This window comes from Dasypus novemcinctus, chromosome 11 (assembly GCF_030445035.2).
Source record: "Dasypus novemcinctus isolate mDasNov1 chromosome 11, mDasNov1.1.hap2, whole genome shotgun sequence".
Taxonomy (NCBI): Eukaryota; Metazoa; Chordata; class Mammalia; order Cingulata; family Dasypodidae; genus Dasypus; species Dasypus novemcinctus.
Window position 1 is genome coordinate 119632266 of NC_080683.1, and position 72089 is coordinate 119704354.

Here is a 72089-nt window from a genome sequence, read left to right on the forward strand (position 1 = left end):
TAGGCCAGATGACCCATGAGATTCTTGCCATAACTGAAAAATATTGACACTCTAGCTGAGAATGGTGATTTGTTGAAACTACTGTGTCATTTTGAAGAAACTCATTTATTCTTCCATTATCTGTAGATGATACATCTATACATACTATAAAAATTGTTGCCATCGCTACTAATAGGAAATACTAAATTCCTTCTTGCCTTGGAATGATTAGTTACCGCATTTCTTTATATTTTGTCACTTCCGAAGAACAGAGGTTTGTGGCTGATCCAGATGTGGTCAAGGATATCATATAGGTGAGATCCCAGCACAGGTAAAGATGCAGTGCAGAGAAGTAGGAGGAGTCTGGGTTTTTGTTGCCAATATTGAGCCACAAAACCAAGGCAAGTAAGAGTCTTCCTCTGGGCATTTTACGTGAGAAATCTTGTCTCTATTTGGGTAAGCACGTTTGTTTAAGTTTCCTATTTCTTGAAGTGGAATGTACTTCTAACTAATCAAATCCAAGAGTGACTACCCTTTTGGATCAGATGAAGGGGAAGAACTCTGAAATCTAAATGCTAATCAATCCTGAGCCGTGGCATTGTTCCAGCCTATTATAATTTTCTGGTGATCAATGAAATGTTTATGTCACCTACTTCAATATCATCCACTTATTTTTCTTAGTTTCTTTTTCATTTGGTGATAGTTACCAACAATAATGGATAACCTCTGTATCTGCAGTTTAATGGAAATCCTTTTCTCTGGGCTGGCCTTTCTGGATATCATTTGGTATTTATTTCCAATTCCCTGCAGGCTTTTCTCTTTCATCATGCACAGATTATGATGAAGGATCAGTATTCCTAGTTAGTTACTTGATGTGAGCTTTTTGGAGAGTAAACTATTTCAGGGATACTACATGCTGGATTATCAAATCAAAGTGTTGAAAGTGTTTCAAACAAAACAGAAGCATAGTTTACCGACAACTTCCAAGTCCCTTGTTGAATCATAGAGGTTAAAAAGAAGTCTATTTTTATACACGGATAATAACATTTGATCTGATTACCACATCTAGCCTTTTGAGAATAGTCTATTAGCAATCTGGGATACTTTTGAGATCCCAGGTGCATTGCATAGTTTTTATTTTTAAACTGACTGATTAACTTTGTCAAAATGCTAGAACTGGCTCATATATCTTAGTTATCATCATGTTTTACAGGAAAACTTAAAATACCTTCCATTAGAAATAAATGTTTTACAGTTCATACAAACATTTGAAACTAACCCTAGGCCAGCTTCATCCAATCCTCTGAACCCTTCTCTCACATACGCCTGTCTATTGTAGATTCTTCTTCTGGCTGAATATAGATCTGGAGATGGATAAACTCCTTATCCATCAGGGCTACCCAATGTATGTCTTGGACAAGTCTAATTGAAACTTCTCGTCGATGAGCTGACATCTTTCTTGTGTTGTTCTACCCATGCTATTACCATCCAGTACATATTTCAACATTTTGTTTACATACATATATCTTGAGTCTGTCAAATGCTTTATTACATATCTATTGCATTGCAACAATTTAACATCTAGTCACTTTCTCAGAACATGTGAATATGGATAGTCTGCTGTTACTGGTGTCTAGTAAACTCGTGTTGTCTCCTGGTGATTGTCATTCCTCTTTTCTATACTCATAAATCATCTTCTTAATGTGCACACCTAGATTGTTGTCTGGGATCAATGTCAAACAAGTTCACGTCAAGTTTACAGAATCTCTTGGAACATAAAAACAGTTGTTAAGTCTATACATTCCATAAAAATGCGTAATACACCTCACCGTAAAAAAGAAAAATAAGATTCCTTATAATTTTCAAAGTACATGTGTTTGGCCTTGGGTATAGTTTATAGTAAGGATTTTCCAATTTTGTCAACCTTACTAAAAGGAAGATTATTTCTTAAATTAGCTGAATGGTATTTTGGAATGGGTAAAAATGAAATATATTTATTATTCCTAAAATGTAAAAATAAAATGTAGAGATAATATCCATGTGCAGCTTATCTCTTTTCGGTTTGAAGTCATCTGAAATAGTAGCTTCAGCCTAACCTGTTATGGTCTTTCCCCAGTGTCCCTCCTTCTGTTTTTAGGAGCTTGTGCTGGGACTTTTCTCCCTCTTCTCTAAGGAATTCCATCTCTGATCTCCCACGTGATCAGATCCCAAGCCCTGCTGGGATCTGCAACATCTGAACTGGCAGATGGGATGAAAAGGGAGAGGAAGAGAAACACTGCTGGGCACACATGATTCTTCACATGGGGTCAGTTGACTGGTCTTAATAAGATATCTCAGCCCCTGCTTACCTCTCCTGACCCCACATCTCACTCAACTTTAGGTTCTTAATAGAGCCCATGTTAGTCTTTACTCGAAATGCCATTATTTCTTATGAAAAAATTTATATTATAAATATTTACATTTTAATTATCATTTTTAATTATTATGTTTATATTATAACTGTTATGGTATGTTATAAAATACTTGGTATGGTTGAGGTAACTTTCTTTGGAAATAAAGGTGCAATATAATAGTAATAATAATAATAGAATATGCCATTTATTATGCCCTTAGGAAGTGAGTGATATATATTGTTTTAAATTCAAACAATAACCATAACCACAAAATTTTATTGGATGCCTTTATGTGCTCATGAAAATTTTCAAGTCATAGGAGAGGGACTCATCAGTCAAATAATCACAGAAATGAATATGTAATTAGGGACTTTAAGTGTCATGAAGGGAAGTCCAGGTGCTAGTAGAATTTTTAACGGAAGGATTTGCTTTGGCCCAGGCAGGTTAGTGAAGGTTTCCCTGGAAAGATAAACTTTGACTTGAGATGTAAAAGATATGTAGGAGTTAAGGATGAAATGAGGGAAGGGGCTAGTATTGCAGAAACAGGAACAGCATGAAGAAACCCTAAAATGGGAAAGAAGAAGGACCAAAAAGAGGACCAGAATGGTTAAAACAGAGTGTGAGGGCGATGTAACCTGAGAAGTGTGGGTACACTGGAGAAGGCTTAGCAACCTGCTCTCTAAGGAAATAACACAAAAGGGAGAGAAAGGAGAGAGAAAGAGAAAGAGTGAAAGGGGGGAAGGGAGAGATAGAAAAGGAGGAAGGGAGGGAGAGAGAAAAGGGGAGAAGGAGACAGAGAAGGAGAGGGTCTGAGAGAGTGAGGGAGAAAGAGGGAAAGAAAAGAGAGGGAGGGTGGAAGGATGGGGGAGAGGATTTGGGAAAAGTCGGAGGGAGATCCAGTTCTACTGAAGTTGTCTATTCATTGTCTATTTCATGTCAGGGTGGTAATTTGAAAGTCTCCCTAGCCTTTGGTGAGATTGTGCTTTGATTATGATGGACTGGGCAGGGAAGATAACCTGTCTAGCTGGGACAAGTGGTGCCAAGTGAGAAAGGACACAGATAGGACACATTAAACTCGACATATTCAAAAAGGCCTGAAGTGACTGACTACATCTTCCATAAGGAAGCCCAGAAAATGGAAGAGCCAGCTTGGAACATGGCGGCAGGACAGGGGTTGGGAGGGCTCTTCCCTCTGAAGACATTATACAGACTAGCCAGCTGTCAGGGTTTCACGTTTACACATCTCTGAACTCAAGCCTGACCTCAAAATGATAGAAAATAAAGAGTAACTAAGGAATTATAAAACACCGAACACTAGGTCAATAAAGTGTATATTTTTCAAGTATTATGTAGGAGGTGTGCATACAAATCTATTAAATGAAGAGTGGAGAAAAGCAATGAAACGTTAAAGCTCCGGTTCAAAATAGCAAATACAAAAACACATCAACAAAGCACCCAGATGAATATGAAATGTCCAGTTTTGAAAGTGTGACACAATTTTAAAAGGAATTAATTGCTTGTTCACTTCAATCTGAAGGCCCCAAGGGTGCTGCTCCTTTTACAGGAGGGGAGAAAATCCCAACCACCCCAGAATATTGCTTAATCAACTCAAGAGACATTTAATCCATGATACTGAAGCAAGGGGTGTTTCCACTTAGGATGTCGGAAGATTTCAAACATTGCTGAGAAGCTCGAGTGAATGCAAAACAAACAAGGGCTACATTTAACCCTGGAGTGGAGTAGACATGCTCCAACATTTAGATAGGATGTACCACTTAAAAAGATTTAAATCTGCTCCAATAGTCACAACCCTCCAGTTAGGATATTAGTATTAATCCCCTTTTTAAATAAAAGGTATGAGTATTAGCCCACTTTTTAAATAAGTAAACTGAGGCAGAACGTTGTTGAGTGGCAGTTTAAAAGTTGCAGTAGAAGGATTTGCCCTTTGGTCAGGACTTCATTCCTTTGAAATGCACTGCCTCATCTCCCGAGCCACGTGATGGGCCTCACCAGGATAATTTATTTCCAAGAACAGAGTGCTTTGCTGTTCAGCAAAGACATTTTTACTTTCTGTATTGTAGCACTGTGTCTGTTACTAATGTAGTATGAAATATGTATCCTGACCGCACTAGCATTAAACACAATGCCGTGTCCTGTGTTTCCTTACCAGATGTTCTTTAGCATGTAAGTGTGTTAAAGAAGAGCGATAAACCTAATAAATTTATATAGAAACCTATTAGTAAAGAATTATGCACAGGAAATTCAACTTCAGTTTGGAATTCTTATTTTTGCCCATAGGTTTTGCTCTACCTTCACTCATTCATACTTGTAAGAGAACTATGTTTAACCTACTTTTGGCAGTAGCACTTATGTTTGCACTAAGAAAAGATAAGTATAGGCAGTTTTTACCCGAAATTCTGTCACTAATTCAACTCTAATAAAGATATTCTGTGCATCCTATTCTCATGTCTTTAAAATGGAAGTGTAATATAGTTGGTTAAGTGCCAATCTAAGTTTTAATCTGATTTTATTCCTTGAGAAAAATTATTGACTTTCTAGAAACTTAAATGATGTGTTAGTGAAAAGGGAAATGGAAGATTAAGTAATTTCCCCATGTGAAATTTACTTGAATATTATTTAGCTGCTGGAAAATATAGGCATGACTTAAAGAGGCATAGATAGAGTAAAAAGTAGCTTTATTCCCAAATTGAAAAAATAAGTGCTCACTGAACATTTAAATAATATAATAAAGAACTTAGTAATGAATACAATAAAAATCATTTAACTATTAGCATAGTCAAAACCACCTTTAAAATTTCAAAGACTATCTTTCTAGACACTTTCCAATGATATACATGAGTAACATAAAACAAAATAATGTAATTCAGATGACCTCGCAGGCACACTTTTGGACATGTCTTTGGGTGGACATAAGCACATGGTTTCTGTTGAGCAGACTGCTAAGGGCAGAATAGCTATGTCAAAGGGTCCTCATATCTTCTGTTTTGGTCTAAGTTGTCAATGTCACGCCAGTTCACATTCCCCTCAGCAGTGGGTGACAGCTTACCCTTTTATTGGGCTCCATTTATATGTTAGCCATTCATGTCGGTTTGCAGTGATACTGCATTGCGGTTTCATTTTGTACTTCCCAGATAATGAATAATATTGAGCAGTTTTTCAAATGTTTATGAGCTGTTTGTATTACCTCTTTGTTAAGTTCATGTTCATATGTTGCATGTTTGTCTAATGGGTTGTCTGATTATACCTTATTGATAATTAAAGTCTAATTATAAATGATCAATTTTACCAAATCCATCTGCCCTCGTCCCCTCTTTTGTGTTGTTATTTCCATGGATTTTAGTTATATGCACATTTGAAAATTTATGGGGCATTTATTTTTATTCATTCTTAATTTCTATGTATTTGGTGTTTCTTTTCATTTCTTCCTGCATTTCTATCCTTTCTCCTGCCATTATTTCCTTATGAATGAACAATCGGCCTTAGCATGACATGCAGATCTTCTAGCAACATTTCTTCTCAGTTTCTCTTTTCTTGAGAATGTCTTTAAATTGCTTTCGTATTTCAGAGACATAATGGCAGGGCATAGGATTCTGAAGGGACATTTATTTGCTTTCAGCACTTTAGATATGTCATGTTGTCTTCTAGCTCCTGTTGTTTCTATAGACATGTCAGTTGTCAGTTAATTGTTACTCCTTTGAAGACTGCGTACTTTCCCTCTGGGTGCATAGAATAAGAAATGTACTATTTGCCTTTGGTTTTCAGCATTTTCACTATGATGTACCTAGGAGTACTTTTTTAAAGATTTATTTATTTACTGTATTTTTCTTTATTTATTCCCTCATCCCCCAGATGATTCTCTCGTCTGTCTGCTCGTTGTTTGTTTTTGTTTTTTTCTGCTTGCCTTCTGCAGGAGGCACTGGGAACCGAACCTGGGACCTCCCAGGTGAGAGGCAAATGCCCAGCGGCCTGAGCCATGTCTGCTCCCCGTGGGTTGCAGCGTCTGTTAGCTTGTGATATCTGCTTGTTAGGGTGGAGGTGGTGTCTAGCTCACTGTGGTTGGGGTGGCATCTAGCTCAATTGCAGTGCGGCAGTGTCTCTTGCCTATTTTTTTATGAGGCACCAGGACCCGAGTCCAGGACCTCCCATGTGGTAGGCAGGTACCCAACTGGTTGAGCCACAGCTGCTTCCCCTAAATGTATTTTTTTATTTGAAACTTATTATATATCCCAATTGAGGTTTGTAGGGATTCTTGATTCTGTGACTTGATGTTGTTTTTTTTTTTTTCCATACTGTATTTTTTTTTTTTGTCATACTGTATTTTCTTTTGACATGGCTATTTTGTGTATTGAATTCCAGTTATGGTGTATTAAAATGCTATAGAGACTACATGTGATATTACCTTTCAACTATGTGTTTGCACTTTCATTTGCCAAGCAGACAGAGAGGGCACTGACCACCTCTATTTAATTAGGGTATAGGCTGAGTTATGTGCATGTTGCCCTTTCCATGATGGCTCATTTACCTTTCTTTGTCCCTGTTTTTGGGATCTAGCTCTCCTGGTTTTGAGCATATTGAGATTACTAGCCGCCTCCCCCAGGGATCCCTGTTTACAGCTTTTCAAAAGATGGCCGTTAACTAAGATTTGTATTCTGGGGGTTTGTGGTTTAGTCTTTTAGCCTCCTTCCTTGCTCGCTTTCATAATTCAGCAAACTCCTTGTGAAGGAGCTTGCCATGTGTTTACAGCCCAGAGATCTTCAATTTTGTCATTCTAGTAGCAGGTTTCTGCTCCTGCAAAACCCAGATTATCATCTTCTAGCTACATCCAAAATCAGCAAAGTTTCCAGGAGTGATGTTGCTACATATTGCCAGTATACCAATTATGCATAACAAAATATTGCTTCATAACAAATTACCACACATTTAGCAACCTAAACTGGCTCGTGTTTATTATCTCATCATTTCTGTGGGTCCGGAGCTTGGGTCCAGTTTAGCCTGGTCCTTCCACAGGACTCAATGAGCCTGCCATCTTTGAAAAAAAATTTCTTTATTACATAAGTTTTGGGTTTACAAAACAATCATGCATAAAATACAGGAATCCCATGCACCATCTTGTCAACAACACTTTGCACTGATGTGGAAATTATAGCATTTTTAAAATAATTGCACTAATTTTAATGGTAGTTACTCTTATTACAATTAATGAAAGATTATTAAAAGAAAACTATTAACTATTATCCATAAGTTACATTAGGTGTATTTTTTCCTATATACCCCTGATTATTAACACCTCGTATTAGTATCATATATTTGTTATAATTCATGAAAGAATACTCTTATACTGTGAACTATAGTTCATCATCTACAATAAATTTCACTGTGGTGGGGTTTACTCTGTTGTACAGTTTCATATTTTATCTTTTAATTTTTATTCTAGTGTTATATATGCCCTACAGTTTCCCCTTTATACCACATTCACATATATAGTTCAGTGCTGTTGATTAAACTCATAATAACATGCTACCACACTACTGTCCATTTCCAAACCTTTACAAATAGAAATTCTGAACAAATTAAGCATCAATTCCAACCCCAATCTATTTCCTGGTAACCTATACTCTAGATTCTAAGTCTCTGATTTTGCTTCCTGTAATTAGTTCATAACATTGAGATCATACAATATTTGTCCTTTTGTGTCTGGCTTATTTCACTCAACATAATGACCTCAAGGTTGATCCATGTTGTCACATGAATCAAGACTTCATTTCTTTTTACAGATGAATAATATTCCATATATGCATATACCATATATTGTTTATCCATTCATTGGTAGATAGACACTTGGGTTGCTTCTGTCTATGGTAATTGTGAATAATGCCACTATGAGCATTGGTATGCAAATATCTGTTTGACTCATTGCTTTCAACTCTTCTGAGTACATAGGTAGTAGCAGGATTGTGGGATCATATGGTAATTCTGTACTTTGCTTGCTGATGACCTGCCAAACTGTTTTTCCATGGCAGCTGCACCATTTTACATTCCTACCAGTAGTGAATGAGTGTACCTATCTCTCCACATTCTCTCCAACACTTATAGTTTTCTGTGTGTTTTTTTTAATAGTAGCCATTCAAGTAGGTGTGAAATGATATCTCATTGTGGTTTTGATTTGAATTTCCCTAGTAAGTAGTAATGTTGAGCATCACTCAATGTACTTTTTTAGCCATTTGCATATTCTCTTTCGGGAAATGTCTTTTCAAGTCTTTTGCCCATTTTTAAATTGAGTTGTTTGTTTTTTTATTGTGAAGTTGTAGGATTTCTTTATATATCCTAGATATCAAACCTTTATTGGATATGTGTTTCCCAAATATTTTCTCCAGATGAAGAGTTGTCTTTTCACTTTGGTGACAAAGTCCTTTGATACACAAAAGTCTTTAATTTGAGGAGGTCCCACTTACCTATTTTTTCTTTCATTGTTTGTGCTTTGGGAAAAAAAGTCTAAGAAACAATTGTCTATCACAACACCTTGAATATCTTTCCCTACATTTTATTTTAGAAGTTTTACATTCTTATATTTAGGTCTTTGATCCATTTTAAGTTAATTTTTGTATATGGTGTGGGATGGGGGTTCTCCCTCATTCTTTTGCATATAGATATCCAGTTCTACCACCACTATCTGTTGAAGAGACTACTCTTTCCCATTTGAGTGGACTGTGAGCCTTGTCAAAATTCACTTTGCCCAGATGTAAGGGCCTATTTCTGAACTCTCAGCTTGATTCCATTGGTCAATATATTTATCCATGTGCTGGTACAATGCGGTTTTGACCACTGTAGCTTTAATAAAATTTAAAGTCAGGAAATGTGAGTCTTACTAAGTTCTTCTTTTTCAGGATGTTTTTAGCTATTCAGGGTCATTTACCCTTCAAAAAATTTTTGAAAACTGTCCTTCCACTTCTGAAAAGTAGGCTGTTAGAATTTCAATTGGGATTATGCTGAATCTATAATCAATTTGGGTTATCGTAATGATATTTAATCTTTCAATCCATGAACATGGACTATCTTTCCATTTATTTATATTTTCTTTTTGATTTCTTTTCACAATATTCTGCAGTTATCTGTGAACAAGTCCTTTGTTAAATTTATCCCTATTTTCATCTTTTTATTATTATTGTAAATGGATTTTTTCCTTAATTTCTTCCTCAGATTGTTTATTACTAGTGCATAGAAGGGACTTCTGGGAAGATGCCATCAGAGTAGGGTGGTAGGGCTCAACTCTCTTACACAAACAATGGAGGAAGGGCAAAAATACTATTTAAGGGAACTTCCTTACTGTCTGCAGACCAGGAGAGTGCTTATGTCATCCAGGTGGGAAAGTGACAGAGACATGGAAAGGCCAAAGCAAAAATTGTGAGTTGCTAGCCCCAGAGCTGGGAATGGCACCCATCCCACACCCTCAAGAACAGTCTAGGTAAAACCTGTGACTCATGTGGCCAACTGAGAGGGGGACAGATCTCCTCCCTGTGAGGAGTGAGGGTGCAGCAGAGGCAAGAGAGTGGTTTCTGTTCAGTGAGTTTGGCCAGTGGAGTCTGCTTTGAATCTCTGATATGGCCAGACCACAAACACCAATGAGTCAAAGTTGAAAACAATACCACCATGGAAAGGTTCACCAAAGAGTACAATCTGCTGGCAAGCCAGGAAACTGCAATAAGTAAAAAGCTTTTTTGGAGTCTCATGCCAAGGCACTTTTGAATCTGGCCTATGTCCCATTAGTGCATCCAGAGCACTGTTCTGAGAACTTTAGCTGGGTAATCTTAAAGATTTAGACTAGACTGAGCCAACACTCAAAGAAGAGCCGTGAAACAAAACCCCAAGGCATGAGAGAGAAATTGACCATCAGAATAAATTCCCAACATAACCAGATACCTAGACATCAGTAGAAAACTACAAGCTATACTAAGAAACAGGAATATAAGACCGAGCCAAAGTGTCAAATAAAGAATCCTTGTAAGATATAGAATTTAAGAGATCTGAAAAATGATATGCACACAAATCTTCTATATTGATTCAAAGAGAAGGAAAATATGGCTAAAGAGATAAAGGATATAAAAAAGACACTGAGCATAAAGAACAATTTGAAACTCTGCAAAGAATAGTAACAGAGCTTATGGGAATGAAAGACACAATGGATGAGGTTAAAAATACGCCAAATGCACATAACAGCAGATTTGAACTGGTGAAGGACAAAATTAGTGAATTTGAGGAGCTAGCACATGAACTTGAAAAGATAGGAGAACAGAAAGAGAAAAGAATAGAACTAATGGAACAAGTTCTCAGGGAATTGAATGACAATGCTAACCACGAACATACGTGCTACAGTTGTCTCAGAAGGAGAAAAAAATAGAAAAAGGGCAGAAAAAATATTTGAAGAAATAATGTCCCAAAACTTACCAACCCTTATGATATATATAAATATCAATATACAAGTAGGACAAGGCAACCCAAATAGAATAAATATGAATAGACCTACTCTGAGACACCTGTTATGTACAATGTCAAATGCCAGAGAAAAAGAGAGGATTCTGAAAGAAGCAAGACAAAAACAATGCATCACATACAAGGGAAGCTCAATAAAACTAGGTGTCAGTCTCTCATCAGAAATCATGGAAGTAAGAAAGTAGTGGGATGATATATTTAATGTTCTGAAAGAGAAAAAACGACCAGCCAAGACATCAATGGATGTCTGCAAACTGTCCTTCAAAAATGAAAGTGAGTTTTAAAGTCTTCACAAACAAACAAAAATTGAGATAGTTTTTACCAAAAGACTAGATTTACAAGCAATGCTAAAGGGAATTCTACAGCCGGACAGGAAAAGGCAAGGGCAAGAGACTTTGAGAAGAGTGTAGGAATGAAGATTATTAGTAAGGGTAACTAAAAGGGTAAAAAGACAGAAAATAGGAAGATAAGACAATGGAAAGCCAAAGGATAAAATGAATTAAGTAATGCCTTTACAGTAATAACATTAAACATCAATGAATTGAATCCCCCAATCAAAAGGCTGTTGTATAGAAACACTACAGATCTTTGCCAGTTGATCTTCTCCTACCCTGTCACTTTGCTTAATTCATTTATTAGCTCTAGTAGACTTGTTTTAGTTTTTTTTGTGTGTGTGTGTGTGTGTGTTTTCTATATAGAGAATCATTTCTTCTGGAAATGGTGAAAGTTTTACTTCTTCCTTTCCAATTTGGGTGCCTTTTATTTCTTTCTCTTGTCTAACCCCTCTGGCTAGAACTTACAGCACAATACTGAATAACAGTGGTGACAGTGGGCATCCTTGTTTTGTTCCAGGTCTTAATGGGAAAGCTTTCAGTCTTTCACCATTGAGTATATTGTTATCTCTGTTATTTTTATATATGCCCTTTATCGTGTTGAGGAAGTTTCCCTCTATCATATTTTTAAAAGTGTTTTTATAAAGGAAGGATGCTGAATTTTGTCAAATGTTTTTTCTGTATTAATCAAGGTAATCATGTGCTTTTTTCCCCTCCATTTTCTTAATGTGGTGTATTATACTAATTGATTTTCTTATGTTGAATCACCCTTGCATACTTGGGATAAGACCCACTTGAACATGGTGTATAATTCTTTTACTCTGTTGTTGGATTTGATTAGCAAGTTCTTTGTTTAGGAATTTTGCATCTATACTCATAAGAGTATAGATCTGTGTTCTTTTCTTGTCATACTTTCATCTGGCTTTGGAATTAGGGTGATGTTGACCTCATAGAATGACTTATTTAGTGTTCCCTCCACTTCATTTTTTTGGAAGTGTTTAAGCAGGATTGGTATTAATTCTTCTTGGAGTGATTGATAGAATTCACCTGTGAAGCCATGTGGTCCTAGACCTTTCTTTGTTTGAAAGTTTGTCATGACCCATTCAATCTCTTTACTTGTACTTGGTCTGTTGTGGTCTTCTATTGCTTCTAGCATCAATGAAGGGTACACATGGGTTTCCAGGAATTTGCCTATTTCATTTTGGTTGTCTAATTTTTTTGGCATACAATTGTTCATATTGTCCTTTTGTGATCATTTCTATTTCTATGGGGTCAGTAGTAATGTCCCCCCTCTCATTTCTGTTTTATTTATTTGCATCTTCTCTCTTTTTCTTTGTTAGTCTAGCTAAGGGTTTGCCAATTGTATGGCTCCTCTGAAAGAACCAACTTTGATTTAATTATTATTTTATTATTCTCAATTTCATTTATTTCTGCTCTACTCTCTTTTAAATTTCTTTCCTTATGCTTGCTTTGGGCTTAGTTTGCAGTTCTTTTTCCTCCATGTGTGCAATTAAGTCTTTGATTGTAGCTCTTTCTTCTTTTCAAAATATAAGCATTTAGGGCTATAAATTTCCCTCACATATGGCCTTGGTTGCATCCTTTAAGTTTTGATATGTTGTGTTCTTTTTTCATTCATCTCAAGATCTATAGTGATTTTCCTTGAAATTTCTTCTTTGACCAACAGTTTGTTTAAGAGTGTGTTATTTATCTTCCATATATTTGTGAATTTTCCAGTGCTGTGCCTGTTATTGATTTCCAGTTTCATTCTACTATGGACAGAGAACATGCCTTGTATAATTTTAATCTTTTTACATTTATAGAGACTTGTTTGGGGTTCCAACATGTGACCTAACCTGGGGAATGATCCATCCACAGTTGAGAAAATTGTATATCCTGCTGTTTTGGAGTACAATATTCTGTATATGTTTTTGAGGTCTAGTTCTTTTATCATATTATTACATTTCTCTGTTTTCTTATTGATCCTCTATATAGATGTTCTACCTATTGATTAGAGTAGTATTTTAAAATCTCCAACTGTTATTGTAGATGTGTCTATTTTTCCCTCCAGTTTTGTTAGTGTTTACCTCATGTATTAGGATGCACAGTAGTAGTTGCATCATTATTTACGAGTGCTATTACTTCTTGCTGGTTTGTCCCTTTAATTAATATATATTTTTCTTTATCTCTTATAACAGTTTTTCATTTGAAGTGTATTTTGCCCCATATTAGTATACCTACCTCAGCTCTTTCTTTATGACTATATTTTTCCAAACTCACTTTCAAGCTATTTTTGCCTTTGGGTGTAAGTTGTGTCCCTTGTGAACAAGATATAGTTGGACCATGCTTTTGACTGGCGAGTTTAATCCATTAATATTCAGTTGTTATTACCTTAAAGGCAATGCTTTCTTCTGCCCTTTTATCCTTTTGTTTTTATATGTCATATGTTTTCTCTATTTTCCTTTATTTTAAGCTCCCTTTTCCTATATAGTTGACCTTTTGTGATGTCTCTGACTGATCCCTTTCTCATTTCTGTTTCTGTTTATTTTAAAAATAATTTCTTTTGGTTATCCTGGGGTTTATATTAAATAACCTACGCCAACATACTGATATGAAAGCTACCAACTTAACTTCAACAACGTACACATTCTGCTCCCAGATGCCTCTGTTTCCCCTTTTTATGTTTTTGTCCCATTTTACCACTTTGTATTTTGCATGTCCATTATCAGGAAATATGCCTTTTTCTTTTTCAATTATATTCTGATTCTTATAGAAATTGAATAGTACAGTTACACTTTGAGAATATAGTACTATTGGTACTATTTACTATTTACTCTTGTGGTTACCCTCACTGATAATCTTCATTTCTTTACACTATTCCAAACTACTATCCCCTGTCATTTCCTTTCAATCTGCAGAATTCCCTTTACTATTTCTTGTACAGCAGATCTCTTGTTAACAAACTCTTTTGGAACCTGTTTATTTATGAAGATTTTGAAACTCTTCATCATTTTTGAAAGAGAGTTTTGCCAGATAAAGAATTTTGGGCTGGAAGCTTTATTTTATCAGTTGCTTAAATATATCATACTATTGCCCTCTTGCCTCCATGGTTTCTGATGAGAAATCAGCATTTAATCTTATTGTAGATCATTTGTAGGTAACAAATAACTTTTCCCTTGCTCCTTTCAGAATTCTCTCTTTATCATTGCCATTTTACATTCTTATTAGTATGCATCTTAGATTATGTCTATCAGCATTTATTCTGCAAATAAAAAATACCAGAAATGGGTTGGCTTTTATAATGGAATTTATTTGTAGTAAAATCATACAGTTCTGAGGTTGTGAAAATGTCCAAAATTTCAGTCTCAGAAGTGGGGCAAGGCAAAATGGCAGGTCTGTCAATCTCTCTCTGTCTATACCTCCAGGCTCTCCTCCTTTGGCCTCAACCTGCTCCATGGGCCTAGCCTCCTTGGGGCCTCATTGCTTCAGCTTCTCCACTGAGTCCAGCCTCTAGCCTCTTTCTCAGCCTCTTGGGGTTTCTTTGTCTTTTTGTAGCTGTAGGTTTCTTTATCTTTTTGTAGCTAGAGTCCTCTTTCACAAGGTAAGGGGAAATAACTGCTTTCTTTGTGAGTTTCTGTTTTCAGTTCTCCACTTGTGTAAGAATCCAGAAAGAGGTTTGAGACCCAACATAGATTATGCTTGATTGATGTACTCCAATCAAAGCCCCCCACTGAATCCATCAGAGGGTTCGTTCCACAACCTAATCAAGGGACTTTAACTGAAGTTATCTAATCAAAAGATCTTTCAACTGAATCTAACCAAAATGTCCCCGCACATAAAATAGGTTTTCAGGCACAGGCATGGCTTAGTTTACCAACATAATTTTCTGGGGTCCACAAAAAACTCAAACCAGCACAATACCCTATATCTCTTTAGCCATATTTTATTTTCCTTAATCTCATTGAATTGACTTAGGAGAATTGTTTGAACTTCTTTGGTTCCTTGTTACAAATTCTGTGTGTCCTGTGAAGTTTTAATGTATTCCTTTGACTGAGCTTTACATCCTGTTTCTTAATATGGCATGTACTTTTTTCTGATGCCTAAGCATCTGGTTATCTTGATGAATTAGCTCTGAAGGTTAGTTTCCCACTCTTGTCTAGGGTTTTATTGTTGATTGGCTTTGAGTTAAGGCTCTTATTTTATACTTACTCTGTCTTATTCCACAACCTTTATAATATCTCATATTTACTTGATCAGCTTTTGTCAGTTTTTCTTCATCTGATTCTTGCCCTTTGATATGTGGTGCAATTTTTAGGATTGCCCTCTCTGCGCAATTGTTTCAACTCCAGAAGTAAACTTCCTTTCTTCTGTACCTTTTCCAAGAATCATCATCTGTTCTGTTTGTTTTTGTGCCGTATTATCTCCCCAGCTCCTATAATTTGTTTAAATTCTCTCCCTAACTCAGTGTCCTATTTTACTTGACCTTTTCAGTTATGGGAACCTTCCAACTTATAGCAGTCCAATTTAAACCCTTCCTTTTTTTCCTTCTCTCTCTGTGAGAATTCTCTGCCTTCATTTTCTACCCTGTTTGAGTGTCTGCCCCAGGAAGCCAGATGGGGTCAATCCAGAAGATGGATCACTCCAGAAAAGTCCATCTTGCATTTAGGTTGTCTATCCAACAGGAACTGGATGGAGAGAGTACAGAACTTGCCAACCTTTCTACCATAGTCTCCCCCCACACACACACATTTGGGAGCCTTTTGTATGCAGTGCTTCTCAGTAGCTTGTGTTATTCCCTGGGTTTCTGCAGACTTGCAACCCCTTGCCTGGATATGTACATGCTGCTTTGAGTGGCTCTATAATCTGAGTAATTCCCAAGCTTCATGGTACCATGTGAGGAGGATAAAGTGGGACCAGCACTGTGGTACATACATTTCATCTGTGATATTTTTCCTTTCCTTCAATGCAGCACTTGTGGAATCCTTCTCTAGTCTCTTCCATGCTCCAGAAATTTAAGCAAGTGAGATTTGTCCTTTAATTTGCTGAATTTCTGGTGACATTTTTTTCAGGGGATGACTCATGTCAAAATGTTGGTAACATGAGCCTGCCATCTTGATGTTGGACAGGCTCCAATCCTTCCTTGAGTTCATGGTCCTTTTCCCAAATCAGACAGATAATGGCTTTTGGAGGTCAGGTCAGAGCTCTTACAACTAGGAGTCCCTATTGGTCTTTGCCATGTGGCTTTCTCACATGGCATTCACTTCTGAAAAGCCAGCAGATGCTCTTACTCCAATTTGCCAACATAGAGGCTTATTGATCATCACTTGACTACTAAGTGGCTATCTACCACTTTGCCTTGCAATGTGATCAAGAGTGACCATCCTACCTCCTTTGCCCTAATTTATTGTCTATAAGCAAGTCACCAGTTCTGTCTGCAATTAGGGGGTGGAGATTATTCTATGTGTAACACCCTATGAGGTGTGCAGGGGCTGCTGATCAGAGACATTCTCTGGGGTTTGCAGTTGTGATTCTTGTTATGATTGTCTCCTCTTCACCCTGCATTGGTGGAGGAGGGATCTCACAACCTACATATATGACATGGTTGAACACACAACACACAGCACTGGGAAGATGAGATGGAAGTTGTTCATGACTCATAGGCACTCACAGTCTAAGGAAGGAGGACACTGTTTTCCTTGCAGGGTCAACAGTGGCTTGCAGTGTGACGCTTGGAGTTGTGGGAAGCAGGCTTGGTAGTAACTAGAGGGTGAGAAATCTCATGGTTCCCATGGGAGGAGGTAATTGTCTTGTTAGATTAATTCCTCAGGTTGGCAGGGACCTAAAGCCTATGAGGTTGAGGAAAGGGTGGGTGCAGCTGATTTGGCTGATGGGGGAACTAGTTGGGTGGGGAGCATATCTGGTGAGAGCAGAATTGCTTACAGTTAAGTCTTTGGGATCCTGTTAGGTTCAAAGATGTTGTAACAGTTTGATATTATTTATGAATTCCAAAAAGAAATATAGATTAGGTTTGTAAAATGGTCAGTTCCTCTGGCATGATAACCCCTTGATTGTATTAGATTCAGCTGAGACGTCTGATTAAATTATGTTAAGAGTAGGGCTCTCATTAGAGTGCAACTCAATGTCAAGTCCCAGCCCCCTTGGGAAAAAACAGATATTCACATAGAAGTAAACAAACAGAGAAGAAGAACACAGAGGGAGAGAGACAGCTCATTAGTCATGGCAGATAAATGAACCTGATAGTCTACAGCTGACCTTATGAAAAGAACTGAACAGCTGAGTTTGGAAAGAAATGAGCCCAGGGTATAGAGAGACGAGCCTTATACCAGCCTACAGTTAAGATTGGAAGAAGCTGGGACCACAGAGCCTTAAGAGGAAGGAGAGAGGCTGAACCTTCCCAGACATCACCCGCCATCTTGCTCCAACCTGTGGCCAATGATTTTGGCTGAGAAAGTACCTCTTATAGTATCTTGAGGTGGACTCTTTAAGATCTTGTGACTATAAGTTTCTACCCCAAATAAATGCCCTTTTAAAAGCCAACAGAGTTCTGGTCCTTTGCATCAGCACCCATTTGACTAATTAATACAGATGTCAAGGCAGCACATTAAAGTTTAAACTTTAAGTTCAGTCTTTTTGGTTTGGGCTCATCTCTTTCTTTTTGAGACTTTTTGTCTTCTTAAAATGATAAGACTAGAAAATGGCACTCTGCTTTTGAGAATTTTACTAGCTCAGATTCTTAGTTTTCTGTCCTGTGGAATTTCAGACTCCAGCTAATTTCAATGTATTTAAAGCAATATGTCAGAGCCAAAATATGTATTTGTTTCCCTGTTCTTCAGAGGTGACTCTCTGTTTAGTCCAAGTTCACTTTCTTCACCTCCAGCTTGCACCAAAAAGGGGCAGATATCCTCAGGGAAGATGCGTCTACAGATAGTCAGCTTACCTCTGTGGAATTTCAGGCACTAGTCTTCATTTCTTCCTTATATTTCAAATGCTTTATATATATATATGTTTTTAACATGATTTATTTTGTTATTTTTAGTGGAAGCATTGAAATGCTGCAACTAATCAATTCTGGTTGAGCATGGCAGTTCCACCATGTTCCAGTTATACACTTACTGTCTCTTAACTTCAAATTAATGTTCCTGGCCTGTTCTGTGATAATTGATCTGGGCTCTTTCTTTGCCAGCTGGCACACATTAAGATTTGTCAGCAGAGTTCTCTGGGGAGGGGTTTTCATGCTGGGCTTCAGGGTGCTTCTCTTCGAAGGCTCCTGTATCCACTTCCTGCATCTTCTGCCATTTGCAACATAGGCAGCATCTCCGATACCAGGATTGCAGCACAGGGGCCCCTCAAATACTGAGATCCCAGCACGGGGCCCTCTCCAGCACCAGGATACTGAAGTGCAGTCGTCAGCAGTCCTGAGGACAAACAGCTTTCCTGTAGCCCCTCCAGATGGGTTTGCAAATGCGTGCCTCCAGAAAGACCTCCCTATGAACAGCTTTTCCTGACCCCGTCAAGGGCAGATTTGGGAAGTTCCACAGGGTAGATTTCCAGAAAGTTCCTCCAAAGTGGCACCTTCTCTGCCTTTCAGGAAGCTGCAGCCACGTCCTTTCAACAAGATCCAGAGCTCAGGAGGAGAAGTGGGGCTCTTCCTTGAGTGCTCTGTCCCAGCCCTGGGGAAAGTGGCTGAACACCATGTTTGTTCAAGCGGTTTTCTTTAGAGTTCTCTCTTCTCTGTAGTAGGGCATCCCTCATTACTCCAGTGCCTGCCACAGCAAATAACTCTTCATTTTGTATTTTCCCTGTACAAATTGTTGTGTGGATTCTGTCTCCTGATTGGATTCTGACTGATACATCTTGTATTCGATTTTAATGACTGTTTTCTGCCACTGGCAATTATTGCAACATAATCTTTGACAGTGCCCTCTGGAATGAAGAAAAAATTGTTGCAAACTTTCAATTTACAAAAAAAATACATCAAAGAAATATATGAGCCATTTGAACTAATAAAAGAAGAAACTGACAATTAGAAACAGAATATGGTAGAACAGGGGTGTTTATTTTTATAAAACTAAGAATAGGTGCAAAAGGAAGATCATTTATAAGGGAAAATCAATGATAGAAGATAAAGTTAAATCAAGGCAAGATGACTGGAAGCTAACTACATTCTTATTTTCAACACAGTAGCTAGGATCAACTGATAAACAAACAGGCAAACAAAACTGAAATCTCTAAATGAAACTTGTAACACACTGGAAAAATAAACATATTTTAAAAAAATGCATATTCAGACTGGCCAAAACATAGGAAAACCAGCAAGTCAATCAAGGCAAACTTAACACAAAGTTCTGGATGGTGGCTTTCTCTGAAGGAGTAGGAGGGCAAAGTCATCAAAGACACGTAATCAGAAGGCTTCTATGGAAGTATCAAGTTCAGTATTCACACCTAGGATTTATTAATCTAGATGCTTATCATAATACTATTACAATTTAAACCATATACATACACACAGTTACTCAGTCTTCTATGCATGATGTATTTCATAATTGTTTTAAATACTAAAATAACAAAATATTAGTTAAGAAAAAAGGAACAGAATTTGGAAACAGCAGTATTATAAAAGTGAAAGCGGATTATTGAAGCAGACCATTCATTTTGGTCGGCAGCTTGAACGATTATTCCAAATCACCTTGATATAAGACTCTAGGGATGCGGGCATTAGCTCCATGGTTTCCTTGATTAGCATTTGTCCCATGGGGGCATAGTGTGGAGTGAAAGTAGACTGAAGTCACTTGGAGTACATGATAATAGCTAACAGCCTAGCATGTGTGCTTTAAGATATATGTTTAATTGTAGAACATTTCCATGTGGCTTGAGCTCTTCTAGGAAGAGTAAAAGTAGGAATAATAATAAATCTAGTGATGATATGGCATCGGCAGCATCCTTACTCTGAATTGTATAATTCTAAGAGAGGGCAGTCATTTTCAGCCTTTGAAATTTCTCTAAATGTTTAAATATAATTTTGCTACATTAAGAGTCAATAAGCCCTCTTTTGGAAATGTCATTTGAAAATAAGCCTTACCAATGCCATTGAAATTGTCTGATTATTTAATTATATGTTCAATAAAATGTTCTCTGGTTAGCATGGCCAGTCATGAGTATGTTTCTGTGCATGTGTGGGCACACATACATTCATGTATATTTAGGAAGAGAAGAAAAAAACAAAGTAGATAAGGACACTGATATAAGGGTGAGTTATTCCGAAGTAAGACATGTCAGGCACAATGGGCCTAATGGATAAACCACCTGAGGATTTTGACCATGCTTTTCTTAAAAGTGACTAAAACTACTTTTATTTTCACAGGCTGTACAATGACAAAAAAAAAAAAAAGAAAAGAAATGTCAAAAGGCAAGCATGGTAAAATTCTATATAGCCTGTAGATTTTTAATCTGAGATTGTGGGGTTGGTAGGTTCATAAGATTTTACTGTTTTCTATTTTTTAGTATTTTTAAATGCCATTTCTTTCATATAAATCATTGCATTCTGTTGTCATAAAAATGATGTATCAGGCAGGAATTATTATGTAGGTTTATTGTTTAAGTAAAAAGGAGGGGCTCAGAAAAGTAAACTCAGAAAAGGTCTATTTTGTTGAAGACCAGATTTTAGGTGATGGTAAAGGAACTCAAGATAAGTTTTCATGGCTTTTAGTCATGCATCACGTTGCCTAAGCAATAGGGCAGAACAATTTATTCAGAAACAATCAGGCAGCAGTGTGGTTTTTGGGGAAAGACTGGGAAATGAGAGACCAGGTAGGGGGCTGTGAAAGAATTCTAGGCAGAGGTGACAGACCTGGGTTTAATGATGACTGTGGAAATGGAGCCTGCTTTGAGCTTCTTAACAGTGTCCTGTGTCATTTTACACTTTTTATGTGAGAACTAGTTGATTGAGAGTCTTTACAATTCTTTTAAAGGTCTCTCTGGTGTTTTTTACAATGAGCTGAATGCTTTGAGGTAATCTCTCTGATTTATCTAAGCTTAGTAAAATGTTCAGTAAAAGTAGACTATTTGAATTCAGTGAAAGAGCCAGGACTGCTATTAGATTTTTGGAACGTTTTCTACTTTCTACATATAAAATGATAGCAAATTAGACATTCAAGGAAAATAATGTACTCTATGGGTTTTGTCTCCATGTGAAACAATGGCCAGAGAGCTTTTGGCTCTTTGCAATCTCCATTGACTCAACTCCACATTTCTTCTTACTGTCTTTGTTTAGTTACACAGAGCCAGGCCAGGCTGTATTTAGGGGACTCTTTCCTTGCAGATTATAATGTTTACTTGTGCATGATAGAGTGAAAAGGGCACCAAGCAAAGAGTCTTATGAACTTCATCCTAGGCCAGGTTCTGCCACTTCCTTGACTCTGAATGACTTAACTTAAATTTTTCATCCTCAAGGCCTCAGTGTCGTCAAAATGTAGATTCTAATGCTCATACGCATTTCCTTTTCTTTGAAGATATATGTTGTGTCATCAAGCAAAGAAACAAATGAAAACTAAATAAATCTTAGAGTTCTTTGTATATTATAAAATTAGGGGCAAATAGATCTTATCATTTATTTATATGTCAAAAAACATGCCAGATTTGATGGTTGGGATGAAGGTACAAATGTGGATTTGAGTCTGATTGCCAGGAAAGGCTGAAATGTAAATAAAAATAATGGTTATATCTGTGTGGCAGATTTTGCAGATTGTCTCACTAAATACCACTTCTGATCCTCTTTTAGCATGCTTTTTTATAGAGAGTAGAAATTTCACAAGTACATTTTCTAGAATCCATTGTAACTAAATTTCTGTGTGTGATTTAGGATCTTTTCAATAGACCAACCCACTTGAGACTTGGAAGCCAGAGGTGCTCAATTTAGGAAGGCACCTACCTCATGGAAGACCAGCTGTGGAGCAACTTGTATAGTATGTCCACTGTCCACTGCCTAGCGGTTTCAATGCTGATCAATGGGTCACAGTATTATTGGAGATTTTTCTATATTCTGGTTGATTTCCTGGGTTCTAAGGCATTTTCTAGTTCTCATATAGCCTCTACCTAGTTTAAAGGAAGTAGAAAGTAGATACTGTTGTCTGCAGTTAAGGATCCTGATCAAACTGGAGGTGCTTTCAAGTAACATATCCTCAAAGGTGCGACATCTGGAATTGGTTTTCTCACCTGAATTGAGTTTGAAGGCAGTGAGGATCCAACGAGCATTAGGGATTAAGATACTGGTAGTCTATGATGGGTAAGATCACATAGGTACTTACCTTCTTCTCCTTGTCACTTTGAGTGAATTGCCTGATGAAGGCAAGGGTTTGTCAGACTGAATGGCTACTATGCCAGATCATTTTGAATGGCAGAAATAATACACATATTGTGAGACAGGTTGGCTGTTTCCAACCACATTAGAGATCTTATTGGAAAACAATGATATGACTAAGATTTTAAATCTTTGGCTCAAAGAACTGCCAGAGAGTTTCTCGTGACTGAACAATGACAACACCCAAAAGAAATAGCTTTTTTCTGGTATCATGAAAAATAAAATGCAAAAATTAAGCTTGAGTATTGCTGAATTACTATAGTTGGTTGGTTGAATTTACAGCCTTGTGAAAGACAGAGAATTTATTGGGAAAGATTGGCCCAAAACATATTGAATATGAGTTGAAATACATTCTGTTTGCTTTGTCAGTTGACCTACACTCAGGTTGGTCATGTGCCAAATGGAGTTTAGATGGTAAAATATCCTTGTAGTAGAATGCAGAGGAGTGAAATGCAAAGATGCAGGGAGATAGGAATATTGGAGAGACTTTATAATATGCATCCTACTCACCTACTCTCAGATACAGTCCGCAGGATGTCCCGAAGGACACTCTTCTCTAAGGTAAATGGAAGAGGACAAGCATCCTTCAAAGTACTATGGCAGCTGTCCTTTGTAGCTTAAGATGAAGGTGAGAGATGCTGCTTCTGAAGTGGGGTTCCTGATTTCATAGTGGGAGAGGCTAAATAAAAGAATTCCACTGCCAGACCCAGTGCCATAGTGTTAATGATGGGCAGCAGAGAAAGAGTGGTCATCAGAATATTTTGATTCACCTAAGGCTTAGTTGAACGTCAAGGAATCAGGAGGACTTGGTACCAAAATAAGCAGACAGACATCTAAGGTGCTTCTTGATCTCTATAAGCTTCCTTTCTTCAAAACACACAAAACAACAACAACAAAAACTTTAGGCATATCACAGAGAGATCTCTGTGAAGTAGCAACATGGTCAATTTTAGCACCTATTCAATGAGATACCTGGGTAAGTTTAGTGACACAGCACAACTTGAAAGAATGCACATCTAAGGAGTTTGATTAAAAACATTGGAACATGAAATATATATATAATGAAATTTCTTCCCAGGCTTCATCAAAACAACTTATGACTATTTACCTAAGTAATGGTGCAGTGGAAAAGAGTCATCATCAGAACTTTGTGAATTATATTATAATGGACACTGAATATTGCTAATATCTGGAGACCAAGAAAGCTCTTTTTCACTTGTTCAGGGGGTAGCTAATGAGCATAAAGTGATAAATAATGTTGAGAACTGACTTAAAAGATGCAGACTCAGCATCTCTCCTGCCCAATTCAAGTATTCTGCTTACCTAAGGGGAAGACAGATCATCATAGAGAATGATGTTAGATTATTGTAAAACTACTCTTTTTAATATTTTAAGTTAAAATATTAAATTTCAGTGACAGACATAAGCACTTCCATGGCTCATGATATACCATTATTTATTTGGCCAATTTTCTATTCTAATATTAAAAATTAAAAACACTAAAAGAAATTTCTTGCATCTGGCTGAGCAAACACTATACCTTCAATGTTTTAGTTAATCTGTAAAAAGTACCACACACAAGATGGCTTAAACAACTGAAAGATATTGTCCCACAGTTTTAGAAGGTAGACATCCAGAATCAAGGTGTCAGCAGAATTGTGCTTTCTCTGAAGTCTTTAGTATTCTGCTGGTGGCTTGCTGGCAATCCTTAACTCAATCTCGGCCTCTGTCTCCTCTCCTACTATGTCCAAATTTCCTCTTTTTATAAGAACACTGGCCATATTGGATTAAGGTCCACCCTGATTTACTTTGGCCCCTCCTTAACTAATAACATCTTCCAAGATCTTGTTTACAATGATTTCACATCCACAGGACCTGGAGTTAGGACTAGAGCATGTCATTGTGGGGACATGATTCAATCCTTAGCAGTGTCTAACTTTAGAAATATGTCAGTTCTCTACTTCTGAGTTCTCTCAGTTTGCCACAGGGCTGCCAATGCAAAGCACCAGAGATGGGTTGGCTTTTATAATGGGAAATTTATTTGGGGTAAAGCTTACAGTTCTAAGACTGTGAAATGTCCAAATTAAGACACCATCAGAGATGCTTTCTCACCAGAGTCAGCTACTGTTGATCCTAGCATCCTGTCATGTGGCAAAGATGACTGTCAATCTCTGCCTTCCCCTCCAGAATCTACGGTTTCCCAGAGCTCTGCTGTGGGCAACCAAGCATAGGGCTTGTCTCCTCAGCCTTGAACTGCCCCACAGGCCCAGCCTCTTAAAGGTTTCATGCTTAAGCAATCCTTGATCCTCTCTCACACGTGGAAGGATCAGCATAATATGGCTGCTCTCTTTGCTTGGGTGTGTCTCTCTCTGTGTGTCTCCAGTTCTATCAGCTCCAGTAAGAGGGTGAAGACTCAACCTGAGTCATGCCTCACTGACATACTCCAATCAAAAAGGCTCTCACACCCACAGGAATGGATTAGTTAAAAAAAACAATTCTTCCCTTCTGGAATTCATAAAAGAACTTCATACTGTCACATGGGCCATAATTTCATCTTCAAAAATCTTGGTGAATTCACCATCCCCCAGAGCATCACAGTGGGACCTGAGGAGCGAAAAGTAGCAGGTGTCTAGATGCCTTGATAAGATGCCTACATGCAGGAAGGTAGAAGACATACCCTAAGAAATTCAACAGTCCTGAAAGCCCAGCAGATTTTCTGGGAGCACAACAATCTCTAGAGCGTATTGGGCTATTGTATCCAAAGTGAACACACACTGTGCACTGCTCTGTCTACCACAGAGAAATAAGTTTGAATTGTTGAGTCAACCTGTATTGCATTTGATATTTGTGAGCTCGATCTATTTATTGGGCAGTTAGGCTACCAGTATTCAGTTGGACCCAAACACAGAAGAAGACCATCTTACCAGTTCAGGCTTCAGTGTAGGCCATGCTGCAACTTGACCCTTATAAACCAGCAGATTTAGTGAAGCTTGATGTGTCTGTGGCAGGTTCAGATGCTGAAAGGAGCCTGTGACAACCCCCAATAAGAGAACGATGGTGCCAGTCCCAGGGCTTTGGAGCCAAACCATTCCCTTTGTATTCAATACTATCCTATTTTGAGAAATAGCTCTTGCCTCTTGTTTAGTTTGCTAAAAACTGCAGAATGCAAAATGCCAGAAATGGGTTGGCTTTTACAATGGGGGTTGCCTTGCAAGCTTACAGTTCCGAGGCTGAGAAAAGTGCCCATATCAAGGCTTCATCAGGCAATGCTTTCCCTCAGAAGCCGGGCTGTGAGCAATCATGGACTCCTCTGTAAGGTACATGGGGCGCCAGCCAGTCCCTGACTTCTACTCAAGCTCTATTGTTCCTGGCCCCGGCCTCTCCATCTGTGATGTGCTCTCTCAGCTTCTGTTGGTCCTTTACTCTTGTGTCTTTTTTCTCATCTCTGTGGCTCCCTCTTTCCACATTCATATCATTTATGAAGGAATCCAGTGAGAGGATTAAGAGCCATGCTGTACCATTCCCTAATGAAGTAATCTAAACAAAAGGAAGGTCGCACCTCTCTTAGATATTCAAATTCTGTTCATAAGACACTAAATAATTCATGGGACCAGAGCTGCCTGTCATGATCTATTCTATTTAATCCACAAAACTGCAATGTTGGGCAAGCCTAGAAGTGGTATATATGAGCACAAACTCAAGGAGACATTGAAGGTATAAGAAAGGTGGATGAACAGGTATTTCACCCTCCTACATGCCAACTCCTCCTGCTCTGCCACTGCCCCTTAACCCATACTTAAGGTTTCAGGGGAGTTCCCTGTGTATAATGACTGAAGATGATAAAATTGAACCCTAGTTGTAGATAGGTCTGTGATATATATATATACACACACATATATATGTTTAAAAGTATAGGAGGACAAAGGCAAAGCTAACAGCTGTTGGCTCTACAGGGAGTTTGCCTTCATTTTAATTTTAATTTAATTTAATTTATTTATTTCTCCCAATCCCCTCATTGTTTGCACTTGCTGTGTGCTGAGTCTTTAAAGAAGGCGCCGGCATCCAATCACTTGAGCCACCTCCACTTCCTGTTTTCTTGTGTCTCTCATTGTGTTAGTCAGCCAAAGGTGTGCTGATGCAAAATACCAGAAATTGGTTGGTTTTTATAAAGGGTATTTATTTGGCATAGAAGCTTACAGATACCAGGCCATAAGCATAAGTTACTTCCCTCACCAAAGTCTATTTTCACGTGTTGGTGCCAAATGGCTGCTGATATCTGTGAGGGTTCAGGCTTCCTGGATTCCTTCCTTCCAAGGTCTTCCTTCTCTCTGGGTTCAAGGTTCTTTTTTCCTGGGGCTGGCTTCTCTTTCCTCTGTGAGCTTACTTTCCAGGGCTCCAGCTTAAGTTTTTAGCATCAAACTCCAACATCAAAACTTGAACATCAAAAGCCAACTCTGTCTTTTGCCATGCCTTTTATATTGTGAGTCCCCATGCCCTAATGACATGGCCCAATCACAATCATAACTCAATCATGCCCAGGGACAGACCAGATTATCAACATAATCCGATACCTATTTTTGGAATTCATAACCATATTGAACTGCTACATGCATCATGGTTTTTCTTCTTGTGTCTCTTATTGCATCATCTTGTTGTGTCAACTTGCCATGCTTGCCCATCATGTCAGATTGCTGTCTTCTTTAGGAGGCACTGGTAACTGAACCACGGACCTCCCATGTGGTAGGCAGGAGCTCAGTTGCCTGAGCCATATCCCCTTCCCTCTGTAGGATATTTTGACACCAGAGAAATGCAATACTCTAGAAATACAGTTTGCAGTTGTCCCCAAAGGATACTGCAGTAAAATATCCTCCCAATAGACAACTTTGAGGATCTCAGATAATTTTTCCACTCTGATTAGAAGGAGTAATGAGTGAGGTGTGGCACCATCTAAATTCATGAGAAGTAGCTAGTTGTTAGCTAGATGATCAAGGATTTGGAAGGAACAAGAATAAGGTTTGAGGATAAATTATGTAAATGGGTCCCAAATTTGAGTTATTTGTGTCCCATGTGAATGATCAGCAGATGGCTCCTTCTGCAGAAGAATCTCTCAGTAATCAGCTGAGAGACATTTTTTTTTCCTTTGTGCACTCATCGTCATTTTTATTCTATGTGCTCATGAGCAATGTCCCGTGGTAGTTAGAGAAGAGTATCAAGAGGCTCATAAATGTGACTCACCCCTCTACAGTACTCTTGAATGGCCAAAAGCCCAAAGCAAGGGCATAAACAGAGCTTCTGGTCTACCAGTACAATTTGGTGGGACTGGAGAGAAGATGGTTTATACTTACCTTTCAATTTCAAAAGGGTATTTGTTTATTCTCACTGAAATTAGTTCTTATAATGGATATGGATTTTCCTTTCCTTTTACCAAATTGCTTCCAGGATATCATTCAGGAACGAACTGATTTTCTTATTCTCTGTCACCACAAACATTGCTTCAAGGAACCAATTTTACCACAAATTATTGGTGAGGAAAAAGAAGTAAGAGTAAGAAGTAAGTACACAAAAGAATTGAGGACATTTGTTATTGCTCCTGAGAGTCACTTTGTCACCATTTTGTTTTTTTTTTTTAAACCATGTATTCCCTCACCAAGTAGCTGCTTGCTTTATAGAAACTAAAATATCTACTCAAAACTAAGTAAAGAGCCAGATGGGGAGGAGAGTTTTTGGGACTCCCCTCAGAGAATGCAAGATAGTCTCAACCAGCAAATAATGGATGGCGATATTTATCCATGGTCGGGATGTATGAGTCTTAGAACCAAGGGGCAAAGAGAGAGGGATGCTTTCACTATAGCACTAAGGACCCTCACCCCCGATTTTGGCTTCCTAATCCTGTGGCTTTGGAAGTCTTAAGAGTAAGGGGTCGATACTTCCAACAAGGGACATGTTGTTGCTTTTGAGGAGGAATATGAGACAACCGACCAGCCATGTCTTGCTTCTCACACTGCTGGGTGACTAGACAAACAGGCAAAGCATCTTGATTTTGCAAGTGATGGGCACGTGCTGCTCCTCGATGGGGCTAGGGAGAAGCATGCTGGCACCTCTGCCCGTGGCAAATACTAATGAAACAAAACATCTGCCCTACACAGATAGGGCTGCTCACGTATCTCAAGAATAAAGTTTTTCATTAATTTCACCAGATAAAGAGCCATGGCCAGTTACAATGCTGCCTGAAAACAAAGGAAATGGGGAATGGATCAGAGTCATTGAAAGAATATTAAATATAAACCACAGCCTTCTGAACAATTCCCAAAATGAAAGCTTAGTAGCTGCCCACATTTTCTTCTTTAATCACTTATGTAGATATTTGGGGGCATGTGTGTTTTTCCAAATCCATTTCTTTGGATAATGACTAATTATAACTGAGTCCATAGGCTATGCGGAGAGAAAAATTATCATCTACTGATAGCTGCGGTATCTGATGATCTCCTAGGTGAGAAGTGCAAACATTTCATCTGTTTGATGAACAGTTACAATGTACTAAGTAGGATACAACAGCCTTTGCTAGATTTGTTGTTTTGCTTTTGAATATAGGGAGATACGTATGTTTGGGAAATGAGTAATCAAATGTTTGTTTCATGCCAGAAACTGCAGATTGCCTGAGGATTTTCCATTAGAACATTTCCAGGGAGGCAACTGATTTTATCCAAAGCTGTGCTATTCCTCATCAGGTAGCATACAAACTTGTTTTCCTGGCCATTCCAGAAATTCTCTGAGTGAAGAGTAAGCTGGTATGAATTCCAAGAACTACAACATAGAAGGGGGACTGTTTAATTGATGGTTCATTCATTGCTGATTCTTAGAAAAAAAAAAACATTTATAACCTACATTGGTGATATTGAGAGGAAATTTGTATTTATAACTGGAGATGTAGAGTAAGATTAAAATTTAGAGTAGTTAACATTGAAGAATGCTCTACTTTCTAAAGAGGGAAAGATATATCCTAAGAATTCTGCTTCCCAATCCATCACTCCATCATTCCACTCTTTCTATGCTCCTATATAAACTAGAAGAATAAGGGGCAGTTATACAGATTATAAGACATTATCAGGGTTCCAAGTTAGTAAATGTTACTAGTTTGGAGAGGGGTGGGGATAATCACATGTAAAGTCTGTGTGCTCCTGCATAAAGGTGACATGCTTCAGTTGGATATGCAGCAGACCTGATGAAATGTTTGGGCGTATTGAAGCACTAGAAAGAACTAGAAAACTGGAGAGAGAAAATGTAGGAAAGAGAGTAAGGGTAGGAGAGGGACAGCCAGTGACCCCCTTGCCCCTGCCACTGTCCCATTGTTTGGAATAATAAAGGTGTGCAAATTTCCCTGTGGAAAGTCTTGGGACATGTTGCCAGTGCTTCACTCAAGAGATGCAGGGCATGGGCAGAGGGACATGTGTAAGAGGTCAAGTCAGAAGGAAAACCTCACCTGTCAGGCAGCTGTGCAGTGGGAAGTCCCCACAGGTTCTCCCAGAGAAAGACATCCAAGTCAGTGACAGGCAGCACAGGATTGCCACTGTCAAACCAAGCTAAATAAAGAGATGTTTGGCCTTTTCCTCTGACCAGTGCAAGTCACAAAAAGGTAGACCTGGAAGAGGGAAAGGGCAAGAGGTAAAGAGCAGATCATGCTCTATACCCTCACTTGAATTCCCTGAGGCTGAAATTTGGGTGGCACTGGGGATAGGGACATTGGTGGCTGTTAAGTCCAAAATGAGTTGAAGCATTGGAATGGGCTAGATAGAATGTTATAATAACCAAAAGTGACCAGAAAAATATGAAATATGTCTCAGATATTAAGGACCAGGAAAGGAAGATGTGATACAGTCCGGTTGGTGTTTTATGTTTATATCCCCTCCATGTTCACACTGTTCAATGATCCAATTGCATTTGCCAAATGGTGAAAAAAAAATACAGTATTGGGATAATATATGTATTGGGAAAATACATTATTGGGATAATGGTAATGTATTAGGAAAATGATTGGAGGTGCAGAATAAAAAGACTTTGATTTCGCCTAGGTGAATCCAATTTGCTTTTCCTCAGAGAGCAGACGTTCAAAAAAGTCTTGAAGGATGACCAGGAAGTCATGCAGGGAAGAGTGTGGGCAAGCATAGCAGCTGGATGGGGCAGCAACTGCAGTAAGACTGAAATCATATGGCTTGGCTAAAACATGAGGAACAAAGGAATTAATTAAGGTGGAAGGCATAGTGATGGGAGGCAATCCACTTTGTTCGGGGACATACTGTGCCAATGGTATAGTTTAAGAGACAGTTGTGGTGACAGGGTAGAGCTTGGTTTAGAATAGAGGAGCCCTAGGAGGAGTACGTGGTGATAGATGATGAAAATTTAAACTGACATAAATTGGAGAGATGGAAGAAGGACGAACATATGAGCTTTTCTCTAATAGACTTGAAGACAACCAGTGTGTAGAAGTGGGTGAAACGGAGCAAGATACGGAGCCCTCTCATTTGGACGGGGCTTGTGGTGATATACCTTTTATAGGTGGCACATTGGATATGAACACAAACAAACATTAAGATAGCATGTTATGGTTTTTCTTCTTTCCGTATTTCCTCTCTGTCTAGCTCCTTCCCACTTTTGAATAACTTCCAGTCTTTTTATTTGCATTTTATTTTCCACCTGACTTCAAAACAAGAATTTCAAATAGCTAATAGTTAAATTCATTTTCTTTGTGTTGCTCTAACATTTCTAATGCTAGATTATTATCCAATTTTTTCCCTTCTCACAGTTTTGGAACTTGAATAAACTGTACTGGGGAACAAAGAATTGTGCTTATCATAGAAATCTTGTTCTGTTTTCATGAACAATAAATGAAATGATTATTAAAATAATCATATTGCAGAGCAGCCAATAGCCAATTTAAGCACTTATCTAAAACTGGGCATCAGGGTCACGACTTTCAGTTATTCCACTAAAAGTTTCATAACACAATTCTATTTTCAGTGATGGGGTTTTGAAGTAATCAAAGATTTTAACTCATGACATGCAAAAGACACAATAAAACAGAAACAGAAACGACCCTGGGAGCAATGATTCTGTAAACCAAAAATTTTGACCATTTATGTGCTTAAATTCATGACAAAAAAGTTGCGGTGTTTCCTCGGCCAGTTTTTCTTGGATTCATATAAGATGTGATTTATTCCTCTCTTCTGCTAGTATTGAAAGGTGAAATTTGATTTGATGTGACCTAATGCTACACAAAAGAGAGATGTGCAATCACTTAACCATTCGACAGATACATCGTATTTGAACCAGATGAAAAAATCCACATGTCTATTTTTCATCAAGTGAATTTCAGTAGAAATCTTTCTATTTCATGCACTATATCACCAAAGCATGGCATTTGAGGTCAGTTTACATAAAAAAGCAAAACTTGTAGCCTAGACCCAAATCACAACCAAGCCCCCTGACTATACAAAATCGTAATTTATGTTCAGATGCAAGGATGTTTCGTTACTGCTTTTATTAGGCAACTTTTGCGATATGGCAACACTTGCATGATTTGTTTCTGTTTTTTGGTGGTGGTGTGGGGCAGGAGCTTTATTTGATCTCCACACAGCTAACCCCAGTCTCTCACAAGCAGAAAAGCCTCGCTAAATGGAGATAAATGTGCTGGAAGTGTCATTCCATGTGTTCCTGGAGGAGGAAACATTTACAGAGCACATAACCACAGCCAGGGCTGGACTCATTTACAGAAATGCTGGAAAGCTTCCAGGGGGCTGGTGAGCTAATCGGCCTTCCTCGGGGGATGTGGGAGGGGAAGTGGAGGAAGGAAGATCTCTTTCCTGATGTTCCTGAAAACTGTTTAGAAGTTTGGTATGATGGGAATTTACCTCATTTTCCCTTTGGCTGTTATTATGCTCAGTAGAATGAGCCGAATCCCTTTAGTGCTCATGAAATAAATTTAACACCGGAAGGAACAGACATTTCCTTCACTATATAATTTGGTGCAGTGCTTAAACCAATTAACATCCTCAGAGAAGAAAGTTGGATAAATAAAGCATTCTTTTACAGTGTGCAATACTTTTAAAAGTAAAGCACTTTTAACGTAAAAATAAAGTTAAAAAATCATGCAACATAATTTACACTTGTTCTATAGACTGTTTTAAGGAAACCACTCAGTGTTAATATGTGCATTAAAATTCTGTGGTGTCAATAAAAAGTTAAAAGCGAAATGTTATATTAGTACTTCTTTCCTAAGTAGGTGTGGTAAAGAATTAGTCTGAGATTTCAAGAATAAGCAATGTGTTACACATAAACATTTATGAAATAAATGTGTTTTGTTTAGAAAACAGCCTTCATCTTCAAAGGTTTTGATAATCAGTGTGGTAAGAAGGTGGAACATTTACTTACAAATCTTTGTGCTTTAATTTAGAGATATTTTTTCCAAAGAATCTATAAGCATTTCTCATATTTTGATCCTCAAAGGTGTGAGGTAGTTTCTGTTTGATGTCTCCAGTGAAATTGTATAGCTATTCTGCAAAGCAAATATCTCAAAATAAGTTTTAAAACATTAACTACCATATATAATTTCTAGAGAAATGGTGTTTTTTCCAACAACTATTCACTGACCCTTTACTAAGAGTCGGGTCCTGAGATAAAATGGTAAAGAAAATGAACAACACCTATTTTCTTCCATGGGGACCCTCATGCAATTCAAAGCATGTAATATGGATTTTCACTAAATTCTGGCTCCTAGCACCACACAGTTTTACACAACTGTGGATTAGACATTTTCAACTGGACAGTTTCTGCTCATTCAAATTCACATGTTTAAAACTAAACTATTCATTTCCTTCTGTGGCTACCTAGAAAAACAGCCCCACTTCCTAATGGCCAACTTTCTTTAAAAAACAAACAAACAACAATCCTTCCCTGAATCATACGTTGAGAATTTCACATTCATTTATGATTTCTGTTCCTCTCCTTCATCCTTCTATCTAGTCATTCAATCTCACTTTCTTTCCCTTTCAGTTTAGTCATTCAGAAAGTCTTGGCAGTCCTGTTTTTAAGCTACTGCTTAATTGTGTTGCTGCATGATCACTCCAGCAGAAGGAGCTTGGGGAAATGACTTTGGTTCTTATCTCTGCTCGCCCACTTAATAATGTGTGTCTTTAAGGAAGTTATGTAACATTGCTGAGAGCCCTGCTTTCCTCCTGGTGTTGAGAAGGTGAAGAAGATCATGCATGTGAACCACTCATCAGAGGGCTCCCTGCTAGGCACGCAATGCAGACTGGCTTTCATTATGATTTCCACTGCCTGCACCCTACTTCTGGCCTTATCACTTCTTTGAACTGCTGCCAAACTCTTCCTGCCTCTCTTCCTATACTCACAGTTTCTCTACACTCCATTTTGCACATTGGCATTTTAATTTTCTTCCAGCAGAAATGTTTTTATCACTTCATTATGGCTCAGAATAATGTTGTGATTACCCATTCCCATTAGGATAACGAATCTTTCATATCTGGATTCATAATAGGGACTCCTCTTTCCAGCCAGACCAAGTTCCTTGCCTGTGTTTCTACGGGTGCACACAAGGCATACACTGTGCTTTAGCTTCACCTTTGGCCTCCCTTACTCTGTTTCTTCAAAATTTGAGGGATGTAGCAGAAGCACAACATTGAGGAAAGTTTATAGAATTGAATGCTTATATTGAAAAAAAAAAGTTTCAAATCAATAATGAATGTTTGCACCTCAGAAACTAGCAAAAGAGCAAAGTAAGCCCAAAGCAAGTCAGACTGGCCATGAAAATAGCATCATATACAAATGCCCAAGAAAAGGAATGAAAGGCGGATATCACTACTGATCCAGTAGACATTGAAACGGTAATAGGATAATACTGTGGAATACTGTGAATATATGAAAATACATTCAACAACTTAGGATTCATTAAAAGACGCAACAGTAGAAAAACCCACTACAAGAAACAGATAACCTAGCTAGTTACACATGAAATACATATACGTAACATATATGAAATTGAATTCATAGTTGAAAATATTTTTTAAAAAGTAAACTTAAGACCCAGATGGTATCCCCAATTTTACTTAACATTTAAAGAATGTTTAACACCAATTCCATAAAACCCCTTCCAAAAAACAGGAGAGGAGGGAAAACTTCCCAACTGTCATTATACAAGGCCAGAATTACCCTGATACCAAAATCATGAAAAGTCAAGAGGATACACTCTTATGTTTTCTTCCAAGAGTCTTAATTTTACGTGTTACAAATAGACTATAATTCCGTTTGAGTTCATTTTTAATATATGCTCTGAGATATAGAACATTTTTTATTTTTGCATATGGATGTCCAGTTTTTCAAGCACCACTGAAAAATAAAGACTCATTTAAATTGCATTTGCATCTTTTTCAAAAATCAATTGACCATATTTGTGAGAGTCTATTTTTGGAGTCTCTGTTCTGTTGCATTCATCTAAGTGTTTGTTCTTTCATCAATACTACACCTTCTTGAGTTCTGTTTATTTACTGTAAGTCTTAAATCAGGCATCCTAAGCCCTCAAAGTTTGTGTTTAAAGTAAAAAAATATATATGGTCTATTCTTTTTTACTATAATAAACTTTGTTTTAAAAGAAGCTTTAGATTACAGAAAAGTTAATTCAGATGTATAATGCATTACCATATTCCCCACTTCTTCCCTCTCCCATATCTTCCCTTATTAATAACATCTCACAATTGTGTGGTCATTGTTATAATTAAAGAGTAAATATTGAAACATTTCTACTAACTGAGGCCTATAGTTTACACTGTGGTTTACACTTATTCCAAATCCCTAAAAATGCCCTGTGTTCAATCTATTAATCCCTCCCTCTCCCATCAGAACATCTGGTAACCACTATCTTTATATCAGTGTTACAACCTTGCTTACCCTCACGCTCCAGCACTACCAATCTCACTCACATCCCTGCATCAACATCAGCCTCATCCACTGTCAAACCATCCTCTTCCATCTTACCATAGGGTCTGTCCGGATTGAGCATTGGCTCCCCACACTCTACTCCCTTTCTGTCTCATGGAAACCTATCTCCCAGACAGTATCTCTGTGAGTCTGCTTAATAAGCTTAGGTCATATCAGTAGAGGTCATGGAATATTTGTCCGTCAGTGACTGGCTTACTTCACTCAACATAAGGTCTTTAAGATTCATCCATTTTGTCTTGTGTGTCAATACTTCCTTCCTTCTTACACTTGGGTAATATACCATTGTATGGATATACCATGTTTTGCTTATCCATTCTTCTGTTGATGGACCCTTGGGTTGCTTCCAACTTTTGGCAATAGTGAATAATGCTGCTATGAATGTTGCTGTGCATATATCTCTTCTTGTCCTTGCTCTCAGTTCTTCTGGGTATATACATAATAGTGAGTTTGCTGGATTATATGGTAGTTCTATAGTTAGCTTCCTGAGGAACTACCAAGCCGTCCTCCACAATGGCTGTACCATTGTACCTTCCCACCAGCAGTGGATGAGTGTTCTCATTCTTCCACATCTTCTCCAACACTTGTAGTTTTCTGTTTTTTAAATAGCAGCACATCTAATAGGGGTAAGATGGTATCTCATTGTAGATTTTATCTGCATTTCCCTTATAGCTAGTGATAAGCATCTTGCCATATACATTTTAGCCATTTGTATTTCCTCTTTGAAAAAGTGTCTATTCAAATCTCTTGCCCATTTTTAAAACGGTTGTTTCACTTTTTTTTTTGAGATGTAGGATTTCCTTATATATGCTGGATATTAGACTCTTATCAGATAATTGGTTCCTAAACATTTTCTCCCATTTGAGTAGGCTGCCTTTTCATTTTCTTGACAAACTCCTTTGAAGGAAGAAAGTTTTTCATTTTGAGGTGGTCCCACTTATCTATTTTTCTTTCATTACTTACACTTTCATTATAAAGTTTATGGAATCATTTCCCACTCCAACATCTCATAGATGTTTCCCTACATTATCTTTTAGGAGCTTTATGGAGTTGGCTCTTATATTTAAGTCTTTGATCTATCTTGAGTTATTTTTTTATAGAGGTACTGAGGATTGAACCCAGAACCTCATACATGGGAAGCAGGCCCTCAACCACTGAGCTACATCCACTCTCCAATGAGAGATGGTTTTTTCATTTGTTTGTTTGTAAGATGTACTGAGGATTGAACTTGGTGCCTTTTACATGGGAGCAGGCACTCAACCACTTGAACTACATCCACTCCCCAAGTTCATTTTTGTATAGGATGTGAGACAGTGATCCTCTTTCATTCTTTTGTATATAGATATCCAGTTCTTCCAGCACCATTTATTGAAGAGGTCATTTTTTCCCAGTCAAATGGACTTGATGGCTTGTTGAATATCAGTTGGTCATACATGTGCAGGTCTATATTAGAAATCTAAATTCAGTTCCATTGGTCAGTCTGTCTTTCCTTGTGCCACTACCATGAAGTTGTGACCACCATAGTTTTGTAGTATGCTTTAAAGTCAGGTAGCATGATTTCCCCAATTTGTTTTCTTTTTCAATATGTTTTTGGTTATTTGTGGCTCCTCACCCTTCCAAATAAATTTCATAATTGGCTATTCTAGTTCTGTAAAAAATACTATAATTTTATGGGGATTGCACTAAATCTGTAAACCACTTTGGGTAGGATAGACATCTTAATGATATTTAGTCTTCTATTCCATGACTATGGAATCTTTCTCTATTTATTTAGATATTCTTTGATTTCCTTTAAAAATGTTGTGTGGGTTTTTGTGTACAAGTCCCTTACATCCTTAGTTAAGTTTATCCCTAGACATTTGATTCTTTTAGTTGTTATTATAAATGGAAATTTTTTCTTGAGTTCCTCCTCAGATTGTTCATTATTAGTGTACAGAAATGCTGCTGATATTTATGTGTTGATCCTATATCAGACACTTTATTGAACTTGTTTGTCACCTCTGGAAGCTTTGTTGTAGATTTTTTGTAGGACTATCTACATATAGAATCATGTCATCTATAAAAAGTGAAAGTTTTGCTTCTTCCTTTCCAGTTTGGATTCCTTTTATTTCTTTTTTCTTGCCTAAGTGCTCGAGCAAGTATTTCTAATACATGTTAAATAAGATTGTTGAGCGTGGGCATTCTTGTCTTGTTCCAGATCTTAGAGGGGAAAGCCTTTAGCACTTCACCATTGAGTATGAGGTTGGCTGTGGATTTTTCATATATTCCCATTCATGCTGTTGAGGAAGTTTTCTTCTATCCCTATCTTTTGAAGAGTTTTTATCAGGAAAGGATGCTATATCTTGTCAAAGTCTTATTCTACATCAATATAAATGATCATGTGATATTTTTCTTTCAATTTGTTAATATGGTGTATTACATTGGTTGATTTTCTTATGTTGAATCATCTTGCATACCTTGGATAAAACCCACTCGATTTGATCACAGTGTATAATTCATATAATGTGTTGTTGAATAGGATTGGATTAGTAAGTATTTTGTTGAGGATTTTAGCATCTAAGTTTTTTAGATAGACTGGTCTGTAGTTTTCTTTTTTGTGGTGTCTTTATATGGCTTTGGTATTAGGGTAATGTTGGCATCATATAATGAGTATAGAAATGTTCCCTCCACCTCTATTTTTTGGAAGAGTTTAAGCAGGGTTGTTATTAGGTCTTTCTGGATTGATTGGTAGAATTTGCCTGTGAAGCCATTTGGTCTTATTCTTGGTTGGGAACTTTTCAATGACAAATTAAATTTCACTACTTGTGATTGGTCTGTTTTTGTTCTTCTGTTTTTTGTTTCATCATTGTAGGTTGCTTGTGTGTTTCTAGAAATTTGTCCATTTCATTTAAGTCAACCAACTTATTGACATACAGTTTTTCAAGGTATCCTATTCTGATGCTCTTTATTTCTGTGGGATCAGTGACAATATCCCTTCTCTTCTTTTTATTTTATTTATTTGCATCCTCTCTCTCTCTCCCCCCCGCCTTTTGTTAGTCTAGCTAAGGGTTTGTCAATTTTATTAACCTTCCCAAAGAACCAACTTTTGTTTTTCTTAATTCTTTCTAGTGTTTTTTTTTTATTCTCAATTTCATTTAGTTCTGCTCTAATCTTTATTTCCTTCTTCCTGTTCGCTTTGGGATTATTTTGTTGTTCTTTTTCTTGTTCCTCCAGGTGAGCAGTTAGATCTTTGATTTTGGCTCTTTCTTCTTTTTTATTTATTTATTCTTTTTGTCTTTATTTATTTTTTAATGTTACATTAAAAAAATATGAGGTCCCCATATACTCCTCACCCACCTCACCCTACTCCTCCCCCCATAAAAACAACCTCCTCCATTATCATGAGACATTCATTGCATTTGGTGAATACATCTCTGAGCACTGCTGCACCTCATGGTCAGTGGTCCACACCATAGCCCACACTCTCCCACAGTCCACCCAGTGGGCCATGGGAGGACATACAATGTCCAGTAACTGTCCCTGTAACACCACCCTGGACAACTCCAACCCCCGAAAATGCCCCCACGTCACATCTCTTCCTCCCACTCCCTACCCCCAGCAGCCACCATGGCCACTTTCTCCCTACCAATGCCACATTTTCTTCGATTACTAATCACAATAGTTCATGAATAGAATATGAGTAAGTCAACTTTAATCCAAACTCTATTCTTCCATTTTAATATAGGCATTTCTGGCTAAAAATTTCCCTTACTGCACTGCTTTACATGCATCCTGTAGGTTTAGATACATTGTATTTTCATTTTCATTCATTATAAGGCAGTTACTGATTTCTTTTGCAATCGCCTCCTTGATCCATTGTTTAACTGTGTGCTGATTAAGTTCCATATATGTGTGTGCCTATGCTGACTCTCTACCACTTATTAACTTCCAGTTCTTTCTGTTGTGGTCAAGAATTTACTTTGTAAATCTTTTAAAATTTGTTAAGACTTTTCCTGTGACCTAGCATGTTTTCCATCCTGGAGAATGATTCTTGTGCACTTGAGAAGAATGTATATTCTGTTGTATTTGGGTGTAATGTTCTGTATATGTCTATTGGGTCTAGTTCCTCTAATGTATTATTTAAGACCATTGTTTCTTTATTAACTCTGTGTGAAGGTGTTCTGTCTAATAGTGATAATAGTGTATTAAAAATCCCCACTATGATCACAGAGGCATCTATTTCTCCACTTAATTTATCCAATATTTGCCTCATGTATTTTGGGAGACCCTGGTTAGGTCCATAAATATTTATGATTGTTTTTTCTTTTTGATAGATTACCCCATTTATTAATATATAGGGTCCTTCTTTGTCTCTTACAATAATTCTGCATTTAAATCTATTTTGTCCAATATTAGTATTGCTATCTGCACCCATTTTTGGTTATTATTTGTATATAAAGTCATTTTCCAACATTTCACTTGCAACCTTTTTGAATAACTGAGTTTCTTGTATACAGCATATAATTGGGTCATATTTCCTTATCCATTCTGCCAATCTGTATCTTTCGATTGAAGAGTTTAATCCATTAACATTAAGTATTATTACTGTCAAGGAAGTACTTACATTAGCCATATATTTAAGTTTATATACATCTTAATTTGTTTTTATTTCTCTTTTTATCCTTTTAGTTACTCTTAATAACCTACCTTTCTATACTCTTCTATAACCCTCTTTCTCTTATATTATTTTCTTTCAACCTTCAGAACTCCCTTTAGTATTTCTCGAAGGGCAGAACTCCTCTTGAAAAACTATTTCTGTTTATCTGTGAATATTTTGAACTCTTGTCATTTTTGAATGCCAGCTTTACTACATACAGAATTCTTGACTGGCAGATTTTTTTTTCCTTTAGTACTTTAGTATTGTCTTACCACTGCCTTCTTGCCTTTGTGGTTCCAGATGAGAAATCAGCATTTATTGAGATTCCCTTGTATATACGATGGATTCTTTTCTCTTGCTGTTTTCAGAATTCTCTCTTTGTCCTGAGTATTTGATAATCTGATAAGTATGTGTCTCAGGGAAGTCCTATTCAGATTTATACTTTTGTAGTGTGCTGTACTTCTAGGATATGTATGTCCATGTCTCTCAAAAGATTTGGGAAATTTACAGTCATTATTTCCCCTGACACTCCATTGCACCCTTTCACTTCTCTTCTACTAGGATGCCTATAATGCATATGCTTGTGTCTTTCATGTTGTCATTAAATTCCCTGAGTCCCTGCTGAATTTTTTCCATTTTTTAATCTTTCTATTCTACTATATGCAATTTCAGATGTTCAATCTTCAACATCACTAATTTTTCCTCTTCCTGTTCAAATCTGCTTTTATGTGATTCCAATATATTTTTAATTTCCTGTGTTGTGACACTCATCACCATCAGATCTGTTATCTTTTTATGTAAGAAATTGTACAATTTCTTCTGCAGGTTCCCCCAGTGTCTTCTTACTATCCTTTATCTCTTCTTTCATTTCATTAAGTTGATTCATGATATTTGTTTGGATATCCTTGAATAGTTGTTCCATGTTCCATGTCTTCTCCAACTTTTAAGTTTGTTCATTAACTTGGGCCATGACTTCATGTTTCTTAGTATGGCTTGCAATTTTTGCTGGTGTCGAGGCATCTGTTTATCTTCATGGTCTTATTGTGTTATGGATCCTCTTTGACATTTGGTTCCACTTATTCTATATCCTCCCCACAGTTTCTGGAGGAAGAGTGAGGCCCGCTATTCCCTACTCTGCCACATTGGATCTCCCAATTTATGGTCTATTCTAATTCCTTCACCTTTCCATATAAAATTTAAAATCAGCTTGTCTATATCTCCAAAACATCCTATTCTGGTTTTGATTGAGACTGTGTAAAATCTATAGATAAATTTGGGGAGAATTGACATCTTAATTTTATTAGGTCCTCCTGTCCATAAATTGTATATTCCTCTCCATTTATTTAGATTTGCTTTAATTTACTTCATCAATGTTTTTTTTTTTTTGGTTTTTGGTATATAGATCTGTCAGATATTTTATTAGAATTGGGCATAAGTATTTCAGGTTTTTGAAATTCTTATAAATGGTAAGGTACTTTATAAATTTTGGTTTGCATTTCTTCAATAATATATAGATATATGACTGACTTTATATGTTAATTCTTGTATCCTATGACCTTGCTAAGTTGGTTGAGTTACTAGAGCTGTTTTGTAATTATATTGTGATTTTTTATATAATCAAATATGTCATCTATGAATAAAGATACTTTAATTTCTTTTTTTCCTAATGAGAAAGCTGTTCATAATTTTTTCCTTGTGTTATTACACTTGCTATGTCTTTCATGGTTGTGTGAGAGTGAGTATCTATGAATCATGGATGAATGTTGAATTTTTTTAAGATATGATTTTGCATGTATTGATATGATCATGTGTTTTTATTTGTTTGTCTGTTTGGCAAATGAATCAGTCTAACATTCTTGAGATAAACCTTACTTGTTCATAATATATTATTCTTTTTATATTTTGTTAGATTGAATTTGCTAGTATTTTGCTGAGAAATATTTCTTAGTGCCATTTTCTGTTTCTGAAATCTTTTCTAGTTTTGCTGTCAAGATAATATAGTTCCTATAAAATTAGTTAGGAAGTTTTAATTCTTTTATTTAGAGTCTGGTGTAATTGGTGGTAAATTTAACTTTAAATATTAGGCAATATTTTCCAGTTATACCATCTTGGTCTGGAGTTTTCTTTTCTGGAAGACTCAACTATGAATTCAACTTATTTATTATGCATCTGGTATTATGTAAGTTATCAACTTCTTTTAGTGTGAGATTCAGTAGTTTGTTTCTTTCAGTGAATCAGTATATTTCATCTAAGTTGTTGAATGTATGTATATAAACTTCTTTAATTACCTTATTATCCTTTAAAGGTCAATTGGGTCAGTAGTGATATCTCCTATTTTGATTTTTATTGATAATTATATATTCCTTGTTTTCTACTTAGTTATTCTTGCTAGACATTTATTAATTTTATTGATATTTTCAAAGAACTAATTTATCTTTAAATATTTTCTATTTTCAAAATCATTTCTCTTCCTGTCTTTATAATTTTCTTTCTTTTGCTTGTGTGGGCTTAGTTTTCTGTCCTTTCTCTACTTTCTTAAGGCAGAAATTTCAGTTATTGATTTGTGACAGTTCTTATTTTCCAGTATAAGCATTTTCAGACTATAAATGTTCTCCAGGGACAGCTTTAGCTGTATTCCTTACTTTTTTTTATATGCCTCAAATTTTGGTGTATTTACTTTTAATTTTATCCTCCAAATAATTTTCTAATTTTCCCTGAGACTTCTTTGATATACATATCATTTAGTAGTACAGCACTTGATTTTCAAATATCTGGGGAATTTCCAGGAATCTTTTTACCATTGATTTCTTGTTTAGTTCTGTTGTGGTCAAAAACATATTTTAGATTATTCCAATCTTTTAAAATGTAATGTATCTTGTTTTGTGACTTTGAATACAATTCCTTTGGTGCACTTGAGAAAAGAAATATGTATTCTGTTATTGTTTGCTGGATTGTTCTATATGGTATTGTTCAAATATTCAACATCCTTACTAACTTCTAATTTTTAAATAAATTACTGAGGGAAAAGTGTTGAAATCTGCTCTTTTGGTTTTGTCTATTTCTTCATATCCATCTGTTTTGTTGCATTTATTTGAAGCTCTGTTGTTGGGTGCATAAACAACTAGGTTCTTCATATCTTCTTGATAAATTGACCCTTTTGCCATTACATGATATTCCTCAGCATTCTTGGTGCTTTAATTTTGTTGTGAAGTCAGATTTGTCTTAAGGTTTTAAAAAAGATTGTGTTTGCATGTTATATCCTTATCCATCTTTTATTTTTAATCTTTCTTCCTCATTATACCTTTAGTGGATTTCTTGTACACAGCACATGATTATTTTTTTTGTTTTGTTTTGTTTTGTTTTTATCTGATCTGGAACATCTTTTAAATTTGTTGAGGCCTTTTATACTTAACCTAATTAGGGATATGGTTGGATCTATTTCTACCATCTATTATTAATTTTCTGTTTATTACTCCTTTAGTTCTCATTCCTATGCTTTATTTTCCTGCCTTCTTTTGAATTTTTAAAATAATTTTAGAATATATATATATATATACACATATATATTTATTCATTATTTTACTTATCTCCTTGGTGTTGGTTTGCATTGAATGGCAGTTGCTCTAGGGATTATAGAGTATAATTTGGGAAGAAAGTGCCATACACATAAATATGTAAGTATTTTTTTATTTTAAAATATTTTTATCTGATATACATGGAAAATGGAAAATTACTTGGTACCCTCCTCTTTCCTTAGAATAGCTAAACATATTCTAAAATTGAAACAAAACCTATGTCTACATTTATTAATACTTATCTTTTATACAAAATTATACCTAAAGTTTTATTAAGGCAAACTTTGTTTAAAAAGTTATTTTTAAAGGTAATTTGTTATATATATATATATATAGCAAAGATATATATATATAGCAAAGATAATTTCTGACACTTATTTTATAACTTAAAAAACCTGAAGAGCTATTAAATTATACAACTAAGCAATTTCATATTACATGTTTTCACTACACCACTGAATATAATCTCTAGCCTTTTAGACCCACTTTTTAGATTGTATCCTTAAGAATTTCATGAAATTTTCTGAGGAAAATCAGTTTTAGTTTTTACAAAAGGCATTCTAGAAACAGGAAAACACATGAGGAAAAATTAAAAAGGAAATAATTTTAGGCATAAATATTTTGGTTAAAAATTAAAGCAGGTTACAGATTACACATTTTCTAATTTTTTTCTCTTGTATGTACACTACCAGTTCTAGGAAGATTGATAGTGAAGAATGCATAGGAAATCAGCCTCCAAACAAAATATTTACTGAGCTAAGAGATACTATAATAACAAGAATGGTCCTTTTGAAACTTATATTAAAATGTAAAGTGAATTATAGCAGGAAAGCATAAATATCTAAGAGCATTTACTTTATTCATGCTATAAACATATCACCACTATGTTAACATGGCACCTGCAATAGCATAACATATAAAATAAAGTGTTATTAAAGTATAAGCATGTTAAAAATACCAGAAAAGAAATTAAAAAAAAAAAAGCCAGGTATCAAAAAGTTATCATTAAAGTAGCCCTATTCTTCTCGGTACATTTTCATCAGTTTGTTCCAGTAATTAGACTTAACCTGCATAAAAATCTGCATAAAGATCAATCTATAAGTAATTATTAGATTGTAAATAATGGTTTCCATATAAAAGAAGCTGTTCTAGAAAATGATTTTTAAATTTAAACCAAAAAGGGTCTTTAGATTTTAAATTCCTTCAGACTGGCAGTATGCCTTTGGCAGGGCTTACTGTGTTTGAATCTATGGCTAAGAACAAGCCCATAATATCCAGAGAGGATTGTTTCTTACTACCTATCTATTTGGGTTAGGTCTAGCTGTGCTTTTCCTTTCAGATCCTGTGAGGTCTTGATTGGAGTGACCACTAGTGTTTCTGAGAAATAATATATACATTATAATCACACTGGAACCAGAAAGTCTTGGTCTTGCCTCTTGTTCTTTCTGAATCGCCCCTCGTTTCCTGAGGCACTACCACCTCAGCACTAGGGAGTACCAGTTCTTTGGGAATGCTTACTTTCTTCCGTCCTCCACGGAACCGCGACCACACGAGCTGCTGGCGGAATGGTGCCTTGCACTGATTATCGCAGGCAGGCAGAAACCCTCCGGCATGTTGTTGGGAGGTGCACTCTGCCGCGGGCCCTAGGCCTCCATGCTTTTGCCGGTTATGCCAAGAAGGCAAGGTCCTGACTGTGCCCCTTGCCTGGGTTGTGTTTGCAGAGATCGACCTGGAGGGATAGCAGTGTCCATCGCAGGGCACAGAGCATGCTTGCATTCACCTGCTGTGTAAGTGATGGATCCAGTTTAGTATTTGTCGCCTGCAGAGGATTCTCCTCAATGTGCATCTTAGATTTGCGCCTGTGGGTTTTTAGTCGACAGTAAGGGGAATAGCCAGAAAGAAACAAAAGCATTCTGTGATGTTTTTATAAGGTCTTTTTCTTTGACCAAGGGGTCTGCTGTTTTTGCCAGGATCCCTGAAAAATATAATAGGATTTGATAGATTACAAGTGGGGTAAAACCCCAGACTGCGCGCATTTCTTGAAACTGGGATGAACGTTGTAGACCTAAAATGATCAGCAACCAACAATTGTTAGGAATGATGATGATGATCGTGATACAAATAATATGTTTGAGGATGGTGGTGATGATGGTGATAAAGGTGTTGATGATAGTGGTAATGGTGGTGATAGTGATGATGATGATGACGACAGTAGCTTCTCCTGCCCTGAAAGCTGTGTGATAACAACCACGACCCTGGATGAGGCACCTTGTTTAGGCACTTTTTATGCATTATGTTAATTAATCCTAACCACCCTGGGAAGTCACTATCACTCATTACAGAACTGAAGAAACTAAGACTAAATAGAGTACTAGAGTTTTAAAGTCAGTAAGTCCTAAGGTGATAATCATAAATGTTAGGTCATTGCAAAACACCAGCAGGTGCAAAACACCACCAACATTCCACTGATTAATATCACAAAGGTAATAGAATGGCGTTTCCAAAACGAATATAAATTATTGCTAGTTTATCTACAGGGATAACACTGTGGGGTACACTTTTTCTTTTTTCCTTTAGTTTTCCTTTCCTTGTATCCACCCTTCTCTCAATTTCTCACTTTTCTAGAATAATGGAAACAGTTAACTGTTCCTTGACCAATAATTGCCAGCTATTTTAAACCTATCAAGTCATTAAATCCTTCACAGACAAGTTGATATTGCTAGACCAAGCCTGAGAGCGAACCAAGGCTCACATAAGTGATTCAAGTGAGATCATACATACAGATAGTAAACGGCAGAGCTTAGTCAAAAGACTGTTTTTTTCCCCATATTTGTTGCTTTTTGTTTGTTTTGAGAGAATATAAAAAAATCACCTGCATTATGTACTATTTAATTCATTTAACAAAAATGGAAAATTGTGACGAAAATGTAGACATCATTCCTTTCTTTTTAGCCTTCCTTTACATCTGGTGTGGTAAGCAGAGTGCTCATACACACTCACAAAACCATACTGGAATCTGTAAGTGGCTACATATATTGATATTTGAGATAGGAAAGAGCAGGGAGCTGTGGGAGAATAAGAGAGTGCTATTTAAGTTAGAGTGGGTGTCCGGGAAGCCTTCTGTGACCCCTCACAGACGGGTGGGTAGAAATTAGCCTGGTGATGAGTAAACTGCAGACAAGAGGGAACAGTGTCATGATGAAAAACCTCAATTAAGACCTTGGTAGCTGGAGCTCCATGAGCTCGGAGAATAAAGAGAAGAAAACAGAGGTCAGTTTGACAGCCCCTTGAAGAACATGAAAAGGGGTTCAGTTACATTTAAAGCTCTACGGGAACCCACTGAAAAGATTAAATAAGGGTACTTCACTGACCTGATTTACATTTTTCAAGAGTTCACTCTGACTGTTACGTGGACAATGAGAGTAGAAGTTAGGAGGCAGTTGCTGTCCCCTCACTATAATGGAAGCTTCAACGTGTGGAACGTCTAGGAGAGATACTTGAGTTCATTTCCGTCTACTGGAGATTATAAAATAAATATTTGTGAGATAACTACTGTCTGGTTATACCACACTGAACAAAATACACTCAGTGCTAACCTTGTCTATTTTGGTGTTCAAATTTCCACCATGTATTGTTCTTTCTTGACCCACTAAGATCAATTCAGACAAATCAAATGAAATAAAGGGTCTAAGAGTGGTGCATCCAAAGCTCAAACTGGTAATCTTGAGCACTCTCCAGAAGTAAATTAAAAAGCATTCGTCTGAGGTTGAATAAAAACTGAATTCTCAATACGTTTTTTAAAATAAGTTTTTATATTGTAGTGACCCACAGCAAGTTGCAACAGGCTGAACATAATAATTAGAATAAAATTTTTATAGTGATACATTTTCAACCCTTTAAATTTTAAAGATATATTCTTATAGGAGTTTATTCATTTCCAAATGCATTTATAATGGACTATTGGTGTAGATTATATTTATGTGGGAAAACATCTTTCATTTCCAGCCTCTCTCAAGGAATCACAGTAATGGTCTGGCCAAACCCTGGACCTTCCCCCTTCATTTGACTAGGTTTTTGTTCTCATAGAGGCTATAGAGAATAAGTAATTCTCTGGCTCTCAGTTCCCCACACTTTCTCAGGTTGAAGGGTTATACTAATCCCTAGTCATGAGTGGCTGGTTTCAATCCTCCTCCTGTGGTTCAGGAAAGCAGAAATTGATACCTACTAAGTCACCTCTTCAAGAGGGCTTGGGCTACCTCTTACAAATGCTTTCCTTTAGCTTTCTAGGGGCCCTCGACCCTGCCGTCCTCTTTATTTCCCACTTCAGTACTGCATAGTTTAATACTCAAGTGTACGGCTCTTTGAATCCAACACCTGCTCCCTAGCACTGTTTCACCAAATTTTGCAAAGAACATTCTGTCTCAGAAATGCTTTATACAGTGGTTTTTTTGTAAGGCATGTTTATAGTTATGCAAGATATCTGTAGAAAAGTTTAGTAAAGAACTGAGAGCAGTACGAACTATTCATTCTGTTATTGTTCTGAAACATTTCATCAAATAATGACTAATAAAACCAAAAAAGCAAACCTAAAATTTCCAGTGAAAAAATATTTTTTTGAAAACTGTGCCTATTTCTAGAATAGTTTATATTTTATGTTAGCACATATATTGTGAGGATTACGGTGCCACAATATTTTTATTAAAATTACATTAATATGTAACCTACAAATGCAGCTAATGTTGCCACAAGTCATGTTGCTTTATTTAGATTTTATTTTTGATTTTTTAATATATTTCCTCCTCCCCCCTGCCCTGCTGTTTTTGCTGTCTGTGTCCATTCGCTGTGTGATCTTCTGTATCTATTTCTCTTTTTGTCTTCTCTTCTCATCTTTCTCCTCTGGGATTCACTGAGATTCAATCCTGGGGACCTCTGATGTGGAAAGAGTTTCCCTGTTCCTAGCACCACTTCAGTTCCTGGTGTCTGCAGCGTTTCACCTTGACTCTCCCCTTCACCTCTCTTTTGTTGCGTCTTCATCTTGCTGCGTGACTCGCTGGCGTGGGCACTGGCTCACTGCATGGGCGCTTGGCTCGCTTCGCAAGCACTGGCTCACGACGCCGGCACTCGCCCAGGCAGTCGGCTCACCCCACAGGCTCTTGGCTTGCTGTGCTGGCACTGGCTCACTGCACAGGCATGCTTTCTTTTTTTCTTTTTTACCAGGAGGACCCAGGGATTGAGCCCAGATCCCCTCATATAGTAGGCAGAAGTCCTATCTCTTGAGCCACATCTGCCTCCCTGTTTGTTTATATTTTAAGCTGCTTGAGGATGTTAACCTGTGGTTGGCTGCTTTAAAGGACTCCATTCACTTGTGGTATTTTTTAGTTATTGATTGATCATGATCTACAATTCAATTCCAATTCAACTCCTTCAATTCCATGTCTGTTCTTTTTGTATTTCTCTTTTGTAGAAGACTAAGAATAATTCAGAATTCTTTTTTGTCATAAATGGTCAAACTCTCTTCCTTTATCTTCTGCTATGGAGCCAGGACTGACAACTTTACTATTTCATTAGCATAGTTTCAAGGTGGCAGATAAATAATAATATTCCCTACTTTTTAGGTTTTTGGGAAAACTATGCAATTAATTCTTGCAAAGACTATTTGGTTTCATTTGTTCACCATAGAATTGCATATATCATAAAGGAAATGTAAACATTCCTAAAAATCTCAAACTGCTGCAGGGTTGAAAGAACTAAAATATTCAATCTGAAAGTTATTTCTCAGATATTTTCTTTAACAAATAATTCAACAATTTGATCCAATAATATTAACCTTTTAATTTTAAATATAGCCTGATGCTAAATTGTACATCAAAAATACCTTTAGAGTTAGTATGCTTTTGACCAGAAATTCTGCTTCTAGAAATTAATTCTAAGGAAATCATATTGAATATGGGCAAAGGTCTAATGATAAGGCTATAGATAAAAACTGAATTTAGAAGAGTGAAAAATAAACAAATGAAATGCTTAACAGTAATAGAGGGACTAAAGAACTTGTAGTCATAACTGTCAATACTATATAACCATTATGAAATTATGCCACAGAAGTGTACTTCCTTATATAGAAACATAGCCTCAAGATATTATTAATAAAAATTGTTGTAAAACAATCTGATTCATACTCCAAACATGTATGGAGTGAATGTTATCTAGAGTGCTTTAAACTATACTACTAGAAAGCAGCAATGGGGAATTGTATATCAATGTTAGAAAATTTTTATAATTTTTGGAGCTGGTTGATGAGAGCAGGAGGGGTTATTACACTATTTTTTCCCCTTTTGTAAATACTTGAAAAGAAATTTACATAATAAAAATATATTAACAATCGTAATTTCTGTTTAAGAATGAATAGAGGTGAGGTTTCAGATATTTATTGATTTTAGGGAAAAATTTAGGAAACTTCTTTTTCTAATCTAGTATATATATATATATATATATATATATATTCACAAACATATCTGAGTGCACATAACTGTACACAAGTGTTTATTTGGAATATGATGTGACCATTCTCAAACTTTATATTAATTTCTCATTTTTCTGTATGTTTAAAAAAGTTCTGCTGTCAACATTTATTACATTTGTAATCAGAAAAAATAATTGTTATGAAGACATGGATAGTCTGATGTTTATATCTCCACAGGGACTTGAAGTAAAAAGCTTCAGTTTACTCATTACCCAAATAGATAGAGCACACTGAACTTTTCTGTAATATGGGATTTAAAAAATAATCCTTTCAAGAATTTGTGAATATGTTTTATTGACTGTAGAATCAATAGACCACTTCTAATGAATCTGGCATGTTAATGAATAAAGGATTGATCCAAATGTTACATCCAAGTAGTAGAACATTTGTATTCTAGCAGACAGGATCATTTAAGCCCTGATTAGTCAACAGACTGTGTTCATGGGAATGGTATATTGATTTCAATGGCTTTATTGATTTTAGGTTTGCCAAACCTAGCCACCTTGCAACTTTATGGGCTGGCTTGATTGACTCCATTTTGGTGTACTTTATAGCTGTTTTTAGAAAGTGCTATAAAAAGTTTCTGGCATGTGACCGTCTCTATACAAGATTCCTAACTTGTTGGCTTTTATTATTTTCAAATGTCATTCACACAGGGTTAGTAAAATAATTAATTTTTGCTTTTGTTATGTACAAAAAGAAAAACCTGAAGGTAGGAAATTTTGACAAATTCAAAGGTTTGAAAAATATTCATGAGTTTGGTTTGTTTGAGATACAACTTTCTAGATGAGAGGTTTGACTTAAAGAATCCAAGTCAATCCACCCTCATTTCTGACCTCATTGTTTCACTTGCCAAATACTGCTAAAATGTCAGAATAATGTGGAGCAGCTGATTGTTTTTCTTTAAAGTCACAGCATTTGCCAGTGATTTATGTCTTAGCAGAATTATTTCAACAATACCAAATCTAATTTGTTGAGTTTTCTACAAAGTTTTGGTTCTGTCTTTTGACATTTTGAATCCAATTTAAATTTATCACATAGTTCTACAGAACAGAAATTCGTTTTGCTTTTATTACCTACTATGTTATGAATCACATAAAATCTTTAAAAATTGGAGTAATCTTTCTTTCACAGAAGTCATGTCATTATCTGAGGTGCCTAGAGTGATTAATGCAGATTATTTAAATTCTCTTTCTGGGTTTCACATAATATTTCTGCCAAAGGCATGTAAATAGAGCTGAAATCTGTTTCTAGTGACCTTGGGTTTAAGTGTATCTGTTAAAATTTAACCTATGACCTCTCACCAAAATCCTGCATCTATTTTCATTCATGACAACACACTGGCTCTCTCAGCAATGTTTTATGTATTTTTTACCTTTCAAATAAACTTCCATTTCATATCTTCAGTGCCTTCCCGTAAATTTAACTGCCTCACTTTCTTAACCAAGTAGTTATTACAAGTGTTAAATTGGACAGTACTGTGGTTTGCTGAGAGATTTCTCCTTTAGGTTGACATTGATCCATGTATAAATTCAATCATGAAATAAAGACACTGCAAACAAACAAACAAATGTCTTTTGACAGTCTTACATATGCCAGGGTTTTGCTAGATGATTAGCTTAGCTAAAGTTTGGGGTATTGGATTTTCACTACCTGGATTTGAATTTTTTCTTTGCCCACTTACCAGCTGCTTGACTTTGATCACTGGTTTAATTTCTCTGTTCATTAGTTCCCCAACTGTAATAACCACTTTTAGGACTGCTTTTTACAATAAAATAATTTCACGTATCTGAAGCATTATAATTATGTCAGTCACAGTAAACCTCAACACATACTGTCTATTGCTGTTTCATACTTACTAGAATTTATAACAGTATTTTAATATTTAAATTACACGCAAATTTATTATTATTTTTATAATTATCTTTATAACTTATGCCTGGTCAAAAATGCTACAGAGCATAGGCAAGGAAAAGGAGGTCCCATTCTCATTCCATATTCATAGCCATAGTCTCCATTAACTGCCACCTGCAGTTTCTTGGGCATAATCTCAGAAATACTCTATGCATATACCTATAAATGCTTACTCTTTTTTGCTAAAACAAATCAGAGCATGCTAATAACTCTAGCCTAAACTTCTGCTTTCATTTAATATATTTTGGTGTTTAAATGGTTAATCAAATAAAAGAGACTCTTGTTCTTTTGGACAGCATACTTGTGTCTATTAATCAGCCTCTTTATTGATAGTTTCTTAAGTTGCCTCTTTTTTCCTATCATAATCAATTCTGTGATAGTCATGTTTCTATATACAAACATATATTTGAGTAAATAGATAAGAATATCTATTGGACAAATTCATGTAGTTAGGTTTTCTGGTTAATGAGGGTGTCTTTTAAAAATTGTGTAGATGTTGCTAACCTACTGTCTGTATGAAGTGTTCCACTATAACCTCCCAAAAAGGGGATTTGATTTTGTATGTTTCACTACCAAATCACCAACACTATCATTTAATATCTATCAATGTGTAGACATCACATCATTTGCTTGACACTCCATTGAGTTTTGGGATTTTACTTACTATATTTAAAGTTTTTCTACCTTTTTCTTTTAATATATAAATATTTATATTTAGAGTTGTATAAATATTAATATATGTTTACATTAATTTATAAGCATATTAAGGAAATTTGATCATATATATTACATTTATTTTCCCTCAGTTTTTCATTTATATATGCTATATATTGTTCTAGTACTTCTACATTTTTAAGTTTTGCATTGAAATCCTTGATTTATAAGAATTTTGGGGAAGTGGACTTGGCCCAGTGGTTGGGGCGTCCGTCTGCCACATGGGGGGTCCGCGGTTCGAAACCCGGGCCTCCTTGACCCGTGTGGGGCTGGCCCATGCGTGGTGCTGATGTGCGCAAGGAGTGCCGCACCACGCAGGGGTGTCCCCTGCATAGGGGAGCCCCACGCGCAAGGGGTGCGCCCCGTAGGGGGAGCCACCCAGCGCGAAAGAGAGTGCAGCCTGCCCAGGAATGGCACCGCCCACACTTCCTGTGCCGGTGACGACAACAGAAGCGGACAAAGAAACAAGACGCAGCAAACAGACACACAGAACAGACAAGGAGGGGGGGGATTAAATAAAAAAAATAAATCTTTAAAGAAAAAAAAAACTTAAAAAAAAAAAAAAAGAATTTTGCTATGGTGTAAATTATATGTTAAAAACCAGGCTTCATTTTACTAAATAAAGAGCCTAGTGGGTCCAACAGTTTATTAAATGGACCACATTTCCCAACTGCTTTGAAATATTGTTTTTTCTTCTATTAAATTATATATTTATGTGTCTCTCTTCTGTTCAAATGATCTGTCTATTCTTGTGCCAGGGCCACAGTTTTAGAATTGCTATAGTTCTTAATTTTAAAATGTATAGTTGAGATAGTCACCATTCATTAGTCAGCATTTTCAGAATTTTTCCTACTTTTTCTCTTATAAACGTTGGTGTCATCTTCTTTTATCTTTCAAAACAATGCTGCTGTTACTAAGACTTCATGAAACAATTATAATAATAATAATGTCGTTCAAACATTTTAAAAATTAACTGCTGATGTTTGTTTTCAGGGAGACAATTCCATAACCTTTAAAAAGAGCAACTTGCTTTCCAGTGTTTGCACTCATATTTCATTCTATACTCCAGTTAAATTGTCTACTATTTCCAGGACAGTGGTGAACAGTAGTGGTGTGAAGAATTTTTTGCACTGTTTCTACCTTTAATGTGAGTTGTTCCTGTAAGTGTTTATCAAACTTTAGCATACAACTGATTTATATGGAGGGTTTGTTATAACACAAACTGCTTGCCTTCACCTCCAGAGTTTTGTTTTAACCAGTGTGGGTGAGCATAAGTTCTATTTCTACCTAATTTCTGGTTGCAACTGATGCCACAACTACAAGTCCAGGGGCCCACACTCTAGGAACTGTCTTATATTATCATGCTTTTAAGAATGATGCTGGCTTTTCATTTGAAACACTCATGCATTTTTTATAATGGTCAGACACTATTATTATTATTTTTTTATTAAGATACTTGTCAGAATTGGATGTAGAGTTTTCCAAATGCCTTTTCAGAATTCATGGAGCCAACAATATTATTTTATTCCTTTTTTCCATTAATATGATGGACTTCAATAATAAATGTTATACTACTGAAAAAGCCATAACCTGAAACACACTTGATTAATAGCATTTTATCTTGTATTGCTACATAATAATTAACATTTTCCTTAGGAACATTGTATTAGTTCCAACAAATTTTCATTCTTATTTTTCTATGGATTGGATATTAATGTTAAAATTGTCCATTGAATATAATTTGAAAACTTTTTTTCTCTATATATGCTCTAGATGATTAACTCATTGTGAAGTTGCCAGTTTCTAGAAGTTTTGATGGATGAAACTCCTGGTCCTAGCATTCTTTGTGGAACATGAGTAGATCACTCAATTTTCACCAAGTAAGTGCTATTTTTAGGTCAGTTGTGAAAATTTAAAATTTTCCTAGAACATGAAAAATTTCAAACAGGTATTCAAATGTATTACTTAAGTGTTCTTAATTTTTAGTAAAATACTTATCCTTTTCTTTAATTAGGATAACTAGCTGTTTAATAATTTTTGAATATTTTTTAGCAGCTGTCTTGCTTTACTGTTTTCTGATTTATTAACTTATATTTATTGTAATTTGTATAATTGATATAATATTGCATTTAATTTGACATATTTAATATAGAAGATTATATAACCAATATTTATATTAACATTTTCATGTTTTTCAATTATTCACTTTGCTTCCATCTTATTGATTTTATTGCTCATTATGTAACTTATTTATTATATTCTGCTTTTATTTTTTTATTGGTTTTACTACTTAAGCCTTCTAGTTTCCTTCTGTTCAGTGATTCCTCCATATACAGGAGAGTCTGATAAGTAGTATTGTTATTCTGTTTTATTTTCTCATTCTGCAGTACAAATTTTATTTTCTATTGGATACAGTGGTAGCTGAAAGAGTGCTTTGGTTTATTTGAATTGTGTTTGACATAAATGATTTCAAATTACATTGTATCATGAGCTGATATGATATTTATTATTTATACAATTTAAAGTTTATTCAGTGTTTTCTTTTGTTCATATATGACAAATTTTGAAAAATACTCCATAGTGGTTTTGTCTTTTTTTTGTTGTTGCTCTTCTTTTAATGATATTACTTAAGACTTTATATAATGAAGATAACTATTTCTTAATTAACAAATGGCATGCATATTTATTGACTTGACTTTATAACATGGAAATAAATAAATTACACTTCTGACCCATCACCTATCTTCTGATAGTGGTTGTTATATATATTATGTTATTATTTTTAGTCCTTTTAGTGGGATAACAACAGAAAGGAGAGGATCAAGCATCTGAAGCCTGGGGAAGAGAGGAGCTTGTTGTTAAAATCAGGAAGAAAGGGGAGCAGCTGAGCCTGAGAGAAGAGGTCTAGTAAGAGACAAGCCCTATGTCTTATCCTCACCTGAGCTCCCGGAGACAGTATAGCCTGGAGGAGAAGGCAGAGACAAGGCAGAGATCATTCACCAGCTTGCTTAAACACACAGCTGCTGACTTGTGTGAGAAAGTGTGTCTTATGATACCCTGAGTTAGACTTTTCATGACCTTGGAACTGTAATCTTTTACCTTAAATACCCTTTATAAAAGCCAACACATTCCTGGTACTTTGCATTGGCAGCCCTTTGCAAACTAAAAAAGAAGTTGGCACCAAAAGAGTGGGGTGGTGCTGCTTGCAATTACCAAAAATGCTGGAACAATTTCATATATGGGCAAGGGAAATTTTTGGAAGAATTGTGAGATGCTTGATGGAAAACGCCTGGTTTGGTTTGAAGAAACTGTTGCTAGGAATATGGACCCCAAAGGTATTTTCAACAAGGCCAAAGAAGGAAATTATGAAACTATTATTGGAAACTGGAAGAAAGAAGATCTATATTTTAAAGTTGCAGAGAACTTAGCAAACTTGACTCATATTGTTAAATGGAAAGCAGAATTTGAAAATGATGAGCTTGAACATCTAGCTGAGGAGATTTCCAAAGTATATATGTAAAATGAGCTCTTGCTTCTCCTTGCAAATTATAGCAAAATGTGAGAGGAAAGATATAAACTTAGAACTGAATTGCTGGGCCCAAAGAAACCAGAAATGATTTTGGAAATTCCAAGCATCTAGAAAACAAGCTCCCAGAGGATAGTGGCCTATGAGAAGACCTAACTAAACTTGGAACTTTTAAGTCAAGATTGGAATTGCACTTATCCAGTAAACACTTATGGAAAGTCTTACTGTCTGATGACTTGGACCTGTGTTTCCTGCATGCTAAGCTAACAGGTTTTTTGTGGGACCTGCATGAATGAAGCCACTGTTAACCTGGACTAACAGGGACAGGGAGGGGAGGATTGAAGGGTAACACCTTCATGAAGAAAACCATGGAAGCTGAGGTCTGGAATTAAGACATCTTCTTGAGTCAAGAAAGGAACCCCACCCAAGTGTATGAAGAGGGTGGATTTTCCAGCTTATTGTTCAAGAAGTTATTGGCCATCCTAGGCTAGAGAGGATATAGTACATTCCCTGGTGTTGGGGGAGAGTTAGGTTGCCACCCCACTGCTTTGAAGGATGTGAGCCTCATCCCTATAGATTAGGGAAGGTCAGGTCACTACCCAATTATTCTAAGGGTGTTGGGCCTGTATGCCAGAGAATAGGGAGAATGTTGCCACCACCTCACTGTACTAAGGAGTTTGAGACTGTCCTTCAGAGATTGGGGAAAGTGTGATCATTACCACAGTGTTCTTAGTGGGTGATGTCTGGAGCTCAGTCACCACCCATATGATTGGAGAGGGTGGAGCCAAATGTATGGCCACTGGGCAAACCCAAGGAAAGTATGGGCTCCCATAAATAGGCCCCAACAAGAAGAAGAAATCATCAGTTTAAGGATGACTCTCAGACTTTGAAATCTAATGGAGTATGCCCTGCAAGTTTTGGTACTGTTTGGGACCAATGACTGTTTCTCTCCTAATTTCTTCTTATGGTAATGCAAATGTTTATTTTATGCCTGTGCCTTCTTTGTATACTGGAAGCAGATAACTTTATTGTAAGTTTCACAGCTCTACAACCAGAGAAAACTTTGCTGAAAGACAAACTGCATGCCTATAATTGATTGGATGTGATTTTGTACTTAGCATTGTTAGTGAAGTCATTTAAAATTTTAGGAATGTTCTGATGTAATGAATGTATTTTGCATATGGAAAGATACGTCTTTTTGGGATTTAGAGGATATAGCATGGCAGTTTGATAATATTTGGTCAATCAAGAAAAAAGAAAGGTTATACTTATAAATTAATCTCTTCCTCTAGATGTGATACCCTTTGATTGCACTAAATTCACTTGAGGGCCCTTTGATTAGATTAATTGATAAGATTGTTTAAGGGCTTTTGATTGGATATGTCAGCGAGGTTTGACTCAGATTGAGTCCCTACTTCCTCAATGGGTCTGATATAAATGGATTCACAGGGACAGACAGAAAAATGGGAGCCAGCATATTTGATTCTGCAATGTGAGAGAGGATTGCTTTAGCACAAAACCCCCAAAAGACTGGATCCATGGAGCAGCTCAAGAAGAGATGGTACATCCTGAGAGGAAGGCTGAAACCTGGGCAGAGATTGGTAACCATCGTACCTCTCTCATGGTGATATGCCAGGATCTATAGCAGCTGCCTTTGGTAAAATGGCATCTCTGATGGTGTCTCGGTTTGGATTTTTCATGGCCTTGGAACTGTTAAGGTTTTATGCAAAATAAATCTACTTATTAAAGCAAACCCATTTCTGGTACTTTGCATTATCATTCCTTTGGCAAACTAAAACAACCTCCAGGGAAACCGACTTTGGCCCAGTGGTTAGGGCGTCGGTCTACCACATGGGAGGTCCGTGGTTCAAGCCCTGGGCCTCCTTGACCGGTGTGGAGCTGGCCCATGCGCAGTGCTGATGCGCGCAAGGAGTGCCGTGGCACACAGGGGTGTCCCCCGCGTAGGGGAGCCCCACGCGCAAGGAGTGCACCCATAGGGAGAGCAGCCCAGCATGAAGGAGGGAGCAGCCTGCCGAGGAATGGCGCCGCCCACACTTCCCCTGCCGCTGACGACAACAGAAGCGGACAAAGAAACAAGACGCAGCAAAAAGACACAGAAAACAGACAACCGGGAAAGGGGAAGGGAATTAAATAAATAAAAATAAATCTTAAAAAAATAATAATAATAAAAAAATAAAACAACCTCCATGCATTACAGATTTCTTTTTGATTCATTATTAGCATTTGATAATAGAATATTCTTTTCTTGAGCACTCTGTGTTGAGGATGGTGAGGGGAAGGTGTCAGGGCAGAGGACAGGGCAACAGGTAGCCTGGTTGTAGGTTTGCTATCACAGTACCTCCTTTGTAAATTCAGCTAAGCACAGTCTTGGAGAGCATTCCTGCATTTCTCCTCTTCAGTTTGAACTGGCATGGTTTTGGCTCTGAGTAAACCCTTTCCCTTCACAGAGCTTCTGTATAGCTTCTACACATTCTTCTACATTTACTTTTAGTATCTACGGGGATTTAGCATCCTGCATCTCTCTACAGGCCCATACATTATCCCAAAATCTTTCTCAGCCAATATTAAAAAAGAAACCCCCTTCTGGGCTCTTTTACACTCTGGGCTGGGTGAGAGCCTGGGATCCAATGGCAAGGTCCCAGATCAAAGAATTAGAGATTGGCCCTCATCTATTTGTAGCTCCCAGTAAGAGGGTTGTGCCAGTGATTGCATTAGGGTTGGGAAGACCCTTGGAACTCTTGAGCTTCTAAGTTGCTGATGGGTTCCTGGAGAATTAGACTGAGGTGCTCTTACACTTGAGGCTGAGAGAGTGTTGGTCACTGCAGCCAAGGAGGCTGGGAAGCTGAGCTGCTCCTTCCTGGTGCCTACCCAGGATCAAAGATGCTCCAGCTGGTCAGTGCCTGCAAGAGGGGCAGAAACTGCTTTGCCTCCTAACACCCATGGGCTTGCTGCTTCATTCTAAGCTCAGCAACTTCACCTGAGCTCCCAGGCTGAACAAAAGCATTATTAGGCGGACTGGAGAAACAAGAACAAGCACCAAATCCAGAGCTGCCAGCACCTAATCAAAAAGAACCCTAGAGAGGACACAATGACATGTCAACAGCCAGCTAAAAGATAAGGGCAGCAAATTGCCAATGAGAGGGAATTGATGCTCTCAAAACACATGTTAACTTTTAAAAGGGGAGAAAGGTAATAAGTTAACAAAATAATTGAAGAAAAATCTGAGCTGAAGACTGGAGTTATTAGCTGAAGGTGTTCCTGGAGGTGTAGGCAAGTTTAAGGAGAAGATATACATACCTGGACATACTCTGGAAAGAATCCTGGGCTACAAAGATGAAGCAAAACCATCTGGCTGGCTACTAGATAGTATGAAAAATTTAACTATAGAAAAATTTGATCAGAATAGCACTAGGCTTTGCATCTCCAAACCTGGAAGCCAGAAGACTTTAGACTATTTTTATAGACTCCTGAAAGAAAAAGGCTGACACATTGACTATGTGTCATTCACTTTCATAGTGAAGGATATTTATGGATATTTAAGGATCCAGAGAACATATCACCATGAACTGATTCTGAGGAAATGATTATGAAAGAATTTAACAAAATGACAACTCAACTGGAATAGAAAAGAAACATAAAAATAGGGAATGATAAAGAAGAAAGAAAGAAATGGGTGGCCAAAATATATGTGTGTTTATATACTAAAATGTAAACATGATAATAGAATAACTGAAGATATGTTTGTATGTGTATAGCATTAAATATATATTTTTCACATAGAAGAGTCAATGGAAATATTTAATTATAGTGTAGAACTAAAGGTACAAAACCAAGGATTTGAGCTGAGGAAGTTAAAACACCTCTAAAATTTATCACTTGGGTGAAGACTTGAGGAGGCTGTAAAATATTGTAAACATCTCAATTCATTAGGGAAATGTAGAGATGAAGAAGGTTTTGGTTTTATTGTATGATATATGAAATGGAAAGGGAAAGGTAATCACTGATGAAGTGGAAATGTTTAGTAAAATTATTCAAACTCCCAAGGTGAAAATGTTATTTAAATGATCTGAGGCTGCAGAAAAGATGAAAATCTTTTCAATTCATTTTATAAACTGTTCTAACATCGGTGCTAAAGTTTATGCAAATTGCAGGAAAACAGAAAAGCATAGATCATTCTCACTTAGCAATATAGAAACAGATTAGATACATAAAACAATAGCAAGTCGAATCTAGGATTAAATAAGGAAAATAGTTCACTATGACCAAAATGCTTGATTTTAGAATTGTATGGATTGTTTAATGGAAAATTAGCAACAAAAATAACTAAAAGACTATAAAAATCTAGATTCATATCAATATATATTAATAGGAATTTAATTAAATCAACAGAATGTCTAAAAGAAAATGTAAGTCAAATAGAATAGAATAGTAAACATGGCAAATACTATTTAGGTAAACCAAAAGCAACTGCCCATCAAAAAAGCAAGAGTTTTGAAGTCACTCCCATTATATCGGGAAGAAAATAGAATGTGCACTTTCATCATTATTATGCAACAATATTTTTAATTTGTTAGCAAGTGACTTAACACAAGATAAAGTAATCACTATATGATCAAAAAAATGTGTTTTTTTTTCCTTTCTGCTGGTTATATCACTGTAAAACCATGAAACCTAAGAGGACCTTTTAAAAACTATTGGAATTGACTGTACAATTTTTTAGGTGACTCTATACAAATACATAAAATTATTAAATTACTCCCATTGTGTTAGATTACTTTAAATGAATATGGATAATATTTTATGATAGTGCAGCTGGGATTTCAAGGGAAAAGGGTAATCTCAGAAATAACATATGGAAATGTTAGTCTTTTTTCATAAAATATATCATTTACATTTGCTCACAACCTTCCTCTTCTCTATTTCCTGTAAGCCTGTCTTCCAGTCTCTAGCTCTCTGAGGCAGCTTAATTTGCTTAATTCATATCAGAGAGGTCATGTAGTATTTGTCCTTCAATGCCTGGCTTGCTTCACTCAATGTAAGGTCCTCAAGATTCATCCATGTTATCCTGTGTGTGAGTACTGTATTTCTTCTTACAGCTGAGTAATATTCCATTATATGTATATACTACATTTTGTTTATTCATTCATCTATTGATGGGCATTTGGGTTGATTCCAACTTTTGGCAATAGTGAATAATGCCCCTGAGAACATTGGTGTGCATATATTTGTTTGTGTCCTGTTTTCAGTTCTTCTGGGTATATTTCAGTGGGATTGCTGGTTCATATGGTAAATCTATAGCTAGTTTTTGAGGAACCACCAAACTGTCCTCCACAATGGCTGGCTTCTTCTACATTTCCACCAGCAATGGATGAGTGTTCCCATTCCTTCATATTCTCTCCAAAACTTGTAGTTCTCTTTTTCCTTAATGGCTGCCAGTCTAATGGGCATAAGATGGTATCTCATTGTAGTTTTGATTTGCATTTCCCTAAGAGCTAGTGATGTTGAGCATCTTTTCAAGTGCTTCTTACCCACTTGTATTTCTTCTTTGGAGAAGTGTCTGTTCAAATCTCTTGCCCATTTTTTAAACGGGTTGTTTGTCTTTATTTTCAAGATACAAGATTTCTTTGTATGCTGGATATTAGGCTCCTATCAGATATACGGTTACCAAATATTTTCTCCCATTGGGTAGGCTGTCTTTTCACATTCTTGATAAACTCTTTGAGGTGCAAAAGGCTTTACTTTTGAGGAGGTCTCATTTATCTATTTTTTCTTTCATTGCTTATGCTTTGGGTATGAAGTTCATGAAGCCATTTCCTATTACAACTTCCTGTAGATGCTTCCCTACATTATCTTCCAAGGTCTTTATGGTCTTAGCTCTTATATTTAGATTTTGATCCATCTTGGGTTGATTTTTGTATAAGGTGTGAGATGGTATTCCTCTCTCATTCTTTTGCATATAGATATCCAGTTCTCCAAGGACAATTTTTGAAGAGGCCTTTCTCTCCCAGCCATTTTGACCACTATAACATTGTAGTATGTTTTAAAGTCAGGTAGTTTGGCTTGTACAATTTCATTTTTCTTTTTCAATATGTTTTTGGCTATTCGGGGCCTCTTTCCCTTCCAAATTAATTTCATAGTTAGTTTTTCCAGTCCATTAAAAAGTGCTGTGTTAATTTTTGTTGGGATTGCATTAAATCTATAGATCACTATGGGTAGGATAGACATATTAATGATATTTAGTCTTCCTATCCATGAACAGGGAATATTCTTCCATTTATTTAAGTCTTCCCTTAACAGTGCTATGTAGTTTTCTGTCTATTAGTATTTTATATTTTTAGTTAAATTTATTCCTAGGTATTTGATTTTTTTATTTACTATAGAAAATGGTATTTTTTTCTTGATTTCCTCCTCAGATTGCTCATTTTTGATGTACAGAAATGCTACTGTTTTTTGTGCATTGATCTTATAACCTGCAACTTTCCTGAACTCATAAGTTCTAGAATCTTTGTTGTAGATTTCTCTGGGCTTTCTATGCAAATAGTGAAATTTTTACTTCTTTCTTTCCAATTTGGATGATTTTTATATCTGTTTCTTGCCTCAGTGCTTGAGCAAGTACTTCTACAACAATGTTAAATAGGAGAGGTGATAGAGGACTTCCTTGTCTTGTTTCTGATCTTAGGGGGAAAGATTTTAGGATTTCATCATTGTATATGATGTTTGCTGTGGGTTTTTTGATATATACCCTTTATCATGTTCAGAAAGTTTCCTTGTATTCCTATCTTTTGTAGTGTTTTTATCAGGAAAGTGTGCTTCATTTTGTCAAATGCTTTTTTTGCATCTATAGATATGATCATGCGACTTTTTTCTTTTAATCTGTTTATGTGGTGTATTGCATTGATTGATTTTCTAATGTTGAACCATCTTTGCAAATCAGGGATGAAATCCACTTGGTCATGGTGTATAATTCATTTGATGTGTTGTTGAACTATAATCCATACTGTGTAGCAGTGCTCCAGAATGTATTCATCAAATGCAATGAATGTACCACACTAATGAAAGACGTTGTTGATGTGGGAGTAGTGGAGAGTGTTGGGAGTAGGGTAAATGGGAACCTCTTATATTTTTTAATGTAATATTTTGTGTGGTCTATGTATCTTTAGAAAAAAAATAAAATAGTGAAAAGAGAAAAAAAGACTCAATATTACATAGCATAATAATGCAAAACTAAAAAAAATATGGTAATATCTCATGCTCTAAAAATTCACTCTTGAGATTTATTCAGTATAAGCACAAGCAGCAGAATATAAGGGTCTTGAAAACAAAACTTTGGAAAAAGTGAATATTCTTATTTGAAAGAATAGCTAAAGAAAGTTCAGTACATGTATAAATGAATCATATATCTTGCAGAGCTTAAATAGAGTTAAATATTTGCTGTTGGACAGGATGCATTTCCTTGATGCATTTTTAAGTGGGGAAATGAAGAGACACAAGAGAATTTGAAAATACACTTTTGCAGAGCAGTCTCTGATTAGAGGATACAATGAATGAACATGTATTCTTTCTATACATGTACATGATCAAAGAGAAAGCCATGGAAGGATCATGTTACCATCATCAGCTTCTTGGTTGGGAGAGAGAAAGGGGAATGAGAATAAAGATAGAAAGAGGCAGAAAGAATCCATGACTTAAGTGCATGTCTTAGTCAAATTATTCAAAAGTACATGTATGCATGAGTGTTTCTCTACATGTGCATAAAGATATTCATTAAAACATGATCACGATAATCTCAAAACAAAGAGACAGGATTTTTTTTTACTCTTTTCCTCATACTTTTCCATATTGCTTAATTTTTCCAAGTATTGCTTTATATTTATCATAAAAATAAGCTAGTTTCATTAAACCATAATGAGAAGTACTATTTTAATGGCCCCTAGTATAATATTATGTACATAGATTCTGATTCAATTGATAGTTTATAATAATTGATATAAATTTATATAAATTGATAGTTTATATCAATTGTTAAGAAGCTCCTAACAATGGATCTGTTATGGGCTAATTTAAACTCTACATTTCTCGTACAATTTTTTTTTCTCCATGAAGACAAATGCATTCTGTTAATAGATGCATTTCTTCCTAGGAGTATGACTTTAAAAAGGAAACAAATGGCAATCTTTTAGAACATTTTCTCAGTTAGATAGATACGTTTATTTCTGTGAATAGTCTTCCTTTATGTAGCTGTTTAGTTGAGATTACTACTTACTTACTGGTCACTTACTTCAAAGGAAGGTAGTTATTTTCAGTTTACAAATTCTTCACATATGTTTTTTGAAGACGTGAAATATTTCTGCATAATTCCAGTGACCTGTAGTCAGAAAGTGACTTGTTGTAAGAGCGTCAACACTGTCATGTTTGTTCTATGCTAATATTCTTACAGATGGATAGCTTTGTACTTTTTTCCTTTACACACAAATCACATGTAAATACAATCCAGATAAGACGATCCTTTTCTTTCAGAACTATTTAATATACAACAACAGCAAGCCAAGTAGCTTCATCCGCGGGTGTGTTTGTGTCCACGTTTTCATCTCCCTCGCGGGAGGGGTGCAAGGAAAGGCTTGTTACATTTCCTCACCATGTTACTATACTCCCACTGTTATCAGTCATCCTCCTTCAGCTCCAGTCAACTTGTGCTGACACACTTAGGGAGTTTTATAATTGCATTCCTATATGACTTAATACTGCTTTTTGGTTAAATGGAGCCATGTTTAGCTCTTATACTGAGGATAAACCTAAACATTCCCTTTTAGGTTTGGAACTTGGGTGGCACAGGTGTCTTGAACCTGGGAGGAGGATGGAAGTGAACTTGACAGTTCCAGAAGTGGCAGGAGAGGGGCTCACTTGTTGCCTGAGGACATCCCAGGCTCACCTGCCAAGAGGCTGGACTGACCTTGACCCAATCGCACTGGGTTCAGCCCAGCTGCGGGGCTCTGTGTGCAGTGGACACATAGTTTTATGATAAAGAAAGGAAAGAGAGGAAATAAACTACACATATATGAGATATTGAACATGATTGATATATATTTATGGATATAATGTGGCGCATATAATAATTGAATATGATAATTATTTTAGGATGGTTTCTCTTCATTGTTCTCCTGGTAAAAATTTAACCACCAGCATTCTGAAAGAAAAAAAAAATCCCTTATTTGTCGTAGTGGTGATCCCCATGAGGTAAAAATTTCAACCATGACCAATTTTACATTGCAAAAATGACATCAACTGGTTTGACAATTCGTGGACACTTAACTATAGCACTGACAAACCAACCTGTGCACTCAGAGGGGCTTCTATACTTCAAATGTAATTGGAATGCTGGAAAGTGTTAGAGTATTTTTCAGCTTATCTCCTTTCTGAAGGAGCCAATTCCCTATTGGATAAGAGTCTTTTTGATAGTCTGGCTTTATGTTACTCAAACTAAATAGACCCTTAGCTGGTTTCAATGCTATCTAGCGATCCTATAAAAATCAAAAGGTAGGGTAATTATAATTTTCTATAATGTAAGACATTGTTTTTTCTATTTTTTCAAAAGTTGGAATGGAATATTCATCTATTAGTTTGTATTTTCGGCCATGAAACAATTGCACAGTAGTTCTTAGAATTGATAAAAAAAAGTTTCCTTAATACAGTCAATAATTTAAATTTATAGTCTAAGACTCCTTTGAGATAATATTAAAAGGTGGGAATTTTCACCTATATCATATTTTATCATTATCTGTTGGGATTCAGTATGTTTATGTTCATGCTACTCCTCTTCCTCTGAACCATAAATTTAGTGAGAACATCTGTATAAAAACAACATGGGTCGTATAACCGATTATTTTAGCTTTGGACATTTTCAAGATTTTAGGCTGAGAGCCATTTGTCAGACAAAGGATCTTAGAGATCTATGCCAAATTTCTGTGAGCCACAACAGAGCTACTGTTTGACTGGTGAGGGAGGGAAAGCTGGACAGTGTTAACCCATGGAATCTTCAAAGAGAAGAAGTAGTCTAAGAAAATTCCTGGGTGGTCACAGTATTCTTCATGCAAAGCTTGGCCAAGAACATGACCACAGTTTTCCAATTCACCTTCTTCGTGACATTTTGCTGTAATTTCAGCTTTTATATTCCTTAACACAGTTGTGGAGAGATGGCCATTTAATACAACCCTACAGATTTGAGAAAACAGAAACCAGGATAAATTGGAGAGTTCTTTATTGCTTTCTGAAATCCTTGCTTTCATTTCTGGTCCACGTTGTCTCTATCATTCACTTTACTCTCCTCAGCATTTTCATGGCGGTAAACATCTGCTCCAGTGTGACAACCAACAAAAACAATAACAAAATTACATAGCCATGTGAAGCCTGGGCAAATAAAATTCTATTTCTAAATATGGTATTTCACCAAAACCCTTTAATAAAGCCTAAAAGACCTGTTAGAATAGCAGAAAGTACAGTAAAGGAATGACATGAACTCAGGAAAATGAGGTCCACAGGCACGCATGACAGACCTGCAAAATATTTTTGAAGTGATAAGGAAAATGAGCATTTGTTCACTCTAATGACCCAAGCAGAAGAGTAAAGTGATAGGTTCAAGTTTAAGAAGAAATGATCAGGTTAAGCCTCATGAGGAAAGTGGCAGATCCTTTAAACTATTAGAAAGTTGTGTCTAGAAAAATCTAGAATCCACTAGTTTTAATTCAGTTTTGATTCATGGAAACATTCCCTCTCCCCTTTACTTCAAGTTTAGGGAGCTGTTAGCTATGAGTTCCCCTTAGGGGAATTAAACAGAAAAGCCTTCTAGATTTTCCCTTGAATCCATGTTTTGACACAATTCCACGATAACATAGCAGCTGCTCTCTCCAATTATGCAAATCCCAGACAAGATGGTTCTACTTAGTGCCTGAGGCTCACTCCCCTGCCCTGGATTTGGAGTCGCTCCCTCCTCTTCCTGTGTTAAAAGGTGAGCAGGAAGGACGCACAAGGAGGAGCTGCTTCTGCAGGAGGAGCTTCCATCCTTCCCCGGTTTAGGGTTAGCACCCTCAAAACTCATGAGACAATTTCCTGTTAAAGGGCAACACATTTTTACCAGACATGGCATTTCATTATATGTAGCTGGATCTGCCTGTCTGTAAGCCCTTAGCTTCTCCAGGGGATGGAGGAGAGACCTACTTTAGAATGCAGTTTGGGCAATAAATAGTTCACAAGTAGCTCAGTCTTTCTTTCCTTCCTTTCAACTCAAAAATAACGCATCTAATAAATAAACAAACAAATAAATAAATAACACAGCTCTGTGCTACTCCATCATTCCCGTAACTTTTGTGTTTTATAAACCATGGGAGTTGGGAAGGGGGCTTTCTGCATTACCTGTGATTACTCTACTGTGTGGGAAATGCCTATGAAATCCTGATATCTGGTGTTAGGAAAGCTGTTGTTGCAGCACATGCCTGTGCTAGGCCCTGCAACCTAGCCTTGGTGGTAATCAATGTGACATTTTACTCTTTGTCTGTCTCAATTATTTTTCTTATTTGACAAATGGTTCAGAACTCAGGTTGGAAAAGCATCAAATATTATTTATTAGGCTCTGCATTCTTTAGAATGCATGAAGAATTCTTGGGAATTTGAAAAAGCCATTTCTAAGCTTCCACTATGCAAGAATGAACCTTCCTACTAGGATGTTGGTTCCAGTGTGGCACATCTTGTTGAAGATTCTTGGTTCTACTTGATTCTGTTTAAAAGTAATTCCCATTAGGACTCAGGATGTATCACAAATTATACCCCACACTCACTAAAACTGAATGAAGTAATTAGGAATAAAAAGCAAGAAATGGAGATTTCTAAAATGATCCCAACCTTGCCTGCATTTACATGCGTGTTTGTGTGTGTGTGTCTGAATACACACAAGCAAGTCTCTCTGTGTGTGCACATGTGTCTGTGTGTGTCTATGTGCATGTGGGCATGAATCCATGATGGGACATTTTGCTGAGGCTACTTCATCAAAGGTATGGCACATCTCAATCAGGATGGGTTTTAAACCAATTACTGGGGTCCTTTATAAGTGGAATGAGAGTCAGACATAGGAAGAGGAAGCCACAGAGGGAGCTGCAGATGAACATCAATGGAATCCAGAAGAGAAAGGAGAGACCAGGAGACACCACCATATGCCTTGCCATGTGGCAAGCTTAGGGCCACAGTTTGTCAGCAGTCAGTCCCAGAATGTCAGTCTTTGGCAAGAAAGCATTGCTTTGATGCCCACTTGTGTATTAGACTGCCAAAAGGGTGCTGATGCAAAGTACCAGAAATCGATTGGGTTTTATAAAGGATATTTATTTGGGTTAGAAACAGTCACAAAGCCCTAAAAAGTCCAACTCAAGGTTACTGTAAGAAGTACATTCTCACCCAAAGTGTGTTGTCACGTGTTGAAGTAAAATGGCGGGCCATGTCTGCAAGTGTTCAGCCTTCCTCCCTCTCTTAAGGCCCAGGTTCTTCCCATCTCTGCTCTAGGCTGGCTTAAGGCTTCACACTCTCCCCAGGGCTCATTTCTTTCTGGGCTCAGCTGTTCTGCTCTCTCCACTAGGTCAGCTGTAGATTATCAGCTTCATTTCTCTTCCTGGGGCCGTGTCTCTGGAGCAGTCCCTCTTCCTGTATATCTGCTTCGTTGTCTACTTCTGTCTGAAAGTCTGTTTTATCAGCCCAAGGGAGCTGGAACTCTATGCTTAGTCATACCCTAATGACATGGTTGGATCAAAGCCCTAATAGTAACATAATTTAATCCAACATCTTCACTGAATCTAATCCAATCTTAAAGGTTATCATGCCAGAGGAACAGATCAGTTTACAAATATAATCTATTAGTTCTTTTTGAAATTCACAAATAATATCAAACTACTACTCCTTGATTTTGACTTTTTTCCTAGCCTCAAAACTATGAGCCTTTAAATTCCCACCACTGAAGCTGACCCTTTGCCTGGCATTTGCTTGAGCAGCCCAGGAAACTGGAACACACTGAATGAGTGACCACAGGGCCACTTTCCCAGTATTCATAGAAACTGCCTGCGCCATACACCAGGATGTCTGTCCAGTCAAAGCTAACCCTTTGGAAAACTACCAGATGAATCTTCTTCCATTCTTCCTAAATTAGTGATTCTTAACTTCTTTATGCAGAGTGAAGGATCCGTCCTCCAGAAAAAGCAGGCAAGCAAGCAAACAAAATGAATGTAGGCATTGATGCAACATAAATTTTACATTCAATTTCAGGAAATTTATGAACTTTATGAAATCTACAGACATGAAGTTAAGAATCAGTCAAGTGGCGTGCCAGTAATGAATATATTTGATTGGGAAATAATCGGATTAAGGATTTGGAAGAAAATTTGGAGTTAAACATTGGTACTGAAGAAACTTCTATTGTCAAATTACTATTGATTTACATGATCAGACGCCCCTTTCAAAGTCTTTATTAAGGAAGGAAGTTCCTGGACCTCAAACGACTGCCACTGAAGCTAAAGCACTCTTGGAGTGTCTCTTGGGGACTTGAGAAAGAAACCACTGCTTCATGATTTTCTCCTTTTGTCTTCTCACATTTGAACCTTCCAAATTTTGTAATTGCCTTCTCTGACTGATATTCTATAGTAAGCCTCCTCTTTCTATCAGTATTTTCCTATTTAGGAGGTATTTTGAAAATTATGCAGGTGCACATTTCATGTTGAGATGTAAAGCAAACAAAACAATGTGTTTACTCTGTAAGGAAATTTTCTAAAAAAGTGTTAGCATGATTATCTCATTAGGGAAAGGAGATAGAAAAGTTATAATTAACACGTTTATGTTCATGACACAAATTGTTTTTGTTGAATTATATAAATAATCAGAAATTACTTCAGAGGACTTACTAAGTTTTGGTATAACAGTTTCTCAATTTCTATGGCATCATTACATTTTGTCCATCAACATCACTAGAAACCTCTGCTTCTCACAGGAGATCTAAGGAGGAACTAAATTGATGACAATTAAACCTCTGTAAAATTATAACAGTTTTAGTGCTTTGAAGTAAGCGGCGCCTTAACCACTGTGGAAAAATACCGAGAAAAATAGGGTCCAGTTGCAATCAAGTCATGTTTCAAGAGGGCTCACTGAACATTTTACTTGTCCCCCAGATATGTTTATACACTTTACTTTTGATTTGTAACACAGAATAGGATAAGGTTGTGGTATTATTTTCCATAACCTCTCTCTCTCTCCTTTTCACTTTTAGAGTGCCTGATGGGTGTTGAATCTTTAATTCATCATGGGGTTTTGAGGAGGAGGGTTAGGGATGATTCTCTTTGTTATTAAAGTATAGCAAAGTTCACACGTCTTAGTGGACAGTTCTGTGTATTTTGGCAAATGGTATTGATGCATCACCACAATCAAGACACAGAATATTTCCATCACTACAAAATACTGCTCTGGGCCTCTTTTCTGTCAATACTTGCCCTACTCCCAGAACCAGGGAACCACTGATTTGTTTTCCATCCCTACAATTTTTGTTTTGCAAGAACGTCAAAAAATTGAACCATGCATATATAGCCTTTTGAGCTTCTCAGCACGGTGGATTTGTAGGTGGTGATGTTGTAAGAGTAGGGTATTCATTTTTATTGCTGAGTAGTATTCTACTGCACAGAATAGGTTACATGCAGCTTGTGTCTCTCTTCGACAGTTGGGAGACATTTGGGTTGGTCCCAGTTTTTTGCAATTACAAATAAAACCACTATACATATTTGCATGCTGGTTTTGATGTGAATAGAGGTTTCTTTTTATTTTTTGTATAATTTATAGGTTTCCTTTTGACTTGGATAAAACCTAGGAGTGGGATTCCCGGCTCATATGGTAAATGTATATATGACTTTATAAGAAACTACCAAAGTGTTTTCCAAATTAGCTGTACCATTTTACATTCCCATTATTTACTTCCATTTTCTTGTCACCACTTGGTACTAATGCCATTCTTATAGTCATGTCATGGTGAGGCTAGTTTCATAAACCTGAATTCCTATAGTTAGTGAAGAACCATTATCAGAAATATTCACCAGATTCTTTCTCCACTGCATCTTTCTCCACCACCTCACTCTAGGTAGAAAACTAAGATAGCCCACCCTCCTCATAGATAGTTGATAGCTCCTACTATGTGCTAAGCTTATTGCACATAGTCTACCCCCCATAATTTTATTTAGCATATCCTAGACCTGTCCTTAATCTACTGCCTAGCCTATATATTTATTTAATGCATGAGTGACTTATTAATGCTTTCCTGTGTAAGATATTTAAGTGGTTTGGGTATCTTTTTAATCATTTAGGCACTGAATGTATTTTTCTTCTCATTACTTTGGTTTGAATAATTTCCATGTAAATTTTATATTATTTCCTGATTTTAGCTGCACTTTGTTTATATTCTAAAAGTGTTCTTTATCTATTTTCCAGGTGGTAGTCTGTATAATATTCTACAAAATAACTTCATTTTTGATCAATGTCCTGGTGTCTTCTTCCATCTTTAAAGAAGGTTATTTCTAAGATAAAA

The 72089-nt window shown here is 36.6% G+C and overlaps 1 long non-coding RNA gene across 1 annotated transcript; it reads left to right on the plus strand.

Moving 5' to 3' along the window:
• The first annotated feature begins 2101 nt into the window (after positions 1-2101).
• Positions 2102-56663, plus strand: LOC131280515 (uncharacterized). The gene is made up of 3 exons (XR_009188129.1): positions 2102-2284; positions 54724-54830; positions 55737-56663. It is a non-coding gene; the product is annotated as an uncharacterized lncRNA (long non-coding RNA).
• The last annotated feature ends 15426 nt before the right edge of the window (positions 56664-72089 follow it).